The sequence below is a fragment of the Coffea arabica genome, chromosome 3e (assembly GCF_036785885.1).
Source record: "Coffea arabica cultivar ET-39 chromosome 3e, Coffea Arabica ET-39 HiFi, whole genome shotgun sequence".
NCBI classification, from domain to species: Eukaryota; Viridiplantae; Streptophyta; class Magnoliopsida; order Gentianales; family Rubiaceae; genus Coffea; species Coffea arabica.
Genome location: NC_092315.1, coordinates 8,929,894 through 8,998,384, shown reverse-complemented (window position 1 = coordinate 8,998,384; position 68,491 = coordinate 8,929,894). Strand labels below are relative to the sequence as shown.

Genomic DNA, 68,491 nt, shown 5'->3' with positions numbered 1-68,491 from the left:
GATTTCCCTGTTCAACTTTATGGATTTGTAAGGGTTTTTTGGCTGCCAATCTTTTGCACTTCTCTAGAAAAGAAGAGGAGGCAAAATTACTGTGAGCGATTGTCCAAGATAAAGACGATTCTGTCATCGGAGACTATGGTTATTCCCAGCAGTGTTAAGATTAAGGTGAAAGCCAAGCAACTCTAGGTGGAAGGACCCCGCGGGAAGCTTACTCGCAACTTCAAGCATCTCAACCACGAATTCCAGCTCATCACCGATGAGGCCACCGGAAAGAGGAAGCTCAAGGTTGACGCTTGGTTCGGCTCCCGCAAGACTACCGCCGCCATTCGCACTACCCTCAGCCACATTAAGAACCTCATCACTGGCGTTACCAAGGGTTACCGCTACAAGATGAGATTCGTCTACGCTCACTTCCCAATCAACGCCTCCATCACCAACTCCAATCGTTCTATTGAGATCCGAAACTTCCTTGGTGAGAAGAAGGTATCTGCTCGCATGATGAAACATTTGGGCCTTTTCTTTTCTCTTTAGATTTGTCATTTTTCTGATTTCTTTTACATTTTCATGCATCCGAATTGTTGATTTGATTTAGTAATACTGTGAGAGAACTTGGCTTGTGCGGAAGAATTCTTCCTCTTCCCCCTCCCTTTTGAGTGTGTATTTGAGTAGAGTTTTTGGGCTGGACTACCAGTGCTTTGTGTTTGTTCATTTCTGGGTTTATCGTCAGATGCTTGTGAGCCTCCAATTTGAAACCAAAAATGCCATGTGAAGAACAAAGATATCCGGAAGTTCCTTGATGGTATCTATGTCAGTGAGAAGGGGCGAATAGCCGAGGAGGACTGAGGAGAGTTAGTGGCCTACATTTCTTAATCGTTTTCTTGGATTGTTTCCCTTTTATCATATCAAGCTGCTTGTGGGGATTTCTTAGAGATGACTTCTATTTTGAACTTAAAAAATTTTACCCTACAAGCTCAAAAAATTGACTTTGAGTTGGAGCTATCTTCCATGGGGGGATATGGCCATTTTTGCCAATTTAGGCCACCTTACAGTACTCAAACTGAAAAACTTTGCTTTTCAAGGACCTAGATGGGACCTAAATGAAGGGGTATTTGGTTGTCTAAAGTCGTTGCTAATAGAAAGTACAGATCTAGTACACTAGGAGGCCACAAGCACTGATAATTTTCCATGCCTTGAACACCTGCTTCTGAGGTCTTGCAAATCCTTAGAGGAGATCCCTTATGGTATTGGGGAACTTCCTACCCTTTCACTACTTGAGGAGCACTACTGTAGCAAATCTGCAGAGGATTCTGCTAAAGAATTTGGAGAGGAAATTGAAGGTCTGAAGGTTGTCACGAGAAGTGATATTTAGGTGAAAATATCATCAAAGATTCTTGATTTCTAATTTCTATGTGCACCAATGAGTCGGAAGTTAGAAATAAGTCTTGTTACTGATTTTCTACTGTCAGTGGTATACTATTCTCTGTACTTTAGAATTTTATCAATCTTTCCCCTTACACTTTTTCTTTAGCATTACATGCTATGTTGTAATTTTTGGTTGTATGACAGGCTCCTGGACTCTGCACAGTGAAAGCTTGCAATTCCTTTTGCATTGTGGATATTGTCCTTGCATTTTGTGATGATGGTAATCTCATGCAATGTGCATGGTGTCATTAATTCCATTCTAGAGTGTACTACTACTTTTGGTCCTGTTTGAGCACTGAAGGTGTTTAATTTCTTGACAAAAGGAAGCAGACCAACTGTATACGAGGACTAAATTTCTGGATATGACTTTCAGTTTATATAATAGATTATTATTTCAACTTACACGTAGGTCGAACTTTCTACTAATTTTTTCTTAACTGTATATGTGAAGCAGAAATTGAAGACGCGTGTGGTGAGGAAAAATGTAAATCCTGAGTGGAATGAAGACCTTACACTGTCAATTGCAGATCCAAGCATCCCAATCAAGCTAGTAAGTATCATACTTTTTTTTAAGTATATTATAGTGGTGCTTTTTGAATAAGGTGCAGTTATGAACTGTAAAGTTTTTTGCCTTTTTGGAAATTGAGAAACATTAGGTTCGTTCTCAATACAAAATGAATTGTAAGATGAGAGTTGTTGCACCACTGATGCTCAAGTAGGAACAAAGTCTTCTGTTTGAAAATAACTTATGTTGGATTAGTGTTTGCGGTCCTTGAAAAGTTTAGTTTCTTGTTGCGAAGGCTGAAAAATAAAATCTACATTATGTTCTGCAAAGGATTAAGGCATATTGATCATTGATTGATTCTATCCCCGGATGCATAGCTCCAGTTAGATAATTGGGTTCCTGTCATCTGGGTGGTCAAGGTCCAAATTTATGCTGATGCATTATTTACTTAATTTTCTTACCATGTTAAAGCTAATTCAGTCAGCATAGATACTTAGCCTCGCTCTTAATGGTGTGCGATGCAGCAAGTTTTTGACAAGGATACATTCATTCTTGATGACAAAATGGGAGATGACAAAAGGATTAGGCATTCATTTTCTATCTATCTAAATTTGCTTCATACTTGTGTACAGAATTTTGCTTCTTGGCTTTTACTTCATTAGATGTTTACTTTCATTTCCAATAAAACTGTCTGATAATTAAACAAAAAAAAGGGAAGTGGAGCTCAGGACATTAGATTATTCTCATCAAGTGGAATCTAGGAATGTTTGTAACAAATAATTATTTGGCTTTCTAGCTATAACTTTAGAGTTGCTTGCAACTTTAGCATGACTTTGATTCTTGTACTTGTTGGATCTTTGATTCCTATTTTTGAAGCTTCGTTTCTGCTTGTTGCTCAAACTAAAATATTTATGGTTAGGTCTATTTCTTATACCAAAGTACTTTGTGCACAGGTGGTACCAACTAAAGATTGATGGTGTCTTTGTGGTTATGACTGAAGGCTCTCATTTGGTTGGAAAGTTTGGAAGCTACTACAAGTTCTTTCAACTTTTTACATTAGAAGAGTCTTTTATTTTTATTTTAGCTAGTGGCATTGTTTAACATTGCTATTCTACTTTAAACAACTTTTTCGATTAGCTATGTTAGTACTTGTTGCTGACTTTTAGTTCAACAAATGATATTTGAGCTTTGACTTTTGCTTTTAAATTATTACATGCATTCTGTTCTTTGGAATAATTTTACAAGTCCTTTGGGTATCTGATTGACGGAATGTATAGCAGGAAGCACAACCAGGTTGCTTCTTTATTTTTTTTAAAAAAACTCGTGGCAGTTAAAAGTGTCAGCATAGCTCAGCAATTTCGACAATATCCTGACACTTTCGATTGTCAAGAAAAGGGAATTTTGTTGGTAGATGGGATGTATAATAGCATAATTTTCCTGACACATTTGAATGTTTCAAGCCTATCCCCACATTGGAAGGGACAACACTCATCCGAGGTGTGAGGAAAGGTAAAATGTCAGTTTAGATAATCCATACTGACACCTTTAAATGCCATTAAAGGTCATTTTTGTTGTAGTGCTTTGACATACTAGTACAATGACACAAACTCAAACACCGACGGATTTTTTTTATTTAACGGTGCATTTTTGTTGGTAGAACTGCACCTTACATACTAGTACAATAGCAGGGAGATGTATTCATGCCAGCAGTACATCATCCATGCAGAAACTGAAAACCACACCAAAGACACTATATAATTAGAGTACTTAATGTCGTTGATCCTCAGTTGATCAACAGCAGTGCTTGCTTATTTCTTGTGCCAGATGAGTTTCGTTTCACTTGGGGTCTCAAGAACAAGTGCTTTGTGGAGATATGTGGCACCGTCGCTATCCTGATTTTCAATGATAAGTGCGTAGTAATAACCTCCATCACCGCTCCAGGTGAATACGCCAACCACGGCGACGAAAAGTAGCTGGCCGTGGTGACATTGTTCCACTACATGTTGTCCGATCTGGATCACGTGAGGGTCAGCTGGCTTCACTGGTTCTAGTGAACTGATGTCGTTCTGTGAAACCCAAACAATTGAGTTCCCAAAATCAATCAGAATCCTTTCAAATAAACAAACTGCTTATAAGAAAACTAAATCCGACCAATTAATAACAAACTGTATCACTCAGAAGAAGCTTAATAGACAATTCATGAGACCAATTAATGTGTGTAGACAACTAGAAAACATAAAATATTGCTTAAGAAAATTCAAGAATGTTATTGTTACTGTAATTTGCAACTCCTTATACTCTTCCAAACGTTATTTACCTTTCCTGTGCCAATAGCAGATTTGGCTGCAGCCATTTTTTCCTTAAAGAGCTAGCTTGCTAATTAATAAGGATGAAAATAGATATTTGTAACTGGTTACTGTCGAAAACTTGGTACAGCTAGGCCTATATTTTTCTGTTATTGTTTTATCATCATTCAAACCTTTGACTTCATACCACTAGGCCGGGTTGGTCCAGTGACTAAGATCTCCTCTCACTGTCAACTTCAGAATTGAGTTGATTTAGTTATTTTAGCAAGTTGACACATGAACCGATGCCATCTCCAAGCATATTAAAGGCTCTTTCTCTTTTTTTGAAGGCTAGTACAGGAGCAGGTGACATTGCATGTTGTATATATCACTTTAGTAGCAACTACTCACTAAATTCTTTTTTCTTAGATTAATAAAATTAAAAAGTTGATTATTTGAAGTGTTGTATTACTATCAAACTTCTCCCCAAGAAGACAAAAGACACTATCATACTATGTGAGCCCTGTTAAGTGTCATTTTTAGTGAAAAATTCAGAAAAACAATAGCCAAATAATTTAGAATAGAGAAACATAACTAACATCACGAGTATGCTTAGTAAGTACCAAGCATTTATAAAGAAAGACAGCTTCTTAGTTTAACTATTTCAAGTGTTTTATTACTATCAAAATTCTCCCTCACGAAGACATATAAAACACTATTATAGAATATTTAGTCCAGTTGATTGTCAATTTTAGTGAAAGATTGAGAAAAGCAATAGCCAAAGCCAAATAATTTAGATTAGAGAAACATGACTAACATCACAAGTATGCTTAGTAGGTAGCTATAAAGAAAGACAATTACTTAGTTTGGGAATAAATGGTTCGCACATTGATGTGTTACTTTCAATGATGATGAATTAAATATGATTTCTTGTACATATTCTCGTTGAAATTAAGTTGGAATATGGTAGAGATGAATGTGACTTACCAAAGAAAAATCCAAACTTTATTTAAGAGGTCGTATAGAAATTTCTATTTGGCATATTTATGAGCTTGGCCATACCTAGTATTAGAAAAAGAAGAATGAGTACTTAAACAGTTAAACCTAGAGAAATTATATCCATCAACTTTGAAATTTCTAATGAGAAATTTAATGTGCCAATGACTTCAATCTTCCAATTGGAAATTCACAGTTTCTCCTGTGGTCCACCCAATATTTGCTTTCACGTACATCTATGCTTCTGAATTAAGCGCAGACTTGGGGTATGAATTAAATTAATTTATGGTTAACTTCCAAGTCAAGGATAGTTGTATGGTGACCAAGCCACAAATTGATCTTAAGACAATTCAGAGTTCTTTATTAAAACATAAAACTTACAGAGGCCCTCCATAATTATAAACTTGAAGCAACGTGCAGAGACCTATTTTGGTTTAACAAAGTTGAACCATGAGTGAAACAACAAACCCAATGAGCTGAACAATCATGAACAATTTGCTCCATGGCACTAATCAAACTCCTTTCCTCTTTGGCCCTTTCATCTTGTCCTAGCTTGATGATGGAAGCTTTCCTTCCAAGAATGATGAGAACATAGCGAGTGAGCGGGCAGGATTTTCGGACTCGGAAAAATAGTAAAAGAGAGCTCGACCAACCGTAGGATCAACAGTGACATACCCTGAATATTGATCAAACTTTACTCCTTTTGGTTCCCCTGGCAATGCGATGATTTTGTTGGCTGCTTTAAACCCCTCTTGAGGACCAATATAAACTGGCGAATACTGATGAGCTGAATCCTCATCAGTTATGTAATTGTTTGATCTGTTTAAGCTCTCAGGGAGGAGGAATTTTCGAAGGGTCTCGTATTTTCTCCCTCGTAACATTTTATAAATGAAACTTGGCTTATGAGGGTAAGAAATATGACTAATGCGCCTTTCATCATTGACACGTTGAACTAGAAAGTGATTGTTTTATGAATCAATCCATTAGCATTCTATTTATAGTTTGGGAAACCAATGTTTAATCTATAGAACTATGTATTTGTTGGTTTCTTCCTTATAAATTTACTTTGGCATTAATAAATGGCATATTCTGAGACGGGATAAAATTCTGTCTTCCCGGTGTATTGTGACTTGATTTGGCTTTTGCGTAAACAAGCAGTAACAACATTAATTTTTCTCAAGCCAAAATTAAAGGATTTTGACATCTTACCAGAGACATAAAAGAATGCCATCGTGCATTGTTTTTAAATCGAGCCAGATTGACCGGTTTGACTGGTTAAACCATGAACAAGAGGTAATTTCTTGATTACCTCTATCCATGGAGTTTTGGATGTAATAACCATCTATTGTCGATCTTCCATTTCTCACACATTGTTCGCTCATGTTTCCTACTCTTCTTGAATCCCTAAACATGCTTTAAAAGTAACTTAAAAACAAGTTCAGTAAAAAAGAATAGATGACTTGACACATATAAAAATAAAATACTAAACACAAAATAAAAGACTCAACAAGACACTAAACATAACAAAAGGACACTAAACACAACAAAAACAAGAAAAGCAAGAAAAAATGTCTAAATTAATAAGGTTGTTTTTAGCACCGATATTGACCAAATCTTCCCCAATAACGGCGCTAAAAACTTGACGAGCACAGGATATACATATAACAATTAGCTTATCCACAGTCAAATTTTATATTTATAACATTCTAAATACCTTACATGCGATTTTTCGCTAGTATGTGAGTTGAGAGAGAGTATAGGGTATTAAAGGTCAAACCCACAGGGAAGAGTTTCAATTACCGGTGGTTTTCGAACTTTTTTATTATTTAGACTATCACTAGTGCAAGAAATTAAATCTACACTATAAAAGTAACAAAAATACAATAGAAAACTCCTAGAGATATGGAATTCCTTACTATTCTTGCAAGTGAAGTTACCGGTTAAGTGAATGCTATTATCTTGACTAGTTATGGCGTAATTTCCTCATGTATGTGAAACCTACTCTCGTAGTAAATCAACTATACTTGTAACTAAGCCATAATTACTCTCATGGTTATGAATTAACTACAAGTTCATTTCTTTTATGAAATTCTATGAAACAAGTCACTAAAGCTGCAAAGGTGCACCTCTACTCCCGTGAGTGAACTTCCTAGGTTTATTACTTCCTTGAACTAGTGCTAAATTTCAATTTTCATTGCAAACTTAATACCTTAACATTATCACAATTAATCAACAGTTAATCATGATTAGAAAATAAAAAATTATAAATAACTTACTCAAAATAATATCATCAAATAACCAAGTAAATATTACTAACAAGATGTAGAAAGTTCATCCACAACTCTAGGCATAAACTTTAGACGCACATATTGAAACATAAATCCAAAACTTGCATATTAACCATACTTAAGAATTCGATACAACAGATAAAGAGTTGGAGAAGAGATAACCCTCACCACATGAGTTTCAACCCCTACTTCTTCATCTCCATTTTCATCCTAATCTAATTAATATACAAGAGTGGATAACACACATAACTACCTAAACTATGCTATACTATACTAACCTAGCCAATGAACTAAGGAAATTCTAGTGAAGACTACATTTTTGTGGAGTTTTTCTAGCCTTCCAAAATTTTTAAAATGGTCTCCAAAGGCTACTATTTATAGAGAATTTAAGCTCAAGTTGAGTTCTTTCTTCATTAGCAAAATTGGCTTTTGAACTCACCAAGAGTTGTTCTCCAAGTTTCTACACTCTTCTTGGTCAGATATAGTCAAAATTCCTTGCTGGAATTGAGTTGGAAAGTTGTGTGAATAAGGAACAAGTTGCAGCTGAAAATGATGAATACCCGACCTTAGGTCGAGTATTGTATCCCACGCATTGCTTTTTGTAGGTTTGCTCAATTCTGGATAGATTTCATCCTTGCTCTGTTTTTGATCTAACGTCAACTGATATTTTCTTGATGATAGAGGTTGAACTAACTCTTGTGTGAAACATGAAACTTATAGCCCTTTGAGTTAGCTCTCCAATGCAGTAAGAATCATCCAATTTGGAGCTCTGTGGATCAATAAATGACCAAAATACCCTCAACTAGTCAGAAACTTTGTTTCAACTTTTGAAAATGAAATTGCATTTCTGTATTTCGACTTTTTGACTGGAAATATGACTAAACTGGATTTTTATGTCTTCATTTCAAATGGTGATCTACCTCTTAGATTCAAAATAGTTCAAGAATCACCTTCATCCGATATTTTTAGCTCAACATATAGCTGAAATACTAAAAGGTTTCAAAGCTAGAAAACTTGCATTTCATCCTTTGAGTATTTTGCACTTCATGTCTTCTTTAAAATCACTTCAAATCATCATCAATCATCCAATTATTTTCTCAATTCATGCCATTTGATGTTTGAATTATTAAAATCTACAAAACATGAAGTTTTTACCATTAAAATTCATAGAAATGCAATTTTTACCGGTTAAACCACAAAATGCATATTCTCACTAGAAACTTAGTTAATTAGCTATAAAAGTAAATAAAACACACCAAAACTAACTAATAAAACTCGCTGAAAATTATATAAAATATGCACTTATCATAAGACTTAACTAGTCATCAGACTTCATAACTAGTCATGAATATAGTACCTAATTGACATACAAAACTCAAGGATTGGAAATTGTTTGCAAGTAATAGAGAAATAAAATGTGCAAATACAAACTCAAACACAGACAGCTGTTTTTATTATTTAATGGTGCATTTTTGTTCATATAAATACACCTTTGACATACTAGTTCAAGGATACAAACTCAAACACATACGCCTTTTTTTATTTAATGGTGCATTTTTGTTGGTACGAGTGCACCTCACATAGTAGTACAACAGGAGGAGATGTATGCATGCCAGCAGTACATCATCCATGCATGAACTGAAAAACCACACCAAAGACACTAGATAATTTAAGTACTTAAAGTCGTTGATCCTCAGCTGATCAACAGTAGTGCTTGATTATTTCTTGTGCCATATGAGTTTTGTTTCACTCGGGGTCTCAAGAACAAGTACTTTATGCTTATGCAGACATGTGGCACCGTCACTATCCTGATTTTCAATGATAAGTGCGTAGTAATTGCCTCCATCACCGCTCCACGTGAATCCGCCAACCACGGCGACAGAAAGCAGCTTGCCGTGGTGATGTTGTTGCTCTACAAATTTTCCGATCTGGATCACGTGAGGGTCAGCCGGCTTCACTGGTTCCAGTGAACTGATGTCGGTCTGTAAATCCCAAACATATTTTCCAGTAAGAAAAAGCAAAAAAATTGCGTTCCCAATATCAATTAGAATCCTTTCAAATAAACAAACAACCAGAAAACTAAATCCAACCAATTAAAAAGAAACTATATCACTCGGAAATGAAACAATGCAAGAGATCGCCTCCTGACATATGCATGTAGACAGCTATAAATATAAAATATTGCTTAAGACAATTCAAGAATGTTGAAATTGCTTTAATTTGCAACTCCTTACACTTTTTCAAACGTTTCTATACAAGTTGTTTACGAGTTGATTCCCAAAACCATGCAGAAACTTGAAAAAGAAAGAAATATATGTCTAGCTTGGCATACAATCGCTATTCACCTGTCCAGTGCCAATCGCAGATTTGGCTGCAGCCATTTTTTCCTTAAAAGAACCGGCTAGCTAATTAATAAGAATGAAAATAGATGTGTAACTGGTTGTGACTCGAGAAGACTTGGTAGCTGAGTTTAGAACATTGAAATAACAAACCAGACACCTTGTATTTATAGGCCTAAAAATGTGGTCCATAAATTAATTTTTCTTGTTGGATCTAATCACCAAAATCATGGTCCACCAGCATGGAACACGTTTTTACACGTCCGTGATGAAGTCAGTGTGGAAATATACACCAACGCCACCTAATTACTGTTGCTAGGCCTATAATTTTATGTTACTGTTTTGTCATCACTCGAACTTTTGGCTTCATGCCCCTGGGCCGGGTTGGTCCAAGGCTAAGAGCTTCCTCCTCCGTCAAGTTCAAAGTTTGAATCACAAGACTGACAGTTGGGGGTGGAAAGGGGTGTGGAAAGGAGATGAAGGGTTAAAAAAAAAAACCTTAGGCTTAAATATGATATTCCAGTTACATAATAAGTTATATTTTTGGTATTTCTTTCAAGATTTGATGTATTTATTAACGAGTTGATGTAAAAGAAGACGATTGACAATTACTCGAACAGATATACATAGACTCTTGAAAGAACTATACGAACCAAAAAAAGTAAAAGACCAGACAAATATACCTGCTATTTATAACTGTATTTTGTAAAGCCTACTCTCGTAGTGAATCAACTATACTTATAACCAAACCATACCAACTTTCATGGTTATGAAATTAACTATAAGTTCATTTTAGTATATGAAGACTATTTTGAACGTGAGCTCATGCCACGTTTGGAAGAGAACGTGAGGTCATGCCACGTTTTCCGAGCTATAATTTTTTGCAGAAAATTTTTACCTTTTAAAAATTACACACTTTATCCCAATTTCTCAAAATGCATTCTAGATCATTCTTTTGTCAAAATAATCAATGCGCGCATATGTAAAATGATCAAAACATGCATTCTAACCCTCTTTAACAAATCAAGAACAACAATTACTCAAATCAAGGAATTAAGTTTCATGATCGAAATTCGCCATTTTCACCTCAATTGGCTTCTTTTGCTTCTTTTTCCCATTGCTACAAAACAAACATAACAAAATATCAATACTTAACTAAACCCAAAAATCACACTAAATTGAAATAAAATACTAAAATATTGGGTTGCCTCCCAATAGGCAACAAACTGTTTTTCACAAAAAAAATGTTTTAAACAAAGATTATCCAAGATTATAGAATAAGGAGAAAATATTGATCAATTAAACATGTTCCAAGGATAAAAAAAGAAGAAGAAGAACTTTAGGTCAAAGTTAGACTCTAATGACGCAGCATTGAAATGAAATCTGTCCTTTCACCAACTTATGTCTCACACCTTACAGTTATTTTTTCTATTCAATATACATTGTTTTAATGTTAAAATTTCAGTTTGGCTAGGTGTTACTTTATTTTTTAGAAAATATAACTAGGTGTTAGTCTTTTTTTGAAATGTATAGTTAATTATGGAACATATCGAAATGCAAGGTGTGCAATTATTGTGATTGCATATATTTATCCACTCATTAAGTGCAATTGAGGAAGGTGCATTTAAGTCATCACTTAAAACAAGTCTTATCCATGCTCTTAAAAGGAAGCAAACATATGTTATTCCGTTTTTAAACCAATATTTTATGCAAATATCACTTTTATTGATACTCAAAAAGTTACAGAAGAGGGAAGACTATTGTGACATGGTCATGGTTGCAGTTTAGTATAGTCATTGACGGGATTTTTGTATCAATGCAAGTTTAATTCCGATTTTACACCCGTTGGACTGCAAGTATACAGGTCGCAATTGTAGTACAAGATGTGTATCGGGTCGATCCCACGAGGAGCAATTAAAACAATTATTAGATACTAATTTACTCTATTATTTAGACTTACAATTAATTTAAGCAGAAACTTCAGATTTTAATTCAACTACAAAAATTCTTAAATAGATAAATGCAATTTCACAATAGGAGTAGAATTCACTAAATATTAAGATCTAGGGATGTAGATTCCACTTATAACACAAAAGATCTAAAATGAATTAATTCAACACTTGTTACTGCTCTTGTTTAACCAAGGATTCATTTCCAGAAATACCAAAATCACATTCTCATGATAATAATGGGTTAAAACAGATTAGTTTTTCCTAATCTCTTGGTAAATACTAAATCTGTTCTTATTCACACATGAAATGCAGATTTCATCCACTTGAATGTATTTCTATTCTCATGAATATACTACTCAAGCTCTACTTATGTCATTCCATTATTTTTACCATTTCTCAATGAGTAAAAACAACTATAAACCTGCTATTGGTGATCAAGCAACAACAAGTAATCCAACATACACAAGTAGATAAGTTAATACAAGACATAACAAGCATAAATCACAATCACTTCATATCATTTGGCCATAAGCTTCATCTACTCCCTAGATAAAGGAAATTAGCTACTCATGAATGATGAAACACTCATAACTTCATTAATGCAAATCATCATGAATTTACAAATACAAAAAGAGTAAAGAAAGTCTTAGCCAAGATATGGTGAAGCCTTCCAAAAATCTCCTTGTCTTGAACTTAGATGATTACAAGATGAAACCTCAATTGTCCCTTGCAAGTACCTAGCTAGAGAGACTATGTTTTTCTGTAAGAAGCTAAGCTACGAATGGATGTTCAGACCTCTCCCTCTATCTCTGCATAAAAACTACTCAAAAGCTCCATTTTTCCAAGTCAAATTCTATCCTTTGATTCCCAAATCTCCACTTTGTTAGCATAGTCAAAAACCAATATTTTTGACTTGAAAATAAGCCACTTTTCTTGCCCTTTTGTCTTCTGAAGCATGTGCACCGAATTCCCTTGCATCTTATAGCTGGAAAGTGGTATGAACACAAGAGAATTGGCTGAGTCAAATTGCAGAATTTCGGCTATAAAACGCGCCTACACAAAACGCGGTTACAAGTCACGTTTTGTGTACTCGCGTATTCACTTTGGCCTTACTTCATCTGCGATTTTATCTATCATAAAGGCCGAACTAGATTTTGTACAAAACACAAAAGTTGTAGCCCTTTGAGTTAGCTTTCCAATGCTTTAAGAATCATCCAAATCGGAGTTTTGTAGCCTGAGATATGATCGAAATACTGTCACCTGTTCAAACCTCTGTTTTAACTTCCGACCACAGAATGCAGCTTCTGTATTCCAACGTTTTGCCCATGAAGATGGCAGAAATGGATTTCGATGTCTTCATACGAATTGTAGGTCTCTTTCTTATCTTTAAAATGGTATAAAGATCACCTCAATCCGATAAGGGTAGCTCCAGATATGGTCAAAATACTGAAGAGTGTCAAAACTGACTTGTATTGCATTTCCTCACTTGATCGTTTTTCACTTCATTCTTCTTGTTGCCACTTGAATTCATCACCAAATCTCTATTTTTTACCTCATTTGACATCCTTTGGTGATTGAATCATCATTCCTGCATAAAAATGAAGTTTTTACCATTAAAATCAATAGAAATGCAATATTATCCACTTTTACCAAAAATATATAATTTTACCAAAAACCTCCTTATTTTAATTATAAAACTAAATAATCAACTCAAAATTAACTAATAAAATGCACTTAAAAATACGTAAAATAAACTCTTATCAGTCATAAATACATGAAAGATCAGGTAATCATATAGAAGTAACTCAGAAATCTAAGTATTAAGTCATACAGTGCAATTGGAGTCATCCAGTGTCATGGTCGGAGCTGCTACTATGATGAACTTGAATTTTGCGCCGTCTTATAATTAATTTAATACGTGTGAAAATTTGACAAGGACCAATGTAGAACACGTTTTGACACATCGGTGACTAGGTCAGTGTGGAAATATCCTCAAAGATCACCAAATTAGCTTGGCCTATAAATTAAATATCCATTTCCTGAACCATCAATCCTCATTTTTCAACAAAACGCATAGTTCTGCCAACACTCCAAAGTAGGCATGGCCATGGTTCCACTTGGAACCGGGAACCGGATCGAAACCGGACTGTTTGGAACCGGACCAGAACCGGAACCAAAACCGTGGAACCATAACCGTGGTAGAACCTTGGATAAACGTTCTGGTTCTGGTTCTCTAAAAAATAGAACTAGAACCAGAACTGCCGGTTCTAGAACTGTTAAAAAAAATTAATATAAATAAAGGGTTCACTCAATACTAATACGGAACTTGAATCATATCTAACTACCAAGTTTGAGCATGATGATAGTAGCTTAACGAAACAGTTTAAAGTCCTTGACTGGTGGAAGCGAAAATCAAAGAATTATCCTATCCTCTCCCTTATTGCTAAGCAAATATTAGCAACTCCAGCATCAACAGTAGCAGTGGAACAAGCTTTTAGTGCCGGTGCAAGTATTTTGGATGAGACAAGATCGAGATTAAGCCCAGAATCACTAGAAATTCAAGCATACGTGGATGATTGGACTAGAGCAGAATATAGACAACAAGAAATGGAAAAAGATGAAGAAGAAGATTTCAATTATACAACTGATTCTAGTGCCGTCGCAAGCAATGAAAATGATTAAATAATTAATGTTTGTTTTGATATTTCATCTCAATTTCAATGAAAAAATCAAGTATTTTCTTTTCCATTTAAAATGATTACCATTTGATAGTGTTATGTATTTTTTAATTTGACAATGTAATGTATTTTTCATAAAATTTGTATTATCTATTTATTACTTCGTACTTTGTTGAATAATAATAAAATTAAAATATGATCTTTATTTTGTATTTATTTTTTACATTCTATTTAAAATTTTAAATATATTGTTATATTCGTATTTAAATTGGTAAAGATAAAAATTAAATAAAATTGTATACAACTATACGGAATTAGAACCAGAAAAACAAGGAATCGAAATCAAAACTATAAGGAACCAGAACCGGAACCAGAACCAGATGGTGCGGTTCTAGTTCTATCTCTTTGAAGAAGCAGAACCGGCGGTTCTGGAACCAGAACCATCTTAGATGGTGCGGTTCTGGTTCTACCTCTTTGAAGAACCAGAACCGGCGGTTCTGGAGCCAGAACCAGAACCATCTTAGATGGTGCTGATAAGAGTTTATTTTACGTATTTTTAAGTGCATTTTATTAGTTAATTTTGAGTTGATTATTTAGTTTTATAATTAAAATAAAGAGGTTTTTGGTAAAATTATATATTTTTGGTAAAAGTGGATAATATTGCATTTTTAGTGATTTTAATGGTAAAAACTTCATTTTTATGCAGGAATGATGATTCAATCACCAATGGATGTCAAATGAGGTGAAAAGTAGATAATTGGTGATGAATTCAAGTGGTAACAAGAAGAATGAAGTGAAAAACGTTCAAGTGAGGAAATGCAATACAAGTCAGTTTTGACACTTTTCGGTATTTCGACCATATCTGGCGCTACACTTATCGGATTGAGGTGATCTTTATACCATTTTAAAGCTAAGAAAGAGATCTACAATTCGTATGCATACATCGAAATCCAATTCTACCATTTTCATGGACAAAAAGTCGGAATACAGAAACTGCATTCTGTGGTCGGAAGTTAAAACAGAGGTTTGACCAGGTGATAGTATTTCCATCATATCTCAGCCTACAAAGCTCCGATTTGGATGATTCTTGAAGCATTGGAAATCTAACGCAAAGGGCTACAACTTTTGTGTTTTGCACAAAAGCTAGTTCGGCCTTTATCCTGGAGAAAGTTGCAGTTGAAATAAGGCCAGAGTGAAAACGCGAGTAGACAAAACGCGAGTTGATGTCGCGTTTTGTGTAGGCGCGTTTTGTAGCCGAAATTCTGCAATTTGACTCAGCCATTTCTCTTGTGTTCATACCACTTTCCAGCTATAAGATGCAAAGGAATTCGGTGCACATGCTTCAGAAGACAAAAGGGCAAGAAAAGTGGTTTATTTTCAAGTCAAAACATTGGTTATTGACTATCCTAACAAAGTTGAGATTTGGGAATCAAAAGGTGGAATTTGACTTGGAAAAAGGGAGCTCTTGAGCAGTTTTTATGCAGAGACATTGGGAGAGGTCAAGAGATCCTTACGTAGCCAGAATTTCTGATAGCAAATTCTCTCTAGCTAGCAAATGTAGAAGAGAAGACATATGGGAGAAGCTTGAAGTTGCAGAAATGTAGCTCTTTTCATCTTCCTAGTGTTAGTTTAGTTTAGTGTAGAGTAAGATAGTTCATCCATTCTTGTTATTAGCTAGATGAAGAAGAAGATGGAGGATGAAGAAGGCAAGGAAGAAAGCTCATGTGACAAGGGTTGTATTCCTTCCAAATCTTTATCTTTTGTACCTGATTCCAAGTTTAGTTAATATACAAGTTCTGGATTTTGTGTTTATTATGTGTCTTTAAAGTTTATACCTTGGGTTTGGTTGAACTTTCTATGATTGTTAGTGTTTATTATTTGGTTATTTGATTGCTATGATTTGAGCAAGTTATTTAGTACTTTAGCTCTTTAAATCATGATTAATCTGGTACCATTAATTGTGATTATCTAAGCTGTTATTTCTGCAATAAAAATTGAGATTTAACACTAGTTCAAGAAGTGCTAAACATAGGGAGTACACTCATGAAAGTAGAGGTGCACCTATGTGGTTTTTAGTGATTCATTTCATGTAATTTCACTGAAGAAATGAACTTGTAGCTAATTTCATAACCATGAGAATATGTATGGATTAATTATAAGTATAATTGATTCACTACGAAAGTAGGATTCAAATGCATAAGGAAATTACACCATAACTAGCCTAGATGTAGTACTCAATGATCCAAATATAACACTTGCATGAGTAGTTAGGGATACCACAACCTAAGGAGCTTTTATTTGTTATTTTGTATAATTTCAGTAGGTTAAATTTGTTATAATTCATTGATAGTCTAAATAATAGAGAAGCTTTAGTAATACCGGTAATTGTTCACTCTTTCCTGTGGGATCGACCCGATATATACCCTAAACTACTAGTTGACCTATATACTTGCAGTGAACGGGTGTAATTCGATTTTTTAACTTGTACGTATGTAAAATACCCGTCAAGTTTTTGGCGCCGTTGTCGGGGAAGATTTGGTAATATCTGTTTGAAGAGCAACTTTATTAGTTTAGACATTTTATTAGTTATTGTGTGAAGGTTATTTTCTGTTATTTTAGTGTTTTATGTGTGTATGCATTTTATCACCTATTTTTCTTACTAATCTTGCTCTTAAGTTGTTTAAAAGCAATTTTAGGTGATAAGGAGGATAGATCAATTTGGAGGACAATACTTGAGAAGTGGAAGATTGACAATGGATGGTTACCAAGTGCAAAGCTCTTTCAATAGAGGTAACCAAGAATTTACTGAATGTATGTCTTTTGAAGATGGTTTAAGGTGTTTAAAAGCTAAATTTGATGTTATGATGTTAGAAGTTCAAATGGATATAATTATGCATGAAATTGAGCAAGGGAGGAATGTTAATGCTTTTAATTCTTATCATGTGATTTGTGACTTGTGTGGAGGTTATCATGCTACTAATACATGTATGCAAGTACAAAATGTGGATTATTATGATGAATTAGAGCATTACAATCCTTGTTTTGATCGATATAGTGTTAATTCTCCTGCTTATGGTTGGGAAAATCAATGTGCATATAGTGATTATCCGTATTTTTATGATTACTAACTTGAAAGTGTCCAAAATGAATCAAAACCATCTTGGGAGTTGGCAATAGAGAAGTTAGCTAATGCACCTCTACCTTGGGAGTTAGAAAGTGAATCATTAGCTAATGATTCTAATGTATCTTGGGAGCTAGTTATAGAAAATTTTTCTAATCAATTTGATTTAGCAATAAAAAAGCTAGCAAATGCAACTTCCGACCGTTTTGATAGGATTGAGGAAAGAATAGATGAATTAGCTTCTCACTTTAGTAAAATACATGAGCAATTGAATGCATTGTGTGAAGTTATTTCCTCTAATAATTTGCAAAATGATCCTAGCATGAATGGTGGGAATGTTGTATGTGAAATTGGGTTGCATTTTGATGAAAATGATGAATCTCAAGTGTGTTTCGATAAAGAAATGTCCATTTCACATAATAATATCTTTGGAACTAACTTTGAATCTCAAGAGGTGAGTTTTAATGACTCATTTTTCACCCCTCTTGAAGAGTGTATAAAAAGTACATGTTTTAAAGGTATTCCTGCCCAAGATACTCTCATGGCATTTCCTTTGGTGAATTCTCAAGTGGTGCATATTCAAGGTAATATCTATGAAACACTTGGAATAGGTAAGTCACTTTCATTTCTCACATCATTAAATCATGTGACTTTTGCTATAAAGTCACCATTTAATGATTCACCACGTCCAAAAATGGTGGATTATTCGTTAACTAAACCTCCTTGAAAAAAGGAGGTGATATAGTCGAGCCAACGACTATAAATAAAAGCGCTTGTTGGGAGGCAGCCCAATATTTTAGTACCTTATGTTATTTTGGTGTGATTTTGTGGGTTGAATAAGTGTTTTAGTTGATTTGTTGTTTTTGTGCTATAGGGTTGGCAATTGGAAGCAAGAATGACCATTTGAGGTAAAAAAGGCGAACCTTGATCAAGCCACTCAACCCCTTGATTTGCGTTAAAGGTGTGTTTGATCCGTCGAAAAGGGGTAAAATGCATGTTTTTATCAATTTACATGTGTGCACATCGATAAAATTGGCAAAGAAATGATCTATGATGCATTTTGAGTGATTGGGGTACTTGGTGTAACTTTTGAAAAGTTGAAATTCTGCTAAAAGTCGCAGCAGAAAACGCGTTTACAAAGAAAACGCGAAGAAAACGCGCTACAAAATGCGACATAGAATCGCGTTTTTCTGCTAAATCACGTTTTCAAGCCTGGATCAAGATTCAAAAACGCGACTTCAGAAACGCGACTCAAAGTCGCGTTTTCCTACATAGTCGCGTTTTCATTGCTGCAAGATTTGTGCATAAAACGCCACTTAAAAAACGAGAGTTGAAGGCGCGTTTTCAGTCGCGTTTTCTGTGACTGAATATAGGTTGTAGAAACGCGATTTCCAACATTTCTTCTTCTTCTCTTATCCATTTTCCAGGCGCGTTTTTCCTCCTCTTCTACCCAACTCACAAATCTTCAATTTTGTTCCATAATCTTGCTAGAAAACATCAACCCAACACCTTTTGAGCTCCATACAATTTTTTTTAACCGATTGAAATCCAAGAAAAACACCTCAAATTCAGTTTTTGAAGGATTGAAGGTTAGGGTTCTTCAACTCTAATTTCTTCAATTAGAGGTCAATTGGAGGTTTTTTCATAAGGATTTTTTCATTTTTAGCATCACCAAACATCCTTCTATGTGATTGAGATAAGTTTCTTCATCAAATCTTTTGATTTTAGAAGTTCATATTTTTTTATCCTGAGTTTTCTGACATCTTTTAATTTCAAAAATTTGATGATGTATTTGACTATTTTTTATTTTATTCATGCTTGTTAACATTGTTTAAGCATGTTTATGTGTTTAAATGTAGCAAATTATTGGTTTACTAGTGATTTTAAATTGATAATTGCTATATTTGAAGGAAATTGGGAAATGGAGTTAGGATGTTTTTGAGCCATTAGTGATGATTAATTATGGTTAAGAATGGTTAGTTGATGATGTTTGAGCATGTGCATTGTGTATAGTGAGTAATTTGGTTGATTTGGTGAGTTAATGGATTTAATTTTTGCCTAAACATGATTATAGCTAAAAGCATATTATTATTGTTAATTCTAAATAGTTATAATCATAATTGTTGCTATTTTCACTAATTGGGTTATAATTATTCCATATCTTATTTCAATTGGTGATTTTGAGCAATTTTTGGCATAAAATTATGGCTCTTCTTGTTTGGTCCTTTTACATTAGTTATTGGACGAATTAGCACTTGAAGGGACAAATTGGAGATTATTTGGATCATTTTAGGATATTCATTGCCAAATTGTGAATTGTGTCTAAGTACATGTGGTTAATGGCAACATTTTCTTTTAGGTACTATGCCAAGGGGAAGAAGAGCGGTACTTTCATCCTCTAGTAGTGAGGAGAGGGAGGTTAATGAAGAGATGGAAGTGACTGAGGAGGAGAATTCACCTTCTCCTCCACCAGTTAGCCGTCAACCGGGTGAGGGCACTTCCCGTGGAGCGGGAAAATCATTATTTGACAGTGCGAGGTTCAACACTCGGAGGAATCAGGAGTGGCATGAGGCGCGTGTTAATTTGGAGTTTTTGTTTGAGATGCATGTCAGTCCACCAGTTGAGATGATGTACAACATCTCAGATGCTTTTGCTCAGCTAGGATGGGCTCCGATTCTCACCCTTCCAAACCATTACTACCCAGACTTGGTGCGCGAGTTTTACACTAACATTGAGAGTAAGGCGCGCTATAGTGGAGAAATAGTTGAGTCCTGGGTACGTGGAAGACGAATCACCTTGTCACGTCAAGATTTGGCCGCTATTTTGGGGTGTATGGATGACGGCCGTCCAGTAGATTTGAAGAAGGAGTTTGTTCCCCCGAATAGGAGGTGGGATCCCTCGCTGGCCATGGCTAGGTTTGGTCTTGAGTACCAACCTTTTCGCTCTACAAGGAAGGAGACCATTTTGGCTAATGTCTTCGAACCTCGTCATCGGCTTATCATTTACATGATGGCTCACAATGTCATCCCAAAGAAGACGGGGCACACGGAGGTCCGCAAGAGCGATATCTACTTCTTGGATTACATGTACGTATGTTTGCAGTGAATTGGTGTAATTCGATTTTTTTAACTTGTATATTTGCGGTTCGTTCTGGAACCGTGGCCATGCCTACACCAAAGGTACATCTATTCAAATTGGTATACAGCTATAACACTAGTCATTACCTTAAATGCATTAAATTTATTTTATAATTACAATAGCACTTTCAATCATTTTACATTCCACCATTAATAGAAATAATAAAGGAAAAAACTTACTAAAACTAATAAAAAATTCATAGAATGACGTAAAGGGGAACAATAAACTATTTAGGAAGATAAAAACTTTAACTCAAATGGCATAAAAGAGAACAACATTCAAGTCATTCAAATTCAACCAAAAGACGAAAATATTGATGTTATTACAAAACAAAAGTGCTCTTGTGATAAAGGATACTTTGCTTCTTGCGCATTTGTGTTGGTTAGGATAAATCATGTTTCAAAAAATATAAAAAAATATAAACGTTTAATATCACATTATTTTTATCTCAATTTCATTGATTTTTTTTTTAAATTTTTGAGAAGAAAAGGAAAATCGAAACGCATCATATTCACGTGGAAAACACCTTCTCTGTTACTAGTGTGCATATGTGTGTGTATATATGTGTTATGTGTATATATATATATATCTGTGTGTGTGTGGGTGTGTGTGTGTATGTACGTACATATAAATATGTGTGTATCTTACCATATGTCAAGTGCCTAAGCATTTAGCTACAGTGAAATCAAGAGGGAGTTTTGGACTAAAAGGAAAACTAAACATAGTTCTAAAACTGAAGGGGGAGGAAAGTCTAATTTTTTTCCTTAATATTAACCGTAAGATGTTATTTTCTTCTTGATTGCTTGAATGATTTTGTGTTGAATTTCATGATCTCTAATTCATTGAATTTCAAACAAAAAATGGGGATAAGTATGTAGATCTATTAATTTTGTTGTCACATTTTAAAGAGAGCATATCATTCTTTGCTCATACCTATGCATTCTAAACTTATTTAGCACATGGTAAGATACACATTGTTTAGAGATGACCAAAAGAATGGTTGTAGAAAGCAGAAAATCTCATATTTGAACTCTAGTTTTTGAGTTATATGTCTTTCTCTCAATATATCATTTAATCTTTCATTTCCTTTTAAGATTTGGATTCATTTTAAGTAATATTTAACTAGTAAGCTTTTATAATCATGAGTATAGTATCTAGTTGACATACAAAACTTAGTGATTGGAACCTGCTTGCAAGTAACAGAGAAACAAAATACATTGATATAAATTCAAACACAGACGGCTGTTTTTATTTATTTAATGGTGCATTTTTGTTCGTATAAGTGCACCTTTGACATACTAGTACAATGACACAAACTCAAACACCGACGGATTTTTTTTATTTAACGGTGCATTTTTGTTGGTAGAACTGCACATTACATATTAGTACAACAGCAGGGAGATGTATTCATGCCAGCAGTACATCATCCATGCAGAAACTGAAAACCACACCAAAGACACTATATAATTAGAGTACTTAATGTCGTTGATCCTCAGTTGATCAACAGCAGTGCTTGCTTATTTCTTGTGCCAGATGAGTTTCGTTTCACTTGGGGTCTCAAGAACAAGTGCTTTGTGGAGATATGTGGCACCGTCGCTATCCTGATTTTCAATGATAAGTGCGTAGTAATAACCTCCATCACCGCTCCAGGTGAATCCGCCAACCACGGCGACGAAAAGCAGCTGGCCGTGGTGACATTGTTCCACTACATATTGTCCGATCTGGATCACGTGAGGGTCAGCTGGCTTCACTGGTTCTAGTGAACTGATGTCGTTCTGTGAAACCCAAACAATTGAGTTCCCAAAATCAATCAGAATCCTTTCAAATAAACAAACTGCTTATAAGAAAACTAAATCCGACCAATTAATAACAAACTGTATCACTCAGAAGAAGCTTAATCAGACAATTCATGAGACCAATTAATGTGTGTAGACAACTAGAAAACATAAAATATTGCTTAAGAAAATTCAAGAATGTTAATGTTACTGTAATTTGCAACTCCTTATACTCTTCCAAACGCTATTTACCTTTCCTCTGCCAATAGCAGATTTGGCTGCAGCCATTTTTTCCTTAAAGAGCTAGCTTGCTAATTAATAAGGATGAAAATAGATATTTGTAAGTGGTTACTGTCGAAAACTTGGTATAGCAGAGAACCAGACTCCTTCTATTTATAGGCCTAAAAATGTGGTAATGCACCCCATAAATTAATTTGTGGTAACGTTGGACCTAATCACCAAAATCAGGGTCCAGCAGCATGGAACATGTTTTTACACGTCCGTGATGAGGTCAGTGTGAAAATATACACCAACATCACCTAATTACTATAGCTAGGCCTATATTTTTCTGTTTTTGTTTTATCATCATTCAAACCTTTGACTTCATATCACTGGGCCGGGTTGGTCCAGTGACTAAGATCTCCTCTCACTATCAACTTCAGAATTCGAATTTGGAGTTGATTTAGTTATTTTAGCAAGTTGACACATGAACCGATGCCATCTTCAAGTCATGGTTCAAAGTCGCGGTCGCGGCTTGGACCGTTCTACATCAGTCTCGGCATATCGGTCGCGGTCTCGACGAGACGCGAATTTTTGAAATATTTAATATTCTAAAAGTTGTAAAAAATATGATAAATAAAAATAATTAAAAAATTAGTAAAAATAATAAAAATTCGAATTAACTCGGGATGACTTGGAGTGATTCGGTGTGACTCGGCCATTTCAACCCTTCACGGTGACATTTCGGCGAGTTAAGTATCTCGGTATCGTTTCGTCACGGTATCGTATCGGCAAGGGCCGAGACGGTGACTATTCGGCCGAGTCGTCTCGGTCTCGGCCGAGTCTTCGAACCATGTCTTCAAGCATATTAAAGGCTCTTTCTCTTTTTTTGAAGGCTAGTACAGGAGCAGGTGACATTGCATGTTGTATGTATCACTTTAGTAGCAACTACTCACTAAATTCTTTTTTCTTAGATTAATAAAATTAAAAAGTTGATTATTTGAAGTGTTGTATTACTATCAAACTTCCCCCCCAAGAAGACAAAAGACACTATCGTACTATGTTTAGCCCTGTTAAGTGTCATTTTTAGTGAAAAATTCAGAAAAACAATAGCCAAATAATTTAGAATAGAGAAACATAACTTTTTTTTTTTTTTTTTTTCCAAGTTGAGAGTGGGAAATAGAGACAATTATGTTTCAAAATCATATTTTGCTGCTTACTTTACAGGAAAAGAAGAACACTAGGGAAAGAATAAGCGCTAGAAAATACTATGTCACCACTACATAGTGCAGGCATATATGTCCAAGGAACTAAAATGCATACAAATACAAGTATCACTGCAAAAGCTTTACCAACTTCAGAGGTTAATGAACTGGCTTTGACTAGCTTGGGAACAATGACTAGTCAAAATCTTTACTTATGCACCAATAAAATTCAAAAAAAAAAAGAAAAGAAAAGAACACACATACACACACTTGCGTGCATGCGCACAAACAAACAAAATCTTCAGTTGCCTGGAACGATTGCTGAGAAGAGCAGATGGTTTATGTCTTCAGGACCTGACTCCTGCTTCTCATCACATTCATTGCAGAGGGAATCTGCACATGAAGAAACTATATCCTGCAAGATATAACTTGCTTGGTAATTGTTTTTGCACATAGCAGTTTATATTTTATCCCGACTCATATAGGTCAAATCCATCAAGGCAGAATCTTTTCTTTGTTGATGATATTCCTCACATACAAGCTGAAGTAAGCCATAGAGCCCTTCAATATCTAGCTGGTAGCCCTTTTGACAAAACATTGAAGCTCCAGATAGCATACTTACTTTTTGAAGATAACTGTTCTTGATCTCACTTGAACTGTCCACTCCTCAATTATCTGATTGAAGTTTGTGTATGCAGAGTCATTAGAATCATCAGTAACTGGAACCCCTGTTGACGCTTGAAGCCTCTGCAGTAATGACCTGTTTCCAACCAAGATTACCCTGGCTTTGTCAATTAAATCCTGCTTGGCTGCAAGAAGTTCACGACACTGCTCATTAAGGGATGATACCTCCTCCTGAATTTTCTTGATTCTGGCCACAAGCTTCATTGGGTTTGCATTATCGGGGTAGATTTGCTTGAACTCCTTGTCAAGTCTGTCATGGAGCATGGCGAGATCATTGTTGGCTTTATTGAAAAGATTGAACAGCCCATCTACTGCTTCATGGTGCTGATGTTTTTCATTCTGCTCATCATAATCATACCCCATCTCCACTCTCTTGTCAATTCCCCTCTCTACAACTCATCTACGCTTCAAAATGATGGCAGCGAGCGGGGAAATTGCAAAAGAATTTTTGAGGTAAGGAGGGGGCGGGACCGCGGGAAATGTCCAGAAACATAACTAACATCACCAGTATGCTTAGTAAGTACCAAGCATTTATAAAGAAAGACAGCTTCTTAGTTTGACTATTTCAAGTGTTTTATTACTATCAAAATTCTCCCTCACGAAGACATATAAAACACTATTATAGAATGTTTAGTCCAGTTGATTGTCAATTTTAGTGAAAGATTTAGAAAAGCAATAGCCAAATAATTTAGATTAGAGAAGCATGACTAACATCACAAGAATGCTTAGTAGGTAGCTATGAAGAAAGACAATTACTTAGTTTGGGAATGAATGGTTCGCACATTGATGTGTTACTTTCAATGATGATGAATTAAATATGATTTCTTGTACATATTCTCGTTGAAATTAAGTTGGAATATGGTAGAGATGAATGTGACTTACCAAAGAAAAATCCAAACTTTATTTAAGAGGTCGTATAGAAATTTCTATTTGGCATATTTATGAGCTTGGCCATACCTAGTATTAGAAAAAGAAGAATGAGTACTTAAACAGTTAAACCTAGAGAAATTATATCCATCAACTTTGAAATTGCTAATGAGAAATTTAATGTTGGACCTAATCACCAAAATCATGGTCCACCAGCATGGAACACGTTTTTGCACGTCCGTGATGAGGTCAGTGTGAAATTATACTAATATCTGTTGCTAGGCCTATAATTTTATGTTACTGTTTTATCATCACTCGAACTTTTGGCTTCATGCCCCTGGGCTGGGTTGGTCCAAGGCTAAGAGCTTCCTCCTCCGTCAAGTTCAAAGTTTGAATCACAAGACTGACAGTTGGGGGTGGAAAGGGGTGTGGAGAGGAGATGGAGGGTTAAAAAAAAAAAAACCTTAGGCTTAAATCTGATAATTCCAGTTACATAATAAGTTATATTTTTGGTATTTCTTTCAAGATTTGATGTATTTCTTAACGAGTTGATGTAAAAGAAGACGATTGACAATTACTCGAACAGATATACATAGACTCTTGAAAGATCTATACAAACCAAAAAAAGTAAAAGACCAGACAAATATACCTGCTATTTATAACTGCATTTTGTGAAGCCTACTCTCGTAGTGATTCAACTATACTTATAACCAAATCATACCAACTTTCATGATTTTGAAATTAACTATAAGTTCATTTTAGTATATGAGGACTATTTTGAACCTAAGCTCATGCCACGTTTTCCGAGCTATAATTTTCTGCAGAAAATTTTTACCTTTTAAAAATTACACACTTTATCCCAATTTCTCAAAATGCATTCTAGATCATTCTTTTGTCAAAATAATCAATGCGCGCATATGTAAAATGATCAAAACATGCATTCTAACCCTCTTTAACAAATCAAGAACAACAATTACTCAGATCAAGGAATTAAGTTTCTTGATCGAAATTCGCCATTTTCACCTCAATTGGCTTCTTTTGCTTCTTTTTCCCATTGCTACAAAACAAACATAACAAAATATCAACACTTAACTAAACCCAAAAATCGCACTTAATTGAAATAAAATACTAAAATATTGGGTTGCCTCCCAATAGGCAACAAACTGTTTTCACAAAAAAAAATCTTTTAAACAAAGATTATCCAAGATTATAGAATAAGGAGAAAACATTGATCAATTAAACATGTTCCAAGGACAAAAAAAAAAAGAAGAAACCCCCGCGTGAATGGTCCAGCGGTAGCACCTCCCACCGGTGACCGAGAGGTCCCAAGTTCGAGTCTCTGCTTTGCTGGATTCCTCCGCGCACATATCGTGCTTGGGCTGGGCTGGGGCGCCTGGCCGGGCCGCAGGGGATTAGTCGGGTCCCGTAAGGATTGACCCGGACACCCCTGTGTAGACAAAAAAAAAAAAGGACAAAAAAAGAAGAAGAAGAACTTTAGGTCAAAGTTAGACTCTAATGACGCAGCATTGAAATGAAATCTGTCCTTTCACCAACTTATGTCTCACACCTCACAGTTATTTTTTCTATTCAATATACAATTTTTTAATGTTAAAATTTCAGTTTGGCTAGGTGTTACTTTATTTTTTAGAAAATATAACTAGGTGTTAGTCTTTTTTTGAAATGTATAGTTAATTATGGAACATATCGAAATGCAAGGAGTGCAATTATTGTGATTGCATATACTTATCCACTCATTAAGTGCAATTGAGGAAGGTGCATTTAAGTCATCACTTAAAACAAGTCTTATCCATGCTCTTAAAAGGAAGCAAAAATATGTTATTCCGTTTTTAAACCAATATTTTATGCAAATATTACTTTTATTGATACTCAAAAAGTTACAGAAGAGGGAAGACTATTGTGACATGGTCATGGTTGCAGTTTAGTATAGTCATAAATACATGGAAGATCAGGTAATCATATAGAAGTAACTCAGAAATCTAAGTATTAAGTCATACAGTGCAATTGGAGTCATCCAGTGTCATGGTCGGAGCTGCTACTATGATGAACTTGAATTTTGCGCCGTCTTATAATTAATTTAATACGTGTGAAAATTTGACAAGGACCAATGTGGAACACGTTTTGACACATCGGTGACTAGGTCAGTGTGGAAATATCCTCAAAGATCACCAAATTAGCTTGGCCTATAAATTAAATATCCTCATTTTTCAACAAAACGTATAGTTCTGTCATGGTCATTACCTTAAATGCATTGAATTTATTTTATAATTACAATAGCACTATGAATCATTTTACATTCCACCATTAATAGAAATAATAAAGGAAAAAACTCACTAAAACTAATAAAAAATTCATAGAATGACGCAAAGGGGAACAATAAATTATTTAGGAAGATAAAAACTTTAACTCAAATGACATAAAAGAGAACAATATTCAAGTCATTTAAATTCAACCAAAACACGAAAACATTGATACTATTACAAAACAAAAGTGCTCTTGGGATAAAGGATACTTTGCTGCTTGCGCATTTGTGTTGGTTAGGATAAATCAAGTTTCAAAAAATATAAAAAAATATAAACGTTTAATATCACATTATTTTTATCTCAATTTCATTGATTTTTTTTTTAATTTTTGAGAAGAAAAGGAAAATCGAAAAGCATCATATTCACGTGGAAAGCACCTTCTCTGTTACTAGTGTGCATATATGTGTGTGTATATATATGTTATGTATATATATATATGTGTGTGTACGTACGTACATATAAATATGTGCGTATCCTACCATATGTCAAGTGCCTGAGCATTTAGCTACAGTGAAATCAAGTGAGAGTTTTGGACTAAAAGGAAAACTAAACATAGTTCTAAAACTGAAGGGGGAGGAAAGTCTAATTTTTTTCCTTAATATTAACGGTAAGATGTTATTTTCTTCTTGATTGCTTGAATGATTTTGTGTTGAATTTCATGATCTCTAATTCATTGAATTTCAAACAAAAAATGGGGATAAGTATGTAGATCTATTAATTTTGTTGTCACATTTTAAAGAGAGAATATCATTCTTTGCTCATACCTATGCATTCTGAACTTATTTAGCACATGGTAAGATACACATTGTTTAGAGATGACCAAAAGAATGGTTGCAGAAAGCAGAAACTCTGATCTTTGAACTGTAGTTTTTGAGTTATATGTCTTTTCCTCGATATATCAGTTAATCTTTCATTTCTTTTTAAGGTTTGGATTCATTTTAAGTAATATTTAGCTAGTAAGCTTTTATAACTAGTCACGAATATAGTATTTAGTTGACATACAAAACTTAGTGATTGGAACCTGCTTGCAAGCAACAGAGAAACAAAATACATTGATATAAATTCAAACACAGAAGGCTGTTTTTATTTATTTAATGGTGCATTTTTGTTCGTATAAGTGCACCTTTGACATACTAGTAAAATGACACACACTCAAACACACAGCGGATTTTTTATTTAACGGTGCATTTTTGTTCGTAGAACTGCACCTTACATACTAGTACAACAGCAGGGAGATGTATGCATGCCAGCAATACATCATCCATGCAGAAACTGAAAACCACACCAAAGACACTATATAATTAGAGTACTTAATGTCGTTGATCCTCAGTTGATCAACAGCAGTGCTTGCTTACTTCTTGTGCCAGATGAGTTTCGTTTCACTTGGGGTCTGAAGAACAAGTGCTTTATGGAGATATGTGGCACCGTCGCTATCCTGATTTTCAATGATAAGTGCGTAGTAATAACCTCCATCACCGCTCCACGTGAATCCTCCAACCACGGCGACGAAAAGCAGCTGGCCGTGGTGGCATTGTTCCACTACAAATTCTCCGATCTGGACCACGTGAGGGTCAGCCGGCTTCACTGGTTCTAGTTCACTGATGTCGTTCTGTAAACCCCAAACATATTTTTCAGTATCAAAACCCAAAATAATTGAGTTTCCCAAAATCAATTAGAATCCTTTCAAATAAACAAACGACCAGAAAACTAAATCCGACCAATTAATAAGAAACTGTATCACTCAGAAGAAGCTTAATCAGACAATTCAAGAGACCGCCTACACATATGCATGTAGACAACTAGAATACATAAAATATTGCTTAAGAAAATTCAAGAATGTTAATGTTACTTTAATTTGCAACTCCTTATACTCTTGCAAACGTTTCTGTACAAGTTGTTTATGAGTTGATTCTCAAAACCACACACAAACTTGTAAAAGAAAGAAATCTAAGTCTAGCTAGGCGTACAATCGCTATTTACCTTTCCAGTGCCAATAGCAGATTTGGCTGCAGCCATTTTTTCCTTAAAGAGCTAGCTTGCTAATTAATAAGGATGAAAATAGATATTTGTAACTGGTTACTGTCGAAAACTTGGTATAGCAGAGAACCAGACTCGTTGTATTTATAGGCGTAAAAATGTGGTAATGCACCCCATAAATTAATTTGTGGTAATGTTGGACCTTATCACCAAAATCAGGGTCCACTAGCATGGAACATGTTTTTACACGTCCGTGATGAGGTCAGTGTGAAAATATACACCAACATCACCTAATTACTATAGCTAGGCCTATATTTTTCTGTTATTGTTTTATCATCATTCAAACCTTTGACTTCATATCACAAGGCCGGGTTGGTCCAGTGACTAAGATCTCCTCTCACTATCAACTTCAGAATTCGAATATGGAGTTGATTTAGTTATTTTAGCAAGTTGACACATGAACCGATGCCATCTTCAAGTCATGGTTCAAAGTCGCGATCGCGGTTTGAATCGTTCTACATCGGTCTCGACATATCGATCGCGGTCTCAACGAGACACGAATTTTTAAAATATTTTTTTTTATCAATTTATTTTATTATTATAAAGAATCGAAAGTACATAGAGGGAGACAGCACCCCCAGCATGCCTGAACAAGTAACCCAACCTATCCTTTATATCTACCCCTACGGAAACTAAGGCAACCCCACCTATCCAAAGTAATGTCTCCTCTAACCAAGCGGGGAAGATCAACAAAGGAGTCGTAAACTACCGACTCCCCCGAATCAGCTCCAAGCTTCGATAGTCTATCCACAGGTTTATTCGCTTCTCGCAAGCAATGTGAAATCTCTTTGTAATGACGGCTATACCGCAGCAATTCTTGTACGTCCCGCTACACAACCCACGGACACTTGACTCTTCCCTGAATGATTTGGACAAGGACCAACGAGTCAGACTCCAAGTGTACATTGGACAGTCCTCGAGCTATACCCAACCGCACCCCGTGTAATAGCGCTTTCACTTCCGCTTGCAAACTAGTCATCTCCCCAAAATAACAGGAAAATGCTAATATGACTTGCCCATTCCTATCCCTAATCAGACCTCCCCCTCCACTCCTCCCAAGGTTGCCCCTTGAGCATCCATCTGTATTTAAAAATTGTAAAAAATATGATAAAAAAATAATTAAAAAATTAGTAAAATTAATAAAAATTCGAGTTAATTCGGGATGACTCGGAGTGATTCGATGTGTACTTAAAGAAGAATGAGTACTTAAACAGTTAAACCTAGAGAGATTATATCCATCAACTTTGAAATTTCTAATGAGAAATTTAATGTGCCAATGACTTCAATCTTCCAATTAGAAATTCACAGTTTCTCCTGTGGTCCACCCAATATTTGCTTTCACGTACATCTATGCTTCTGAATTAAGGGCAGACTTGGGGTATGAATTAAATTAATTTATGGTTAACTTCCAAGTCAAGGATAGTTGTACAGTGACCAAGCCACAAATTGATCTTAAGACAATTTCAGAGTTCTTTATTAAAACATAAAACTTACAGAGGCCCTCCATAATTATAAACTTGAAGCAACGTACAGAAACCTATTTTGGTTTAACAAAGTTGAACCATGAGTGAAACAACAAACCAAATGAGCTGAACAATCATGAACAATTTGCTCCATGGCACTAATCAAACTCCTTTCCTCTTTGGCCCTTTCATCTTGTCCTAGCTTGATGAAGGAAAATTTCCTTCCAAGAATGATGAGAACATAGCGAGTGAGCGGGCAGGCTTATAGCTGGGAGCGAACAATCCAGCTCCTTTAAGAGTCACAAATGTTGAGTTCTCATATTCCACCACAAATCCTGCAACCTAATCATTTTCAATTTAGAACAGATTCAATTAATACTAGTATCAAGAGGAAGTGAATGACTTGAATAAATACAATATATTTGAACCTCACTTTTGTTTTACCTCGCCTTGGGAGTACCACGGTTGCCAAGGGGCTTTCACGGCTACCCCTAGCTTCTTTATGGCATACCTAGTTGCCGTCACGGGTATAAAGCTATTTGTATCTCCACTGGAATTCATCAAAATTGTTGCAATGTCTTAGTTAACACAATAGATGGACAAAGGCAGATTGTCGTAAATGCTAGCTTTTCCACAACCACAAATTCATCACTTAGTTACCTATGCATCCATACGTTAATGCCACCTGCCATTAGCTCCCTAATGGTAGATAAAACTGTATCTGGACTATCGGTCCAATTAATGAATCTGCTATATATGGATATCCAAGCCATAGAACGATGATAGTTATGTACGTCACAAAAAATATACTTCAAATATTGATATGAAATAATGTAATAGCAATGGCACGATAGCATACGTACCTGCAGTAACCCATAAGTCCAATTCCAGTTGCATTCGCATGAAGCGACTTTTGCACTTCAGGATTGTTTAGGTAGGATAACGCATAATCATCCGCGCATGGATCTTCACCGTATATCTATTTCAATCAACGGAAACATTGCAAATTGCTGTAAGTAATTTGGCTTTTCATTCAGATGAGAATAGAAAGGTAACATATCATATATGAAGAGTAGAATTGTACCCAAGGAGCATTGGAAGTAGAAGAGCACACTGGAGCATAGATGTTGTAGCGATTGATGTTTCCCATTGCCTTCACCGCTTGTTCGGCGTACTTATTACAAGTGCAATTTGAGACTAAACCTTGATATATTTCATCAGATATTAGGCTACGTGACCACAAAAAATCATATGGTCCCTTGCTTTGGTTTTCTGTATCCACAATAGCATTTCCCATCTGAAAATAACAAGACAGCATCATCATTAGATGTAAAACATATTGATGTTTGAACAGCACATATAATGTAACCAATAAAGGAAAAAAAAGAAACAAAACTTACTGCAATTCCTTTCAAGTTAATTACCGTTTGGTTAGTTATTTTGTTGTTATGGAGGATAAGCTAAGCAAGTTCAGGTACGAAAAAGCCAGCATAATCTTCTTCAGCTATGTAAAAGTCTCTGCTTTTGTAGTTAGCGAATCTTTCCAACCAATTTTTTAGGAATGTGTAAGAATCTTTTGCCGTTTGTTTATCTCCAATAGTGTAATCAGATGACGTGTTTGAGTAAGAAAATCCAGCACCTGCCGGTGATTCCGAGTAAAGTATGTTTGCCACTGAATTCAAACATGATAACTCTCGAGAGCTCATTAAAATATTTGCAAAAGAATTTTAGTGTTATAAAATTGTATGGATTCGCTTCTACCTTTATTCCAGGCATATTCATTGTGCCATAGTGTTTTGTTATCTTTACTGACTCGAAATGGACCTTGTCCACTCATTGCTCCAACACCCAGAGAAGAGCAGCCACGCCCTGCCATCACCCATTAAGAGATTTTTTCCAAGTTACGCACATCCAGAATGCTTAATAGGTTAGGGAAAATAATTAGGACATATACCTTGGTTTAACCACAGCACAAGAGGCTTGCTAGAAGGGTTTTCGGACTCGGAAATATAGTAAAAGAGAGCTCGACCAGCCGTAGGACCAACAGTGACATACCCTGAATATTGATCAAACTTTACTCCTTTTGGTTCCCTGGCAATGCGATGATTTTGTTGGCTGCTTTAAACCCCTCTTGAGGACCAATATATACTGGCGAATACTGATGAGCTGAATCCTCATCAGTAATGTAATTGTTTGATCTGTTTAAGCTCTCAGGGAGGAGGAATTTTCGAAGGGTCTCGTATTTTTCTCCCTCGTAACATTTTACAAATGAAACTTGGCTTATGAGGGTAAGAAATATGACTAATGCGCCTTTCATCATTGACACGTTGAACTAGAAGTGATTGTTTTATGAATCAATCCATCAGCATTCTATTTATAGTTTAGGAAACCAGTGTTTAATCTATAGCACTATGTATTTGTTGGTTTCTTCCTGATAAATTTACCTTGGCATTAATAAATGGCATTTTCTAGACGGGATAAAATTCTGTCTTCCCGGTGTATTGTGACTTGATTTGGCTTTTGGGTAAACAAGCAGTAACAACATTAATTTTTCTCAAGCCAAAATTAAAGGATTTTGACATCTTACCAGAGACATAAAAGAAGGCTATCATGCATTGTTTTTAAATCGAGTCAGACTGACCGGCTTGACTGGTTAAACCATGAACAGATCATGACACCAATCAAATTGGATATCAAAGCTGGAAATAAGTTAAATAACTAAAAACCGATCAAAATCGACAAACCAGTATATAACCAATTGAACTGTAACCTGCCGATTTGTAAAATTTGTTCACATAAATCCAACTAACTGAAAAAATCAAACTTAAAAAATCAAGCTCTAAATTTACTCTTCTCAAGCAACTAGCCATCAACAATTCTCTTTCTCCAATCTATTCCTCTCCTCATCTTCTCTCCTTTTCTCTATTTATCTCCAATCTATTCTATTTTTCCAAAATTTTACAATATCTATAGCTCCATAACCTTATAATCTCCATTCTCATATCTATTTTGCATAGTGCAAATTATTAGTCCAGATTCGTCCACACTGGAAACTCTAGGACAAATTGGTTCAATCATATATACTAATTGATGGCACAATTTATTATGATTTTCAATATCTTAATCTGCTGATGTATATATATCTAAATATTTCATTTTCCTATCGTGTATGCATTCCTTGTAAAGCACAATCATGTCCTTGTATAGACAAACATGTAGATGATTTAATAACCATAGAATGACAAAAGCTTTTACACAAATCCCATTCATTTCTTACCAAACACAAGAACCGGGCTAGTTGCATGTTTCTGTCTTTTTCGCTATGATTTTTGATATTTTGTAGTATTGATTGACTCCTTGTAGTTTTTCTTTTTGTTTGCGTCCCTTTTGCTTGTTTTATGGTTTTCATTTTTTAGAGCTAGTTAATTTATGTTTTGTGGTGCTAGTTTTATTTTTCATTTTCCTTTACAATTTTGATTTTATGTTTTTTGTTGCAGTGGTAATTAGTTTTGTGTATGCATGTTTCCTTTTTCCTTATGTTTTTACCGTTATCAATTTTTATGGTTTCGGTTTTCATTTTTGAACTTGTAGTGCTAATTAATTTCCTATAGTTTTTTTTCCTTCTTTTTTGCTGTTTAACACCTTTTTGTCTAATTAATTTTATTTAGTTTTAATGATAAAGAAGGTGCGCTGATGTCTATGAGGAACACTTATGGATGAGGATGATGATGATGAATTGTGATATAGAGCTTTTTTTTTGGAGATGCGCCGTGTGTTGATGAGGATGAATTGAGATATAGAGAATTTTTTGGAGATGCACCATGTGTTGTAACTGTTTGTGAAGATTTGAGGCTCATACGAAGAAAAAAAATGTGGTTTGACTTAGTTTGTAGAATTTGTAAATTTTTTTTTGTAAAATTTTAATTATTTTCCTTGTTTTGTATGATTAAAATTTTTTTTTTTTGCTTTTTCAATAATTGGACTTTTCCTTGTAACAAATGCAAGTTTTTTCCTTGTTCTTTATGATTTTATTTTATGTTTTTTGGTATTGGTAATTAATTTTCTGCAACTTTGTTTTTCCTTATGTTCTTATAGTTTTCCTTTTTTATGGTTTGGGTTTCTTTTTTGACCTTGTATTGCTAATTAATTATCTGTAGTTTTTCTTACGTTTCCCCCATCTTTTTTGCTATTTTGATGTTTAACGTCATTTTGTCTAATTTCTTTTATTTTTTTTTATGATAAATAGGGTTTGCTGAAGACGGTGATGGACACTTATGGATGATGATTATGAATTGTGATATGCAGATTTTTTGAAGATGTGCCGTGCGTTGTAGCTGTTTATGAAGATTTGAGGCCCATATGAAGATGTTGCTTCCAAACAAAATATGTGGTTTGATTTAGTTCGTAGAATTTGTAATTCTTTTTGTCGAAATTAAAATTATTTTTCCTCAAGTTGATCAAACTTTTGAACTTTTTTACGTTAACTAATTTCTTTAAATATAATAGAAGATAATAAGTGATAATTAGTTTGCATTTGGAATCTAAATCTAGTGGCAATGTATTTCAAAAGGATTACAACAATTTTTAGTAAAGAGATAAGTGAAAGATATAATTGCTAGACAAGAATATCATTGATAGTAAAATAAAAAAAAGGGTTGAACCATGAACCAAACACTTAACCAGTTCACCCTCTGGTTTGAGTTTTTAAACATTGATACCATGACGAGAGAGAGGTCAAGCGGTTACGCTAGGCGGCTTTTGGATTTTGATATATGCCAATTTTTAGTTGACTTCAAACTTTGTCCTATCCTTTTAGAGTCAGAATCTGACCGGATTCTTTTTGTGCCGCATTCTTGCTAACTGCACTGTAGTGTCCATTAATTCATGCAAGAATCAGCTGGACAACATCGTTTTACAGAGGAAAAGAATGGTAATTTTTCAGGGAAATATCCACTGAGATGGTAACTTAAAGGTTTTCCCTCTTCCTGATAGTAGTGTTTACCTTTAGAATTCAAAATCCATATTGTCAGGTTATAGTTGGAAATATCATATATATATATATATATATATTATATTTATATATTGGAGTTATATGATAAAATATAAAATCATAAGAAATTAATATATCATACACATTATATTTATATGTTTTGATCATCTTAGTCATTTTAGTTTTTAAATACTCCCTTCGTCCCACTTTGATAGTCCCGTTTTCCTTTTTCGTCTGTCCCAAATTGTTGTCCACTTTCCAATTGAAGAATGTAGTTGTATTTTAATTTTCCTAAAATACCCTTATTCAATGTAAGTTGTTGTTACTATAAAACTACCCCATTTAATGAGAGTTGATTCTTTTTTTACCATCAATTCAAGTTCCCATAAAGTTGTACCATATTTAATGTAAGGGTATTTTAGGAAAATAGCAATCTAAATTTACTTTTCCAACAAAGTTAATTACTTTTTCTTAAACTGTGTGAAAAAAGAAATGGGACTATCAAAGTGGGATGGAGGGAGCAAAAGTAATCTGAACATTTTTATAGATCCTGTTATAGAAGATTATTTTCATCAATTTGATATTTTAATCCACATCATAAAGAGATTTTATATAAATTTTGAAATCATATGTAGATTATGTGAAAAATTATCAAATCATAGGAAGGCAAAGTGTATTTTACTCTTGAGAATATGACTTTCTTGAACTTCCAGTTTTAACCATCACATTGTACAATTGCCACATCGCATCAAAGAATATGAGCTTGAATACCTTGGACAACTGACAAACCGACAAAAGAACAAAAAGAAAGTGACGAAGCCATCATATTTAATGGTGCCTTTTTATTGGTATCAGTGCACCTTTATCATACAGGAATACAAACTCAAACATAAACGGTGGTTTTTATTTATTTAATGGTGCATTTTTATTGGAACAACTGCACCTTCAATGTACTAGTACCACCGTAGGGAGACGTATGCATGGCAGCAGTACATCATCCATGCATAAACTGAAAACCACACCGTAAACACTATATATAATTCATGTCATTGATCCTCAGCTGATCAAGAGTAGTGCTTGGTCAATTATTCTTATCATTGTACCAGATGAGAGTGTGACCAGTGTTCCCCGGTAGATCACAAACCAATGCTACGTCGCAATGTGTGCGGTTATTATCCTGAGTTATAATGGCAAGCATGTAGTAAGTGCCAGCGTTAGGGCCTATTTCAATTTTCCACCAGAAGCCGAATTCCACTTTGATGAAAACCCGCCCGGTGATCTGTGCAACTGCAAATTTTGCGATCTCAATCACACAAGGGTCTTCCACTTTGACGGTTGTCGCCGGAGGAATAATACAGCTTACACCACCACCCATCATGTTTTTCTGCAAACCCCAAACATTATTTTTCAGTAAGAAAACCCAAAGCAGTTGAGTTCCCAGAATCGGTTAGACTCCTTTCAAACAAAGGAACAACCAGAAAACTAAAGCCAACCAATCAATTGATAAGAAACTACAATGCTCGGAAGAAGCTTTATTATCAAACTATTCAAGAGACCGCCTACCCATATGCATGTAGACAACTAGAAATATAAAATAATGCTAGTCAAGACTAATCAAGAATGTTCAAATTACTTTACTTTAATTTGCAACTCCTTGCAAATTTTCAAACGTTTCTATACAAGTTGTTTATAAGTTGATTCCCAAAACCATGCACACACAGACTTGAAAAAGAAAGAAATCCAAGTCTAGCAAGGCATACAATCACTATTCACCTGTCCAGCACCAATAGCGGCAGTAGCGGATCTGGCTGCGACCGTAGACATTTTTTCCTTGAGGAACTAGCTAGCTTATAAGTATGAAGTAGATTTTTGCAATTGCTTGTGACTATCGAAAACTTGATAGCTGAGTTTGGTACATTGAAATAACAAGCCAGGCTCCTTGTATTTATACGCTCACCCAAAAATGCGATAGTGTATCCCATAAATTAATTTAGCGTGCTGGGCATAATCATTAGAATTATCCGACTTTTGCACCAGCATGGTCCACCACCACGGAAAACGCCGATAGCTAATCGAGTGACACGAATCTGCGCGAAATTCCCGCACCGGCCGTATCATACATAGGCCTTTCCAAACTTTTCGCAGAGGGTTTTTTGATACCTTTAGCAGAATCTCATCTATATAAGGGTTGGATAGGTTATGCGAATATTGAATCCGAATGAATTCTTAAATGCTTATGATACAATTTGAATTCTTGCTGGTTAATGGGTTTTGCAAATTGTATAGGCTAGAAAACTATCAAATTGTTAATTAAGCCCGATTATACACTAATTTTAATTCTTCTAAATATGTAGTATAATTCTTCTAAATATGTAGTATATGAATACTTGTTTTATGCTAATGCATGTGCAACGGAAATTGAGCCCGATTATAGAAAACTTGTTTTATTGTAAGTTTTGTCATTATATTATACTTTTGTTTTTGGCTAGCAGGTGCTTATTGAGCACTCGATAACAAAGGGTCTAGGTATTAGTTTTTTAAAAAAATATAGTTAATTTAGGAAAGTATTACAATTAAAGTGGTGTTCTTTTTAATAGGTAGGAGGTCTAAATGCACGCGCAGAATAATAATGGGTGTGCATCTTGTGACAAATAAGCTAATAGCATATTCACACTAGTAATTAAGTATATTGTCAAAAATATTGTTGAACTAGAAGTAGTAAAATATAAAATCATAACTTGTATAATATTTAAGCTTGTTTTAATATGCCAACAGAAGGTAGTGGCTTCGCAAAGAAATTGGATGTCATATATTGGCACATTAAATCAAGGCTCAAAGTGTTTAACCCTAATTCCTTAAGGGGACCGAAGTGGGAAACATGTGAAGGTGGGTTTCGCAGTCGACTCAAGTTCGAGAGGATGGCATCGGCAGACGACTTTCCTAGCCTTGAACAATTAGTGCTAAACGGATGCCTGGATCTTGCTGAAATACCATCTGCACTTGGAGACATTTGCACCTTGCAGGTGATTGAAGTGTGTCGTGCATCAAACTCTCTTGTTCATTCATCCAGGCAAATTCAAGAATCACAGAGGAGCTGGGGTAATAATGACTTCAAGGTCTTTATTCACCACCACTTTCAATACAATATTTGGCTCTGATGCTGCGAGCGGAATCATCGTTAGAGTGAGTCAATTATACCAGCTGCTCCTACCTTTTTCTATTTCCTTTCCAATTTCGAGCCTTTCATTTGTGCGTATGTCGTTTGAATCTGATGCTCCACATGGTATCTCCATTCGAGTCGCTCAAGTATGTCAATTATGTCTTTGTGTATGCATGGTTGTAACTCAAACAAAGTTTTCTTATGCTTTGACTGCTTCAGAGAATCATCCCGTCAACACTTAAAAGTATGCGTATGATCAACTTGAAGATTCCATAAAAAAAAAAAAAATCAAGGCTCAAAAATAGAAATTTTCATATAGTAGTTTTATTTATTTAGGAATTAGTGTTTTATTATTATACACAGTTGAGAAGAGTGAAAGTTTTAGAGCCTTTTTCTTGTGGTATTATTATTAATTTATTTCGCTTCTCCTACACATATTATTATTTGTGTAAATTGTCTCCCCATATATATTAAGTTTTATGAAATTTATCTCCTACAGATATTTTGGTGAAATTTTTTTGAATTCTACATCTAGTATCAGAGTCTTTGATTCAAGAAATTGATTTTTGGATGCCTGTGCTTAGTCCCGGAAATTTTTCGCTATCAGAGTTAGAGAGCATAATAATTGCTGTGAAAAAGTTAGTTGATCGAGTTGAACCATAAGGTTGATCATAGAATATCTAGTTGGTGAAGATTGGACCATAAGATTGGTCTAGAGATTGTCAAATTGATTGTGGTTATGAAGATAGAGATAAAAGAAAAATCCTGTCAGTTGAATTGTGATTATGAAAATCACAAAATAAGTTGTCAATCAATTGATATCAAATTATGTGATGAAAACAGTCTATACAGGTACATGAATTATTGAAACAAGAAAAGTGTTTAAAAATGAATAACTAGTAAAAACGGCATATTAAATTAAGACTCAAAAATGAAAATTTTTAAATTATTATTTAGCAGTGTTTTAGTCAAGCTAAGGTGACAGGGGTCGAGCCTGTGCAATAATTACCTACTCGAGAAAAATACAGATTTTGTATATAGCTGTGAGTAGGGTCGAATCCACAGGGATTGGGGATAACTTATTTCTTTTAGAGTCCGAAGTATGGGGGGTTTTTTTGAGAATATAAAATAACTAATTAACTAACTAATAAAATAACTACTAGAAATAAATAGAAATTAATCAATAACCAATACGACTCTAGCCAAAGGTATAACTTTTCAGACACGGTCCATGCAACTGATCATCGATGTAAAGATAATTCAATTACTGATTAATAGATTGGTTATAGTTGTCATACACGTGATGAACAACCAGTCTTTCCTTAATTTCTCGATAGTTAAGGTACGACCGTTAACTATTTCTCTAACCAAGAAATAACCCTAGATATGACTATAGAATTTAATTACTCGATTGCATTAATAATTAGAAAAGCCCAACCCTAACCAACAAATACGCTACGAGGGTTTGTTTAAATTAGATCATACGTTTCCCTAACATGAAACCAATCACGCTAGTCGCCACTGGTATTAATCAATTGAACAAGTACGGATTCAATCAATTAATTTGGCATTAGATCATTAAATTTATTTGAATATTAGGCCCTTGACATTCAAATAACATAACAAGCATAAGCAATTAAATCAGGAAACGTACAAATACCAGTGAATAAAAGAAATAAATAAAATTAATTCGATCTCACAGATATCTGGAACCGTGCCTTCAAGTTGGCCTTCGACTAGATGAGAGGCTTAGCCACGCCGCATAAATAAATCTCCACGCAAATTAATTGATAGCAAAGGCATTGCGTTTTTTACTAGAAAGCAAGGAATAAAAGATGTTTTTCCCATTGGGGAATATTGTCGAACAGTAGACGTGCGCCTGACAAAGGAAAAAGAAAAAAAAGAAAACTAAAAACTATCCTAAAAACTAAGCATAAGAGCCGCCCGTACGTTTGTTCCCTTTTTAAAGCAAAAAAGCCAAAAGAAAGATGTATCTCCGGTGGTCCCCACGAATTTTGAACAAGCCTGCCGAATTACTTATTGTTTCAAGTTTCTGTATGTTACTTTCTTTGAAGAGCCCAAATGACTAAATACCTTTTAGTAGCTTCGTGGTCCCCGCCGCATAAGTCAACAAAGGGTACCAAGAGGGCCAGGCCCTACTCAATGTTTCCTCCTTTCCGTTTGCTATTCCTAGTAGAACTCTTAGTACCAATCAATTCTTCATCAGCCAAAGAAACGAAAAATCCGTTTCTTCCTTCCTTGTGGGCCAGGTCTGTTGAGCTTTTAGGAGTCTCAATTTTCTTCAGAAAGTCCCTTTTTTTTTGTAGTTTTTTGCTCCATTTCCTGAAGATAGGTCCAGATACCAAATATAAGTAGATGTTAATAATTAAAACAATATTTAGCAGGAATAAAGGGGAAAATTAATAATAAAATTGCTAACAAATAATACCCTATCATAAGGTTTTAGTAATTCTATTTGAATCAAGTTATATTACTTTTATTATTCAGGAATCAATATTTTACTATTTTATTAGAAAATTTCTTGTGGTATAAGATTTGTTTATCGATTTGGTTTTGAGCATATAGAGTTAAATTGGTACTAGTGTATTTCTTTGCAAATGTTTTTTTATTTTTTTAAATTTATGTTTTTGTGAAATATAGCATTATAACATGGTAATACTACTAGAGATTATTTTTTAGGTGATTGTTTTCTTCAAGTAAACAAAGTGGCTTAGGAGTATTTTTATTTAGTGAGCAAAAGGGTAGTTTAGGAATTTTAAAAGTTTTGTTATACATATAACAAAAGTAAGGGAGGTAAGTGATATTCTAAAAATCTTAGGGGCGCTGGGTGATATTAAGAGAAACATGAGGGATGGACTCTGATATTATACCATATTTCATTAGTAATATTCAACAGTTTTTTCCTAAACTTATAATTCCTTCTGGTAAATCCAACTTCTTTTTTTTTCACTTTATATATCAAACTTACTACTTCGTCAGCCAAATATTTTTCTAGCAAATAAGATTTCACTAATTCTGAAATTCACTTTTTTTTTTGTACCTTCTCATATTTAGTGTCATTCATACTAATTTTGGTCAATTTAGGAAAACTTCTTAGATATGAAAATCATGTAATATGCATTTCTAACAAGTAGTTCTACAAGAAGCTATGTAGAAATATGACCTCCTAGCATTGTCACACACCTAAACTTTTGATGTATTTGATGTATTATTAAGTCCTTTCTCCAACAGTGAAACAGTAAAGGTTGGAACTCAAACAATGAGAGGTAAAGCAAACAAAATTGTAAAGCCAGAAGAAAAAGCTTAAACCACTCAATATTATCCATGGCGTCAGACAACGCCCTTTTTCCAACTTTTTCCTTTTTTTTTCTAGGTTTTTCCTTATTTATGTGTGGCTAGCAATTATATATGGATTCCAAGCAAGGAAGTTAATGCAAACAAAACAAGACGTAAATAGGGAAACTCATAAACCAACTGGTGATGTCGGCCAGGTGGCTTACAAACTGGTGACTTGTCAATGAACATAGTATAGCCTTCATCGCCAGCTCCAATGACCCACTCGTCAGCGTATCTAACAGTTGCAACAGCTCTTTCTAGTTCTAGTTCACATGCGTTAGAATCTAGCTTGACCTCTAGGTATGCTGTATAGGATGCGTTTTGGTGCAGGTTCCTCTCGAGTACACAAGTTTTAATATCTAATGTACAAGATTTTACAAGCTCAGCAACATCAGCTCTGCAAAAACACATCAGAAATCGTTATTTTTAGACGAAATTTTGATTTCTGAAATTCAGTTAATATGTACAGTTCATAAATGACAGAGGCAATATGAAATCAGGTCGGTGTTTTATCCAATTCCGAATGTTATCGAGAAAAACAAAGTCCTACTCCTTTCCATACCTTTCACAAATGTTTCAAACGTTAGCTGTAATAGAATCTTATCTAGCTAAAGGTTGGATAATTTCCAAATTCCTAATCTTATCAAAAGAACAAAAAAAAAATGGTCCTACTCCTTCCCATACCTTTCCTGTAATAGAATCTTATTAAGGGTTGGATAATTTCCAAATTCTGAATCTTATGAAAAGAAGGCCCTTCTCCTCTCCATACCTTTCGTAAATTTTTCGTCGTTACCTTTAATAGAATCTTATCTAATGAAGGGTTTGATAATTTCCGAATTCCAAATCTTATCGTTTCTTGTAATAGAATCTTATCTTTCCGAATTCCGAATCTTATCAAAAATAAAAGAAGGGTTTGATAATTTCCGAATTCCAAATCTTATCGTTACTTGGCATAGAATCTTATCTTTCCAAATTCCGAATCTTATCAAAAAAAAAATGGTCCTACTCCTTTCCATACCTTTCCTCCAACAGAATCTTATTAAGGGTTGGATAATTTTTGAATTCCAAATCTCATATAAAAAAAAAAAAAAAAAAAATCAAAGGTCCTACTCGTTTCCGTACCTTTTCTTCGTTGCCCATAATAGAATTTTATCTAGCTAAGGGTTGGATAATTTTCAAATATTGTGAATGTAATTGTCTCTATTACTCCCACTATTGTGGGTTCTTTGTAATATTATCAAAAAGAAAAAAAGGTTCTACTCCTTTCCATATCTTGCGTAGACATTTCCTCATTACCTATTATAGAATCTTATTTAGGTAAGCGTTGGATAATTTCCAAACATTGTGAATCACCAAATGAGTGTGCATACACAGTGTCAAAATGGGTGGGTTATAATTACATGATAGATATAATTGGATCAATCCATTTACACTCATTTATTAAATATGCCAAAATTGGTGAGTCATAACTTAAAGTACTTAAAGTCGTTGATCCTCAGTTGATCAACAGCAGTGCTTGCTTATTTCTTGTGCCAAATGAGTTTGGTTTCACTTGGGGTCTCAAGCACAAGTGCTTTGTGCAGATATGTGGCGCCCTCGTAATCCTGAGTTTCAATGATAAGTGCGTAGTAATAACCTCCATCACCGATCCACGTGGATCCCCCAACCACGGCGACGAAAAGCAGCTGTCCGTGGTGACATTGTTCCACCACAAATTGTCCGATCTGGATCACGTGAGGGTCAGCCGGCTTCACTGGTTCTAGTTCACTGATGTCAGTCTGTAAATCCCAAACATTTTTTCCAGTAAGAAAACGCAAAACAACTGAGTTCCCAAAATCAATTAGAATCCTTCAAATAAACAAACGACCAGAAATTAAATCCAACCAATTAATAAGAAACTACATCACTCGGAAGAAGCTTAATGAAACAATGCAAGGGACAGCCTACCCACAGATGCGTGTAGACAGCTAGAAACATAAAATATTGCTTAAGAAAATTCAAGAATGTTGGAAATTGCTTTACTTTGCAACTCCTTGTACTCTTCCAAACGTTTCTGTACAAGTTGTTTATGAGTTGATTCTCAAAACCACACACAAACTTGAAAAAGAAAGAAATCTAGGTCTAGCTAGGCATACAATCACTATTCACCTTTCCAGTGCCAATAGCAGATTTGGCTGCAGCCATTTTTTCCTTAAAGAGCTAGCTAGCTAATTAATAAGGATGAAAATCGATATTTGTGGTAATGTCGGACCTAATCACCAAAATCTTGGCCCACCAGCATGGAACATGTTTTTACACGTCCGTGATGAGGTCAGTGTGAAAATATACACCAACATCACTTAATTACTATAGCTAGGCCTACATTTTTCTGTTATTGTTTTATCATCATTCAAACCTTTGACTTCATTTGAAGGCTAGTACAGGAGCAGGTGACATTGCATGTTGTATGTATCACTTTAGTAGCAACTACTCACTAAATTCTTTTTTCTTAGATTAGTAAAATTAAAAAGTTGATTATTTGAAGTGTTGTAATACTATCAAACTTCTCCCCCAAGAAGACAAAAGACACTATCATACTATGTTTAGCCCTGTTAATTGTCAATTTTAGTGAAAGATTTAGAAAAGCAATAGCCAAATAATTTAGATTAGAGAAACATGATTAACATCACGAGTATGCTTAGTAGGTATCTATAAAGAAAGACAATAATTACTTAGTTTGGGAATAAATGGTTCGCACATTGATGTGTTACTTTCAATGATGATGAATTAAATATGATTTCTTGTACATATTCTCTTTGAAATTAAGTTGGAATATGGTAGAGATGAATGTGATTTACCAAAGAAAAATCCAAACTTTATTTAAGAGGTCGGAGAGAAATTTCTATTTGGCATATTTATGAGCTTGCCCATACCTAGTATTAGAAAAAGAAGAATGAGTACTTAAACAGTTAAACCTATACTTCTGAATTAAGCGCAGACTTGGGGTATGAATTAAATTAATTTATGGTTAACTTCCAAGTGAAGGATAGTTGTATAGTGACCAAGCCACAAATTGATCTTAAGACAATTTCAGAGTTCTTTATTAAAACATAAAACTTACAGAGGCCCTCCATAATTATAAACTTGAAGCAACGTGCAGAAACCTATTTTGGTTTAACAAAGTTGAACCATGAGTGAAACAACAAACCCAATGAGCTGAACAATCATGAACAATTTGCTCCACGGCACTAATCAAACTCCTTTCCTCTTTGGCCCTTTCATCTTGTCCTAGCTTGATGAAAGAAGCTTTCCTTCCAAGAATGATGAGAACATAGCGAGTGAGCGGGCAGGCTTATAGCTGGGAGCGAACAATCCAGCTCCTTTAAGAGTCACAAATGTTAAGTTCTCATATTCCACCACAAATCCTGCAACCTAATCATTTTCAATTTAGAACAGATTCAATTAATACTAGTATCAAGAGGAAGTGAATGACTTGAATAAATACAATATATTTGAACCTCACTTTTGTTTTACCTCGCCTTGGGAGTACCAAGGGGCTTTCACGGCTACCCCTAGCTTCTTTATGGCATACCAAGTTGCCGTCACGGGTATAAAGCTATTTGTATCTCCACTGGAATTCATCAAAATTGTTGCAATGTCTTAGTTAACACAATAGATGGACAAAGGCAGATTGTCGTAAATGCTAGCTTTTCCACAACCACAAATTCATCACTTAGTTACCTATACATCCATACGTTAATGCCACCTGCCATTAGCTCCCTAATGGTAGGTAAAGCTGTTAAATCAATCGAGTAGCTCGAAAGCTCGTTAGAGCTCGACTCGTTAAGGCTCGAACTCGGCTTGTTAATTTTGGTTAACGAGTCGAGCTCGAACTCGAAACATGCTCGTTTAGTTAACGAGCTGAGTAAGCTCGGCTCGTTTGATACTCGAGTAGCTCGTTAGAGCTCGTTAATGAAGGGCATATTTGTTATTTTAGAAATCAAAATTATAAAAATTAAAAATTATAGATTTTTATTAAGGTTAATTTGCACGAACTCGAGCTTGAGCTCGAGCTCGTGAAGCTCGACTCATTTGTGATAAACGAGTCGAGCTCGAGTTCGAACTCGAGCCACATGTACATTTAACGAGCCGAGTTCGAGCACATTTTAAAGCTCGTTTTCCTAACGAGCTCGAGTCGAGCTCGGCTCGAATTAAACTCGAGTCGAGCTCGGCAGCCAAATACTCGGCTCGATTAACAGCTCTAATGGTAGGTAAAACTGTATCTGGACTATCGGTCCAATTAATGAATCTGCTATATATGGATATCCATGCCACAGAATGATGATAGTTATGTACGGTCACAAAAAATATACTTCAAATATTGATATGAAATAGTGTAATAGCAATGGCACGATAGCATACGTACCTCCAGTAACCCATAAGTCCAATTCAGGATTGTTTAGGTAGGATAACGCATAATCATCCGCGCATGGATCTTCACCGTATATCTATTTCAATCAACGGAAACATTGCAAATTACTGTAAGTAATTTGGCTTTTCATTCAGATGAGAATAAAAGGGTAACATATCATGTATGAAGAGTAGAATTGTACCCAAGGAGCATTGGAAGTAGAAGAGCACACTGGAGCATATATGTTGTAGCGATTGATGTTTCCCATTGCCTTCACCGCTTGTTCGGCGTACTTATTACAAGTGCAATTTGAAACTAAACCGTGATATATTTCATCAGATATTGGGCTATGTGACCTCAAAAAATCATATAGTCCCTTGCTTTGTGTTTCTGTATCCACAATAGCATTTCACATCTGAAAATAACAAGACAGCATCATCATTAGATGTAAAACATATTGATGTTTGAACAGCACATATAATGTAGCCAATAAAGGAAAAAAATAAAAGAAACAAAACTTACTTTTCAAGTTAATCACCGTTTGGTTCGTTATTTTGTTGTTATGGAGGATAAGATAAGCAAGTTCAGGTACGAAAAAGCCTGCATAAGCTTCTTCAGCTATGTAAAAGTCTCTGCTTTTGTAGTCAGAGAATCTTTCCAACCAATTTATTAGGAATGTGTAAGAATCTTTTGCCGTTTGTTTATCTCCAATAGTGTAATCAGATGACGTGTTTGAGTAAGAAAATCCAGCAGCTGCCGGTGATTTCAAGTAAAGTATGTTTGCCACTGCATTCAAACATGATAAATCTCGAGAGCTCATTATAAAATTGTATGGATTCGCTTGTACCTTTATTCCAGGCATATTCATTGTGCCATAGTGTTTTGTTATCTTTACTAACTCGAAATGGTCCTTGTCCACTCATCGCTCCAACACCCAGAGAAGAGCAGCCACGCCCTGCCATCACCCATTTAAGGGATTTTTTCCAAGTTACGCACATCCAGAATGCTTAATAGGTTAGGAAAAATAAATAGGACATATACCTTGGTTTAACCACAGCACAAGAGGCTTGCTAGAAGGGTTTTCGGACTCCGAAATATAGTAAAAGAGAGCTCGACCAGCCGTAGGATCAACAGTGACATACCCTGAATATTGATCAAACTTTACTCCTTTTGGTTCCCTGGCAATGCGATGATTTTGTTGGCTGCTTTAAACCCCTCTTGAGGACCAATATATACTGGCGAATACTGATGAGCTGAATCCTCATCAGTAATGTAATTGTTTGATCTGTTTAAGCTCTCAGGGAGGAGGAATTTTCGAAGGGTCTCGTATTTTTCTCCCTCGTAACATTTTACAAATGAAACTTGGCTTATGAGGGTAAGAAATATGACTAATGCGCCTTTCATCATTGACACGTTGAACTAGAAGTGATTGTTTTATGAATCAATCCATCAGCATTCTATTTATAGTTTAGGAAACCAGTGTTTAATCTATAGCACTATGTATTTGTTGGTTTCTTCGTGATAAATTTACCTTGGCATTAATAAATGGCATTTTCTAGACGGGAGAAAATTCTGTCTTCCCGGTGTATTGTGACTTGATTTGGCTTTTGCGTAAACAAGCAGTAACAACATTAATTTTTCTCAAGCCAAAATTAAAGGATTTTGACATCTTACCAGAGACATAAAAGAAGGCTATCATGCATTGTTTTTCAATTGAGCCAGATTGACCGGTTTGACTGGTTAAACCATGAATAAGAGGTAATTTCTTGATTACCTCTATCCATGGAGCTTTGGATGTAATAACCATCCATTGCCGATCTTCTATTTCTCGTACATTGTTCGCTCACATTTCCTACTCTCCTTGAACCCCTAAACATGCTTTAAAAGTAACTTAAAAACAAGTTTAGTAAAAAAGAATAGATGACTCGACACATATAAAAATAAGATACTAAACACAAAATAAAAGACTCAACAAGAAACTAAACACAACAAAAGGACACTAAACACAACAAAAACAAGAAAATCAAGAAAAAATGTCTAAATTAATAAGGTTGTTCTTAACACCGACATTGACAAAATCTTCCCCGATAACGGCGTTAAAAACTTGACGAGCGCAAGGTATACATATAACAATTAGTTCATCCACAGTCAAATTTTACATTTATAACATTCTAAATACCCCACCAATTTATTAGGAATGTGTAAGAATCTTTTGCCGTTTGTTTATCTCCAATAGTGTAATCAGATGACGTGTTTGAGTAAGAAAATCCAGCAGCTGCCGGTGATTTCAAGTAAAGTATGTTTGCCACTGCATTCAAACATGATAAATCTCGAGAGCTCATTATAAAATTGTATGGATTCGCTTGTACCTTTATTCCAGGCATATTCATTGTGCCATAGTGTTTTGTTATCTTTACTAACTCGAAATGGTCCTTGTCCACTCATCGCTCCAACACCCAGAGAAGAGCAGCCACGCCCTGCCATCACCCATTTAAGGGATTTTTTCCAAGTTACGCACATCCAGAATGCTTAATAGGTTAGGAAAAATAAATAGGACATATACCTTGGTTTAACCACAGCACAAGAGGCTTGCTAGAAGGGTTTTCGGACTCCGAAATATAGTAAAAGAGAGCTCGACCAGCCGTAGGATCAACAGTGACATACCCTGAATATTGATCAAACTTTACTCCTTTTGGTTCCCCTGGCAATGCGATGATTTTGTTGGCTGCTTTAAACCCCTCTTGAGGACCAATATATACTGGCGAATACTGATGAGCTGAATCCTCATCAGTTATGTAATTGTTTGATCTGTTTAAGCTCTCAGGGAGGAGGAATTTTCGAAGGGTCTCGTATTTTTCTCCCTCGTAACATTTTACAAATGAAACTTGGCTTATGAGGGTAAGAAATATGACTAATGCGCCTTTCATCATTGACAAAGTGATTGTTTTATGAATCAATCCATTAGCATTCTATTTATAGTTTGGGAAACCAATGTTTAATCTATAGTTCTATGTATTTGTTGGTTTCTTCGTGATAAATTTACCTTGGCATTAATAAATGGCATTTTCTAGACGGGAGAAAATTCTGTCTTCCCGGTGTATTGTGACTTGATTTGGCTTTTGCGTAAACAAGCAGTAACAACATTAATTTTTCTCAAGCCAAAATTAAAGGATTTTGACATCTTACCAGAGACATAAAAGAAGGCTATCATGCATTGTTTTTCAATTGAGCCAGATTGACCGGTTTGACTGGTTAAACCATGAATAAGAGGTAATTTCTTGATTACCTCTATCCATGGAGCTTTGGATGTAATAACCATCCATTGCCGATCTTCTATTTCTCGTACATTGTTCGCTCACATTTCCTACTCTCCTTGAACCCCTAAACATGCTTTAAAAGTAACTTAAAAACAAGTTTAGTAAAAAAGAATAGATGACTCGACACATATAAAAATAAGATACTAAACACAAAATAAAAGACTCAACAAGAAACTAAACACAACAAAAGGACACTAAACACAACAAAAACAAGAAAATCAAGAAAAAATGTCTAAATTAATAAGGTCGTTCTTAACACCGACATGACAAAATCTTCCCCGATAACGGCGTTAAAAACTCAAGGTATACATATAACAATTAGTTCATCCACAGTCAAATTTTACATTTATAACATTCTAAATACCCCACATGCGATTTTTTGTAAGTATATGAGTTGAGATCGAGTATAGGGTATTAAAGGTCAAACCCACAGGGAAGAGTTTCAATTACCAGTGGTTTTCGAACTTCTTTATTATTTAGACTATCACTAGTGCAAGAAATTAAATCTACACTATAAAAGTAACAAAAATACAATAGAAAACTCCTAGAAATATGGAATTTCTTACTATTCTTGCAAGTGAAGTTACCGGTTAAGTGAATGCTATTATCTTGACTAGTTATGGTGTAATTTCCTCATGTATGTGAAACCTATTCTCGTAGTAAATCAACTATACTGGTAACTAAGTCATACCTACACTCGTGGTTATGAATTAACTACAAGTTCATTTCTTCTATGAAATTCCATAAAACAAGTCACTAAAGCCACAAAGGTGCACCTCTACTCCCGTGAGCGAACTTCCTAGGTTTATCACTTCCTTGAACTAGTGCTAAATTTCAATTTTCATTGCAAATTTAACATCTTAAGATTATCACAATTAATGGCCAGTTAATCATGATTAGAAAAGCAAAAGTGATAAATAACTTACTCAAAATAATATCATCAAATAACCAAGTAAATATCACTAACAAGATGTAGAAAATTCATTCATAACTCTAGACATAAACTTTAGATGCACATATTGAAACATAAATCCAAAACTTGCATATTAACCATATATTAACCATACTTAAGAATTCAATACAAAAGATAAAGAGTTGGAGAAGAGATAACCCTCGTCACATGAGTTTCAACCCCTACTTCTTCATCTCCATTTTCATCCTAATCTAGCTAATATACAAGAGTGGATAACACACATAACTACCTAAATTATTCTATACTATACTAACCTAGCTAATGAACTAAGGAAATTCTAGTGAACACTACATTTTTGTGGAATTTTTCTAGCCTTCCAAAATTTTTAAAATGATCTCCAAAGGCTACTATTTATAGAGAATTTAAGCTCAAGTTGAGTTCTTTCTTCGTTAGCAAAATTGGCTTTTGAACACACCAAGAGATGTTCTCCAAGTTTCCACACTCTTCCTGGTCAGATATAGTCAAAATTCCTTGCTGGAATTGAGTTGGAAAGTTGTGTGAATAAGGAACAAGTTGTAGTTGAAAATGATGAATACCCGACCTTAGGTCGAGTATTGTATCCCATGTATTGTTTTTTGTAAGTTTGCTCAATTCTGGACAGATTTCATCCTTGCTCTGTTTTTTATCTAACGTCAACTGATATTTTCTTGATGATAGAGGCGGAACTAACTCTTGTGTGAAACATAAAAGTTATAGCCTTTTGAGTTAGCTTTCCAATGCAGCAAGAATCATCCAATTTAGAACTCTGTGGATCAATAAATGACCAAAATACCCTCAACTAGTCAGAAACTTTGTTTCAGCTTTTGACAATGAAATTGCATTTCTTTATTTCGACTTTTTGACTAGAAATATGACTAAACTGAATTTTGATGTCTTCATTTCAAATGTTGATCAACTTTTTAGATTCAAAATGGTTCAAAAATCACCTCCATCCGTGACAGGTTGTCGATGCCTGTGCAACAATAAAAATAAACCTAGTTGCCAATTAAAGTAACCAAAACCCAATTCTAAGTACTGGAGCAGGGACTCTAAGTGTGCAATGGGTTACTTGATTCACCATGTTCCCGAAGAGTTTGTTTAATCCGATACTAGAATGGGATTACTTATTCACAAGGGATTATTGATTTGTAAACAGGGCAAGTAGCATCGTATCCTCAGGGATTGGGGATATTTGTTTCTTTTGAAATTCAAAGTAGCACGGGGGATGTTTTTGTAATAAGGATGACAATTAAAACAGTTCAACTAAAATAAATAGCCAACTAAAAATTAAATAACAATTCACTAAACTCAGAGTAATAATAACTAAAGGTCTAGCCAAGAAATAACGTCAGTAATAGTTCACGTAATTGATCATCGATGCAAGGGCAATTCCAATTATTTACTAATAAATAGGTTATAACTGCCAAACAAGCGATGACAGTTAATCCTTCCTTACTATGTCGGTGATTAAGGTACGCCCGTTAATCACTGCTCTAATTGAGAAATAATTCTAGGTACGCCCGTAAGATTTAATTTCCCAATTGCCTTATGTATTAGAGGAGCCCTATTTTAACCAAATAACGCACTACCAGGGTTATTTCAATTTAGCTTGCGTATTCCCCCGATACAAACCCAATTATGCCAGTTGTCACCATTTCAGAGCAATTAAACAATTACGGATTTAACGCCCCAATTGACAATAAATTACCAAATTAACTAATTATCTGGATCCAAGACAATCAATTAATTGAACAACCATAAACACTGTAATCAGAGAATATGCGAATACCAATAAATAAAAGGAAAAGATAAAATTAAACCGATCTCACAATTTTTAGACGAACCAAAGCCTCCATTGTTTCTTGATTAGAAAAAGAGATTTAGTTCATCCCTGATGAGAAACACCCACACAAAACGGAAGGAACAATTGCGGCCTTTGTCATTGATAGGGAGAATTCAATTTGTTCGAATTATAAAGGAAAAGCAAGTTACAGCGAATGATTCATTTGTTTCTAATTGTCCCTGAAATACGAGGGAAGAAAGCCACAAAAGACGAAAAGCAAAAGTCAAAGAGGAAAAGCTCCAGCCAATAGTTTCAATCGTCTGCCTCTATTTCTATCTAAAATCTAGGGTTATTATCACTTTACTCCCTTCAACTATATCGCTACTAGCAGTTTACCCCCTAACGTTATCTTTTAGTCACTTCGCCCATATAAGTAATTCAACTCAACATGTTAAAAAATTTTGGACAAAAATACCCTTTTATTTTATAGTTTTATTACATTGTTATTACTACTTTATTCCTTTAAATTATAGTGATATAATCACTTTAATTCCTAATATTATTTTCTAAACATTTTACTTCATCGTTAATCTAACTAGTATGATAAAAAAATTTTAAATATATTTACCCTTATAAATATAATTAAAAATAAAAAATTGGAATGATTATTCTTCTTTTTTTTTCATTTTAAGAGATCCAAAAATATAAAAATAAAAGAGTTTTCTCAAATTTCTTTTTTCACACTTATTAATACTAGAAAAAGAAAAAGAGATAGGAAAGAAGGAGATAGAAAATTAGATTTTGCAAAGAAAAAAATAAAAAAGTCTAACATTATCGTATTAATTTAAGGTTATTGGGATTAGAATTGAAATCTGATAGTAAACAATAAAGTAAAATAATTTTAAATAATAAAAGTATTTAATTCTTTCTTATTTGTATTTTTTAAAAAAAGAATTGAGCTCTCTCTCCCCCCTCCCTTCCCCTCCCGATCTTTCTATTTTTTTTAAATATTAATAAGATTTCAAAAAAGGAAAAAATTAATACTTTGATTTTTTTTTAAACTAAAGAGGAGAAGAGCCACTCTAAATTTTTTTATTATTTTTATTACATAAAAAGGAGGGTACTTTCTTCTAAAGGTTTTCAACTTGCTAAATTGGTTTAATGGTGGGACAAATAGTCTAAAAAATAACTCTATGGGGTAAATTGATAATGAGGTTATAGTTTATGGGGGTAAAGTGATAGTAATTTTAAGGGCTAAACTTGTCTTTTTACTTTAATTAACAAATTCCGTTAAGTTTGACCATTAGTTTTGGGGGTAAAGTGACTAAAGGATAACGTTAAGGGAGAAATTGATAGTAACACCGAACGTTAAGAGGGTAAAATGATAATAACCCTAAAATATATGTTATCTCCTGCTATGCGGTGCCACCAACTGGAAAAAGGAAGACTCCTAGTCAGCCAAGGAAAGGGCTCCGTTGTAGCACAATTGTGGGGCCATCGTTGTAGATCTTTTTTGGAAGCTCTTCACGTATGGAATATTTCTCAAGAAGGTCTTCCTTTTTAGCACTTTTTCTGCTCCACCTCAATTTTCAGACCAAATAACAAATATAAGTATATGTTGACAATTAAAACAATATTTAGTAAGTACAAAGAGGGAAATTAACAATAAAAGTACTAATAATTAACACCCTATCAATCCGATATTTTTAGCTCAACATATAGCCGAAATACTAATAGGTGTTAAAGTTAGAAAACTTGCATTTCATCTTTTGAGTATTTTGCACTTCATGTCATCTTTAAATCACTTCAAATGATCATTAATCATCCAATTATTTTCTCAATTCATGTCATTTGATGTTTGAATCATTAAACCTACAAAAACATGAAGTTTTTACCATTAAAATTTATAGAAGTGCAATTTTTACCAATTAAACCACAAAATGCATATTCTCACTAGAAACTTAGTTAATTAGCTATAAAAGTAAATAAAACACACCAAAACTAACTAATAAAACACGCTGAAAATTATGTAAAATATGCACTTATCATAAGACTTAACTAGTCGTCAGACTTCATAACTAGTCATGAATATAGTACCTAATTGGCATACAAAACTCAAGGATTGGAAATTGCTTGCAAGTAACAGAGAAATAAAATGTGCAAATACAAACTCAAACACAGACAGCTGTTTTTATTATTTAATGGTGCATTTTTGTTCGTATAAATACACCTTTGACATACTAGTTCAAGGATACAAACTCAAACACAGACGCCTTTTTTTATTTAATGGTGCATTTTTGTTGGTACGAGTGCACCTCACATAGTAGTACAACAGGAGGAGATGTATGCATGCCAGCAGTACATCATCCATGCATGAACTGAAAAACCACACCAAAGACACTAGATAATTTAAGTACTTAAAGTCGTTGATCCTCAGCTGATCAACAGTAGTGCTTGATTATTTCTTGTGCCATATGAGTTTCGTTTCACTCGGGGTCTCAAGAACAAGTACTTTATGCTTATGCAGACATGTGGCACCGTCACTATCCTGATTTTCAATGATAAGTGCGTAGTAATTGCCTCCATCACCGCTCCACGTGAATCCGCCAACCACGGCGACAGAAAGCAGCTTGCCGTGGTGATGTTGTTGCTCTACAAATTTTCCGATCTGGATCACGTGAGGGTCAGCCGGCTTCACTGGTTCCAGTGAACTGATGTCGGTCTGTAAATCCCAAACATATTTTCCAGTAAGAAAACGCAAAAAAATTGAGTTCCCAATATCAATTAGAATACTTTCAAATAAACAAACAACCAGAAAACTAAATCCAACCAATTAAAAAGAAACTATATCACTCGGAAGAAGCTTAATGAAACAATGCAAGAGATCGCCTCGTGACATATGCATGTAGACAGCTATAACTATAAAATATTGCTTAAGACAATTCAAGAATGTTGAAATTGCTTTAATTTGCAACTCCTTATACTCTTCCAAACGTTTCTGTACAAGTTGTTTATGAGTTGATTCTCAAAACCACACACAAACTTGAAAAAGAAAGAAATCTATGTCTAGCTAGGCATACAATCACTATTCACCTTTCCAGTGCCAATAGCAGATTTGGCTGCGGCCATTTTTTCCTTAAAGGAGCTAGGTAGCTAATTAATAAGGATGAAAATCGATATTTGTGACTGGTTACTGTCGAAAACTTGGTATAGTTGAGATCCAGACTCCTTGTATTTATAGGCCTAAAAATGTGGTAATGCATCCCATAAATTAATTTGTGGTAATGTCGGACCTTATCACCAAAATCTTGGCCCACTAGCATGGAACATGTTTTTACACGTCCGTGATGAGGTCAGTGTGAAAATATACACCAACATCACCTAATTACTATAGCAAGGCCTGTTTTTTTATGTTACTGTTTTATCATCATTCAAACCTTTGGCTTCATACCACTAGGCCGGGTTGGTCACTGACTAAGATTTCCCCTACTATCATGTTCAGAATTCGAATTTTGAGACTGATAATTGTGAGCGGAAAGGGTTATAGAAAGGGGAGGGAGAGTTAAAAAGAAAAAAAAAATACTTTCGGCTTGAATTTACTAATTCCAGTCAAGTAATAACTTATATTTTTTGTATCTCTTTCAGGATTTGATGTATCTCTTGGTGAGTTGATGTAAAAGAAGACGATTAACAATTACACGAAAAGATACATAGATCTTGAAAGAACTATACGAACCAAAATAATTAAAACCCGGAATAATATACTTGCCATTTATGACCACATTTTGTGTTTTAGAGTTTTTTTCTATTCACTCTACGAACTTATCGATTCAACTCTTATAGATATCGAGTCTCAACCTAAATTAGTTTACTATTCAAGAAAGTTCATACAAATGCATCTAATGTCATTGCGGTGGATGATAAATGATATACGATGCCATTTTAGAAAGATTGTTATATTACTTCTTAAAACTGCCTATGTGATATTTAATCACTTTATGAAAATTCTCCTTGTCATTTAAATAGGTTTCTTCAAAGTCAACGTGATCAGTTTCAGACTTTCACGCCTGGAAATAACCATAGTTTTGCTATAAGATGAGGAGTTTCAAGGATTACAAATTAATTCTACTCGCATGACTAGGATTGAAGTTGAGAAAGATATAGAGTGGATGTAATATTTGTGAGTTGAGATGGTAACTCTATAACTTAAAACGTTTTTTTTTTTAATAATGCACATAGGATCAAGAAAGTTGAAGTAACTATGATCAAGATCGTTGCTCACATAAAACATCTTATTTCCAGCTTTTATGGAAGATAGAAAAATATGTTATTCCAATTCTAGACCATTATTTTAACGCATATATCATTTCTAGACCATTTTTGTTGGTATAAGTGCACCTTTAACATACTAGTACATCCGTTGGGGAGATGTATGCACGCCAGCAGTACATCATCCATGCATAAACTGAAAAGTGAAAACCACACCATATATAGACACCAGACAATTAAAGTGTTTAAAATCATTGATCCAAATTTGATCAAGAGCCGTGTATTTTCTCCACCTGGACGGGGTGTAAATCCTAAGGCGCGGGCGTAAGCACCACAATTTTTTTTAGTTTTTAAGAAATAAAAGTAAAAATACTTGTAATATTATAAAAAAAGAGGTTTTTATCACTTTATCCTTTTAAACTATATCACTCCAGTTAGTTTATCGTCTAATGCTATCTTTTAGTCGCTTCACCCCATAAGTAATTCAACTCTACATGCTAATAAATTTTTGACAAAAATACCCTTTTTTTAATAGCATTACTACATTATTCTTGTCACTTTATCCCTTAAAAGTATAGTAATATAATCGCTTTACTATCTAACATTATTTTCTAAATATTTTACCCTATCGTTAATTTAAAAAGCATGTTCAAAAAATTTTAAATATATTTACCTTTTGTTATATATAATTAAAAATAAAAAATTTTAAATATTTATTCTTCCTGTTTTTTCACTCTAAGATTTCAAAAATATTAAAATAAAAGGATTTTCTTAAATTTATTTTTTTACACTTATTAATACCAGGAAAAGAAAAGGAGATAGGAAAAGAAGGAGACATAAAATTGGATTTTGTAAAGAAATAAAATAAGGAAGAATCTAATATTATCGTATTACTTTAATATCCGTGGGATTAGGATTGGAATTGGGTAGTAAACAGTTAAATAAAGTAATTTTAAAATAATAAAAATATTGAATTCTTTCTTATTTGTATTAAAAAAAAGAATTGGGCTCTCTCTCTCCCCCCCTCCCCTATTTTTCTTTTTTTTTTCAATATTAATAAAATTGCCAAGAAGAAAGAGATTAATGTTTTGACTTTTTTTTATACTAAAAAGGAGAAGAGTCGCTCTAAATTTTTTATTATTTTTACTATATAAAAAGGAGGGTACTATCTTCTAAAGCTTTTTAACTTCCTAAGTTGGTTTAATGGTGGGATAAATTGCCTAACAAATAACTCTGGTGGGTGAATAATAATAAAGTTGTAGTTTATGTGGGTAAAGTGATAATAATTTTAAAACATGTCTTGTCATTTAGATTAATAAACTCCATTAAATTTGACCGTCAGTTTTGGAGGTAAAATGACTAAAATATAATGTTAAGAAGGAAATTGATCGTGACACCAAACGTTAAAGGGTAAAGTGATAATAACCCTAAAATAATATTGTAAAGCCATAATGTTTCGGCTATAAAGTAAATTATTTAGTTCAATTAATGGATGTTGGAGAACAAAATATGAAACTTTGAAATAATTTTTGTGGGAAAATGGTCAATTTTGTCCCTTAAAATTTTTGTTAGCACCAATTTAGTCCTTAACTTTTATTCCTAACCAATTCGATATATAAAATTATTTTGTAGTTCAATTAAGGACCTTCGTGACAGTGCCACCGCCTAAAATTGATTTGGCTCCTAATTAACCAACTAAACATGGGTATTTTTGGAATATCACTCACGGGATAGTAATGAATCAAGTAAATCGTGTAAAAATCACAAGAGTAAACTTTTAAAAAGTTTCATCTAGTGATTTTTTACACGATTTGAAAGAGTTATCTGGTGATCTCTTTTACGATTTACTTGTTGTATTATAGTCTTGTGAGTGACATTCTCTTAATACCCCTATTTAGTTCATAAATTAGGAGCCAAATCGATTTTGAGTAGTGATTTGAAAATACAAAATAAATTTAAGTGCCAAATTGGCAATAAATAAAAATTTGGGATTAAATCGACACTAACAAAATATTTTATAGACGTGATTGACCATTTTTCCATAATTTATTAATCAATCATAATTTGGAAAAGATAGAACAGCAATATGCCGGTTCTGCACAAAATGGGGAAAATTTTGAAAATGAAAAAAATGGATCGGTTTATGAGCAAAACATATCACAGAGTGTCCCTAATCTCTTGCGCAAAGTCCCTTTTCCTTCTCATCCCGTTTCTTTTCTTATCCACTTTCTCCTCTTCTTCTCCCAAACTTACTCTGCAATTCATTTCCTCTTCGCTTATTCGCTGCTGGTTGGGAGAATATTGCGGGGACTCAAAACAACAGAGATTTTTGCTTTGCTTTGGATCTGCCAGTTACTATTTTTTATGTATAGGTTGTGTTTGCTTTTGTTATTAGTTTATGATTACATTTCCTTGTAATTTTAGTTGTGCATAGGCTGTAAACATCTCTTGAGAGTGCTTCATTGGTGATCAATAAAAAGTAATGAGCTTACCAACAAAAAAAAAAAAAAACCATATAGAGATAAGCGATTTAAACTTGAAATGAATCAACCGGTTTGATTGGTTGAACTGGAAACTTAATAATTGTCTAGTCCAAGTGGATGTAGGCCGGGACAGAATCAGGAGTTTTGTCCAAGTTGGGCAAACAGGTACATGATACTACAAGCATTAAAAGAGAAACCGTTAAAAAGAGAAAGATGTTAGACAGTAATTGTGAGATTTATGGTTTGACCCTCAAGTCTATACCTCATATGGTTTGGAGTTTACCCTTGGACTTTTGAGTTTCTTTAAGTTTTCTAAATTTGAAAACTAATAATGGTGCAACTTTTATTGAAACCATCTTTTAATATATATCAAATTGGTTTTCACAAAAAAAAATATCTTTCAAACAAAGATTATCCAAGGTTATAGAATAAGGAGAAAATATTGATCAATTAAATATGTTCCAAGGAAAAAAAAAAGAACTTTAGGTCAAAAGTTAGATTCTAGTGACACAACATTGAAATGAAATTTGTCCTTTCACCAAATTACGTCTCACACCTTATAGTTTCTATTCAATATACATTTTTTTAATGTTAAAATTTCAGTTTAATTATACATTTTTCTAATGTTAAAATTTCAGTTTGGCTAGGTGTTATTTTTTTTTTAGAAAAATATAACTAGGTGTTAGTCTTTTTTTAGAAATGTATAGTTAATTATGGAACATATCAGAATGCAAGGAGTGCAATTATTGTTATTTCATCTATTTATAAACTCATTAAGTGCAATTCAAGAAGGTGCGTTTGAGTTGAGTCATCACTTAAAACACAGTCTTATCCGTAATCTTATAAAGAAGCAAAAATATGTTATTCTGTTTTTAATCCAATATTTTATGCAAATATCACTTGTATTGATACTCAAAAAGTTACGGAAGAGGCAAGACTATTGTGACATGGTCATGGTTGCAGTTTAGTATAGTCATAAATACATGGAAGATCAGGTAATCTTATAGAAGTAATTCAGAAATTTAAATCATACAGTGCATATGGTGTTATCTAGTGTCATGGTCGGAGCTGCTACTATGATGAACTTGAATTTTGCGCCATCTTATAATTATTTTAATACGTGTGAAAATTATACAACGACCAATGTGGAACACGTTTTTACACATCGGTGATTAGGTCAATCCTTAAATATTCACATATTCAATCTTCAATCCCCGTTTTTATTTAAACAAAACGGACAGTTCTACCAACACTACAAAGCTACGGCTCTTTAAATTGGTATATAGCTATAACACCTGTCATTACCTTAAATGCATTAATTTTTTTTAATAATTGCAATAGCACTATGGATCATTTTACATTCCACCATTAATAGAAATAATAAAGGAAAAAACTTACTAAAACTGTTAGGTCTGGTCTCAAGAAATTGACCAACGAGAATAATAGAGTTCTTGCCCACTCAATAATAACAATAATAAAGCAAATAAATTAAATAGAGAAACATAAATTTACGTGGTTCGCTTCAATTGACCTACATCCACGGACCAAGGGGTAGCATATTTACTATAACAGAAAGAGAGTATAAAAGAGAGAGTACAAAATCCTACAAAATAATTTTCAGGTCCAAAAGGCATCTAAAATTGAAAACACAAAAGAGACTAAATATCACTAAATGCTTAATGGCCCAAAGACCCATGACTTGCTTTTTTGGTTTGATGCCAAACCAAAACTCCTCTCAGACTGGAGTTTGGGCCCCCAAGAACTCCCTTGGACTGGTGCATATGACACTTGGGCTGGTGCATTGAGCACAATTAAACTCACTTAAGTCCATTATATTTATAACTACCACACGGAGAGATTTCTTTGTTAAACTTCCGATGTGGGATACAAAGACGCATTTAACAAATCTCCACCTTGGCTTGTATGCAGCATCGATAAATAACCGACGAATAGCAAACAAGCTCCACCTTCTCCATAAAAGTTCTAACGGATCTCAACGAACCACAAAAGTCCCAACAAATCACAACGAGCCACCAACGAACCAAGATGCAAAAGGCTCAACAGGTCCCAATGGGCCAAATCTCACAAAAGATTCAACAGATTCCAACGGGTTAAAAACCACCAACATAGTAATCATGCTCCACCTTCTTCTCAAAACCCTTAACGAGTTTCAATGGGCCAAATAACTTATTTTCAAAACCCAGCTGAACTCCAACGAAAATTTTTTTTCTTCACTCTCTATAGCCCCCAAAAACTTGTTATTGTCATCAAGAATCCAAAATCTAACCTGACCCAAAACCTGAAATTGAATCTAGAACTTGAAGCTCTAATACCAGTTTGTTAGGTCTGGTCCCAGAAAATTGACCAATGAGAATAATAGAGTTCTTGCCAACTCAATAATGACAATAATAAACAAATAAATTAAATAGAGATATACAGAAATTTACATGGTTCGCTTCAATTGACCTACATCCACGGGCGAAGGGGTAGCAAATTTATTATAACAGAAAGAGAGTACAAAACCCTAGCAAAATAATTTTCAAGTTCAAAAGGCACCTAAAACTAAAAACACAAAAGAGCCTAAATAGCACTAATACTTAATGGCCCAAAGACCCATGACTTGCTCTTTTGGTTTGATGCCAAACCAAAACTCCTCTCCAAAAATTGACAGGTGCCGAACCTGTGCAATAATAATAAATAAATCCTAACTACCACCTGCAACAGCTAGTAATCAATTCGAGTACTGGAGCAGGGACTCTAGGTGTGCAATGGGTTACTTGATTCACCCTGTTCCCGAAGAGTTTGCTTAATCCGATATACCTGAATCAATTATTTAACTGAGTTCTCTAACTAGTAGATAGTGGTAAGCAGGGTCGTCTCCTCAGGGACTGGAGAGATATTTGTTTCTTTTCAAATCAAGATTAATGGGGGGTTTTGGTATCAAATGCCAACTAAACAAATTAACTGCAGAAAATAATTAATTAAAAGAAATAAATGAGAGAAACTCTAGCCAAGGGTATACTTCAGAAATGGTTCATGCACTGATCATTGATTCAAAGGTAATTCCAACATTTACTAATAGATTGGTTCTAGTTGTCTCGCACGCGCTAAACAACCAACCCTTCCTTAATTTATCGATAGCCAAGGTACGACCGTTAGCTATTTCTCTAACCCAAAAACAACCCTAGGTACGACCGTAGGATTCAATTTCCAGATTGCATTAATAATTAGAAAGGCCCAATCCTAACCAATAAACACGCTACGAGGGTTTATTTAAGCTAGATCATATATTCCCCTGACATAAACCCAATTATACCAGTTGCTACTGGGATAGAGGTAACGAACAATTACGGATTCAATTACCTCTATTTAGCAAAATAGCCTATATGAATAATTAATTATTGCGCACTAATCAATCATACACAAGAGCTATAACAGTTAAAAGCAAAGAACATATAAATACCAATAAACGGAGGAAATAATTAAAAGCGGTTTAGATCTCACAGCATTAATTGAACCAATTCATCAGCTGTCCCTTGACTAGAATTAGAGAATTAGCCCTCCATTAATGGAGGACAAACCGCGCGTGGAAAACTGAGAAAGGTTTGCACTTCGATTATCCCGCTTCGGTCCACCACAGGAGGAGAAAGCTCAAATTTGTATTGCTCTCGATTGTTAAGTGGAAACATACGAGAGATTGCTTTTGTTCTCCAATTCGATTCGCACAAGGTAGGACAGCCCAAGAGCAAAGTCAACAATGGCGGCTCCTTTAAGCTTTCTTCCTTTTTCCAATTGAAGTCAAGATACACGAGAGTGAAAGTTTCTCAATTGCTTGATTTCTCAAGTTGTCAAGTCAAAACATGAAGAATTCGTTTCTCACAAGTCAACAATGATGGCTTCTGTCCGTTGCCTTTTTCCCCTCCAGGCTGCGGCTCTCTCCTCTCATTCAAAAACCAAAAACGAAGACTCTCCCCTAACCTAAGCCGCGCCAGAGAAAAATTACAAATTGTTACTTCTCAAAATTGCAGCAAGACTCCCTAGAAATATATATTAAAATAAAATCTATTACAATTAGGTTTTTTCCGCTTCTCAAACGGGCCCCACTCCGATGAATCTTCTAAAAGTTGAATTTAAGCGCTTTTCAGCAACCATTCCTACAATTAGCACCAAAACAAAATATCAGTAGAATCCACCCAATTAACGAAAATATTTAGTCAATTAATTATGCAATAATGCCCAAAATACCCACTAAAATGCAACCTATCACCTCTCAAACTGGGGTGTGGGCCCCCAAAATCATCTTGGACTGGTGCATATGGCACTTGGGCTGGTACCCTGAGCACAATTAAACTCACTTAAGTCCATTATATTTATAACTATCACAAGGAGAGTGATAAGTGACTAATTTACGTAATAATTGTATGATATTTCATATTGTATGATATTTCATATTATTTAGTCACTTTAGTTATATTATTGGAAGAAAATGAATCATTTTCGCTATAATTGGTGAAAAATGCTTTTAAGTGATTAAATGAGGCTTTTATCACTTTTTAGTGGAATTTTGCGCATTTTGCGCATTTTGACAGTTTTGACACATTTTCGTATTTTGGCTATAACTTGAGGTACAATGATCGTATTGAGATGATTCTTAAACCAATTTGAAGATAAGAGATAGATCTACAACTTTGGTGAAGACATCTGAATCCAGTTTGAAGGTTTTCCAAGTCAAAAAGCCGAAGTACAGTAGCCAATTTCATTTGGTCGAAGCTGAAACAGGGCAATGAGCAGGCAAGGGTATTTCGGTCATATCTCAGCCTACACAGATCCAAATGAGGTGATTATTGATGCATTGGAAAGATAACTCAAAAGGCTACAACTTTTGTGTTTTATACATGAGCTGGTTCAGCCTCTAGCATCAAGAAACGATCGGTTGAAGTTGGGCCAAAAACAGAGCAAGTGATCCGCACTCGGATCCACTATTCATCCGAACCCTCGGCTGTTTCTGGGTAAGTGGAACCGTGCTCGGATCCATACGGATCACTGTAGCAGCTCGGATAACTGTAGCAGCCCAGATTTACTGTAGCAATCCGGCCGGAACTTGGCCGGATTGCGGTCAGAAAAGGCTGCTCTGTACGCGTAAAACTCAATTTCACTCCCACCAACTCACATGCGATGCTAGACATGTGAGAAACATTACCAGCTGTAAGGAGAAAGTGTAAAGCCTCATTTCTTGACCAATGTTCATCGTTAAATAGCCAAATTCATTGCAAGAGAAGGGGGATTGGGGATCCAACAATAGAATAGAGAGAGATACGGGAGAAGCTTGAAGTTGCAGAAATGTAGCTCTTTCATCTCCCTAGTGTTAGTTTAGCTTAGTATAGAGTAGTATAGTTTGTCCATTCTTGTTTATTATCTAGATTAGGATGAAGATGGAGGATGAAGAAGGCAAGGAAGAAAGCTCATGTGACAAGGGTTGTATTCCTTCCAAACTCTTTATCTTTTGTACTTGATTCCAAGTTTAGTTAATATTTTGTGTTCATTATGTATTTTTAAAGTTTATACCTTGGGTTTGGTTGAACTTTCTATGATTGTTAGTGTTTATTATTTGGTTATTTGATTGCTATGATTTGAGCAAGTTATTTAGCACTTTGACTCCTTAAATCATGATTAATCTGGTACCATTAATTATGATTATCTAAGGTGTTATTTCTGCAATAAAAATTGGGATTTAACACTAGTTCAAGAAGTGCTAAACATAGGGAGTACACTCACGAAAGTAGAGGTGCATCTATGTGATTTTAGTGATTCATTTCATGTAATTTCACTGAAGAAATGAACTTGTAGCTAATTTCATAACCATGAGAATAGGTATGGATTAGTTATGAGTATAATTGATTCACTACGAAAGTAGGTTTCACATGTTTAAGGAAATTACACCATAACTAGCATAGATAGTAGTATTCAATGATCCAATTATAGCACTTGCATGAGTAGTTAGGGATACCACAACCTAATGAGCTTTTATTTGTTATTTTCTTGTATAATTTCAGTAGGTTTTAATTTGTTATAATTCATTGATAGTCTAAATAATAGAGAAGCTTTAGTAATACCGGTAATTGTTCACTCTTCCCTGTGGGATCGATCCGATATATACCCTAAACTACTAGTTGACCTGTATACTTGCAGTGAACGGGTGTAATTCCATTTTTTAACTTGTACGTATGTTAAATACCCGTCAAGTTTTTGGCGCCGTTGCCGGGGAAGATTTGGCAATATCGGTGTGAAGAGTAACTTTATTAGTTTAGACATTTTATTAGTTATAGTGTGAATGTTATTTTCTGTTATTTTAGTATTTTTTTTTTGTACATGTGTTTTATAACCTATTTTTCTTACTAATCTTGCTCTTAAGTTGTTTAAAAGCAATTTTAGGTAATGAGAAGGGTAGGTCAATTTGGAGGACAATGCTTGAGAAGTGGAAGAATGGCAATGGATGGTTATCAAGTGCAAAGCTCCTTCAACAGAGGTAACCAAGAATTTGCTGAATGTATGTCTTTTGAAGATGGTATAAGGTGCTTAAAGGCTAAATTTGATGTTATGATGTTACAAGTTGAACTGGACACAATTATGCATGAAATTGAGCAAGAGAGGAATGCTAATGCTTTTAATTCTTATCATGTGATTTGTGACTTGTGTGGAGGTTATCATGCTACTAATACATGTATGCAAGCACAAAATGTGGATTATTATGATGAATTAGAGCATTACAATCCTTGTTTTGATCAATACAGTGCTAATTGGAGCAATTCTCCTGCTTATGGTTGGCAAAATCAATGTTCATATAGTGATTATCCGTATTTTTATGATTACCAACCTGAAAGTGTCCAATATGAATCAAAACCATCTTGGGAGTTGGCAATAGAAAGGTTAGCTAATGCACCTCTACCTTGGGAGTTAGAAAGTGAACCATTAGTTAATGATTCTAATGCATCTTGGGAGCTAGCTGTAGAAAATTTTTCTAATCAATTTGATTTAGCCATAGAAAAGCTAGCAAATGCAACCTCTGACCGTTTTGATAGGATTGAGGAAAGGTTAGATGAATTAGCTTCTCACTTTGGTGATATACATGAGCAATTGAATGTATTGTGTGAAGTTATTTCTTCTAATAATTTGCAAAATGATCCTAGCATGAATGGTGGAAATGTTGTATGTGAAAATGGATTGCATTTGGATGAAAATGATGAATCTCAATTATATTTCAATGAGCAAATATCCATTTCACATGATAATACCTTTGAAACTAACTTTGAGCCTCAAGAGGTGAGTTTTAATGACTCATTTTTCACCTCTCTTGAGGAGTGCAGTGAAAGTATAGGTTCTAAAGGTATTCCTGCCCAAGATACTCTCATGACATTTCCTTTGGTAAGTTCTCAAGTGGTGCATATTCATGGTAATATCTATGAAACACTTGGGATAGGTAAGTCACTTTCATTTCTCACATCATTAGATCATGTGGCTTTGGCTATAAAGTCACCATTTAATGATCCACCACGGCCTAAAATGGTGGATTATTCGTTAACTAAACCTCCTTGAAAAAGGAGGAGAAATAGTCAAGCTATTGACTTTAAAGAAGCGCTTATTGGGAGGCAACCCAATGTTTGTTTAAGCTGCTGTTACTTTGGAGTGATTTTATGTTTAAAGTATAAGTTTGAGTAATTTTGTTGTTTTTCATTTGTAGGTTTTGGAAAAGTGACCAAATGAGGTGAAAAAGGCAAAATTTGATCAAAGATCTCAATACCTCAAATTCAGTAATTGTGGTTTTTGATGCATTAAAGAGGTTTAGAATGCATGTTTAGATCATTTTACATGTGCGTAAATGGTTTATTTTGACATAGAAATGATCTAAGGTATATTTTGAAGAATTGGGGTCAAACTAAAAATTGCAAAAATTCTGCAATAAGTGCAAATTCAATGGATCCGAGCTCGGATCCACTTCTGCAATCAGAGAAAAATTTCGAGCTTCTTGATCCGAGCTCAATCATCATGATCCGACCTCGGATCTTTTCAAATACGAAGGCTTGGATCACTTTTCAACTCGACTTTTCTTCATGTTGGCTTGTTTTTAGTAAATCTTAGTTGTTCGATTAATGTTTTTGTGTATTTTATAGGTGGCAATGGCAAGAGTTCATGCAAATGATCTCAATTGCAAATGTGTTTATATTGAGGCAAAAAGGGAGTTTTCATGTTCATTTGCCGCATTTCATGCATTTAAAGTGTTTCATGTTTAAGTTATATTCATGCATGATCATGTTAAACTTGAATTTTATTCAAAGAACATGAAATTAGGTGGAATGCGGAAGGTTGGCCAAGCAAATTTGGAGGAAAAACTGCAGAAAACAGCTTTTTCTGCAGCAAATCCGGCCACAAATCCGGCCAAATATTGGCCGGATTGAAGGCCGGATAGTCAGGGGAGAAAGAAAAATTTTTTCGAGCTC

At 34.6% G+C, this 68,491-nt stretch overlaps 1 protein-coding gene, 5 long non-coding RNA genes and 2 pseudogenes across 6 annotated transcripts in view; 1 reads left to right on the top strand and 7 right to left on the bottom strand.

The window, feature by feature from the left end:
* The window catches only part of LOC113737155 (uncharacterized), a 3,429-nt gene extending 296 nt beyond the window's left edge, over nucleotides 1–3,133 (top strand). The window contains exons 2-5 of the long non-coding RNA XR_003459946.2: nucleotides 2–483; nucleotides 1,567–1,642; nucleotides 1,877–1,972; nucleotides 2,881–3,133. This is a non-coding gene — a long non-coding RNA (uncharacterized lncRNA). The remainder of the gene's footprint in view (nucleotide 1; nucleotides 484–1,566; nucleotides 1,643–1,876; nucleotides 1,973–2,880) is intronic.
* A 5,875-nt stretch (nucleotides 3,134–9,008) lies between these two features.
* LOC140038642 (uncharacterized) lies at nucleotides 9,009–9,963 on the bottom strand. The gene is made up of 2 exons (XR_011842217.1): nucleotides 9,842–9,963; nucleotides 9,009–9,478 (listed from the first exon to the last, which is right to left on the bottom strand). It is a non-coding gene; the product is annotated as an uncharacterized lncRNA (long non-coding RNA).
* Nucleotides 9,964–21,947: 11,984 nt separating this feature from the next.
* Nucleotides 21,948–22,851, bottom strand: LOC140038641 (uncharacterized). The gene is made up of 2 exons (XR_011842216.1): nucleotides 22,752–22,851; nucleotides 21,948–22,499 (listed from the first exon to the last, which is right to left on the bottom strand). It is a non-coding gene; the product is annotated as an uncharacterized lncRNA (long non-coding RNA).
* A 1,115-nt stretch (nucleotides 22,852–23,966) lies between these two features.
* LOC113737301 (uncharacterized) lies at nucleotides 23,967–25,087 on the bottom strand. Its single transcript, XM_027264551.2, has 2 exons — nucleotides 24,559–25,087; nucleotides 23,967–24,298 (listed from the first exon to the last, which is right to left on the bottom strand). The coding sequence occupies exons 1-2, from the start codon at nucleotides 24,968–24,970 to the stop codon at nucleotides 24,225–24,227; spliced, it is 486 nt and encodes a 161-aa protein (XP_027120352.2). The 5' UTR covers nucleotides 24,971–25,087; the 3' UTR covers nucleotides 23,967–24,224.
* A 3,766-nt stretch (nucleotides 25,088–28,853) lies between these two features.
* Nucleotides 28,854–29,913, bottom strand: LOC113736553 (uncharacterized). Its single transcript, XR_003459750.2, has 2 exons — nucleotides 29,776–29,913; nucleotides 28,854–29,404 (listed from the first exon to the last, which is right to left on the bottom strand). It is a non-coding gene; the product is annotated as an uncharacterized lncRNA (long non-coding RNA).
* Nucleotides 29,914–31,368: 1,455 nt separating this feature from the next.
* Nucleotides 31,369–33,615, bottom strand: LOC113737300 (serine carboxypeptidase 1-like; annotated as a pseudogene).
* Nucleotides 33,616–47,601: 13,986 nt separating this feature from the next.
* Nucleotides 47,602–50,119, bottom strand: LOC113737299 (serine carboxypeptidase 1-like; annotated as a pseudogene).
* A 5,289-nt stretch (nucleotides 50,120–55,408) lies between these two features.
* LOC140038959 (uncharacterized) lies at nucleotides 55,409–56,440 on the bottom strand. The gene is made up of 2 exons (XR_011842471.1): nucleotides 56,338–56,440; nucleotides 55,409–55,966 (listed from the first exon to the last, which is right to left on the bottom strand). It is a non-coding gene; the product is annotated as an uncharacterized lncRNA (long non-coding RNA).
* Nucleotides 56,441–68,491: the final 12,051 nt, after the last annotated feature.

Bases quoted from the DNA above. Each gene is read 5' to 3' on its own strand.
- LOC113737301 (XM_027264551.2), bottom strand. From the start codon at position 24,970: ATGGGGTATGATTATGATGAGCAGAATGAAAAACATCAGCACCATGAA. The intron at 24,299-24,558 runs TTATCTTCAAAA...TCTGCAATGAAT, and splicing joins TCAAGTGAGATCAAGAACAG to GTGATGAGAAGCAGGAGTCA.